The sequence below is a fragment of the Salvelinus namaycush genome, chromosome 1 (genome assembly GCF_016432855.1).
Source record: "Salvelinus namaycush isolate Seneca chromosome 1, SaNama_1.0, whole genome shotgun sequence".
Lineage (NCBI taxonomy): Eukaryota > Metazoa > Chordata > Actinopteri > Salmoniformes > Salmonidae > Salvelinus > Salvelinus namaycush.
The window spans coordinates 65,355,530-65,416,477 of NC_052307.1; the positions used below are offsets into that span (position 1 = coordinate 65,355,530).

At 45.1% G+C, this 60,948-nt stretch overlaps 1 protein-coding gene and 2 pseudogenes across 1 annotated transcript; all 3 read left to right on the plus strand.

The window, feature by feature from the left end:
* Window positions 1-3,245: 3,245 nt before the first annotated feature.
* On the plus strand, window positions 3,246-5,431 carry LOC120052609 (annotated as a pseudogene).
* Window positions 5,432-33,859: 28,428 nt separating this feature from the next.
* Window positions 33,860-41,421, plus strand: LOC120052615 (annotated as a pseudogene).
* A 3,303-nt stretch (window positions 41,422-44,724) lies between these two features.
* LOC120056239 (calretinin-like) lies at window positions 44,725-60,369 on the plus strand. The gene is made up of 11 exons (XM_039004492.1): window positions 44,725-44,818; window positions 49,838-49,922; window positions 50,253-50,319; window positions 53,355-53,435; window positions 54,789-54,845; window positions 55,011-55,088; window positions 55,187-55,242; window positions 55,350-55,389; window positions 56,980-57,033; window positions 59,121-59,192; window positions 60,253-60,369. Exons 1-11 carry the CDS (start codon window positions 44,725-44,727, stop codon window positions 60,367-60,369), a joined length of 801 nt encoding a protein of 266 aa, XP_038860420.1.
* The last annotated feature ends 579 nt before the right edge of the window (window positions 60,370-60,948 follow it).

Consider the following 60,948-nt stretch of genomic DNA (forward strand, 5'->3'; position numbering starts at 1 on the left):
GGAGCATGGTGAAACAGAGGAGTCATTGTCAGTCCTTTTGAGTCAGTCTCTACCAGACAAAGTCATGTTAGGATATATCAGTTATCCTGTTAGAGCTTTTGTGCAGAATCTACTGCGCTATTTCAGGAGCAACGTTTATGGTCATGTTGCCCCAGTGTGTAAGAGGGAGATTCATGTGACAGAGGATTGTGAAGATTTGGTGGATAAAGTTGTTTGTCAATTGTAGGGGTGCTCATGTCGCTGGGGATCGGGCGTCTCCGGTGCTAGAGAGGCAGGTTGAGGTGGCCAGGGTCAGAGTAGTGCAGAGGGTGTCATATGCTGAAGCAATGAAGAAAGTGGAGGAGGATGGGTCAAGGGTGAGGGATCCTGAGAGGATCCCAGTGAGTAGTAGATTTGTGCCAGTACAGAGGGATAGGCCAATCAGTGAGTTATGCTTCAGTAAGGTTAGCTTCTTAGCATTCATAGTAATGGTTATCAACTGTACTGCAGAAATGGGAAGTAAATCACAGAAAATATATGTTGTGGTGGCAACTGCAGAGAAGTATTTGGGTATATGAGATTTAACTTCAGAAGAGTTACAGGGTGTGTTGAGGGGCAATTTCCCATCTTCCCAGGCTGTTGGCCTGAGGTAGGATCAGAGAGGGTTAAAGTAGTGGAATAGGGTGATGGGTTTTAATGAGTATAAAGTTAGTTGATGGGATGGTGCCACAGTGTCTCCTGACCCCTCCTGTCTCAGCCTCCAGTATTTATGCTGCAGTAGTTTGTGTCGGGGGGCTAGGGTCAGTTTGTTATATCTGGAGTACTTCTCCTGTCTTATCCGGTGTCCTGTGTGAATTTAAGTATGCTCTCTCTAATTCTCTCTTTCTTTCTCTCTCTCGGAGGACCTGAGCCCTAGGACGTTGCCTCAGGACTACCTGGCATGATGACTCCTTGCTGTCCCCAGTCCACCTGGCCGTGCTGCTGCTCCAGTTTCAACTGTTCTGCCTGCGGCTATGGAACCCTGACCTGTTCACCGGACGTGCTACCTGTCCCAGACCTGCTGTTTTCAACTCTCTAGAGAGCAGGAGCAGTAGAGATACTCTTAATGATCGGCTATGAAAAGCCAACTGACATTTACTCCTGAGGTGCTGACTTGCTGCACCCTCGACAACTACTGTGATTATTATTATTTGACCATGCTGGTCATTTATGAACATTTGAACATCTTGGCCATGTTCTGTTAATGTCTCCACCCGGCACAGCCAGAAGAGGACTGGCCACCCCTCATAGCCTGGTTCCTCTCTAGGTTTCTTCCTAGGTTTTGGCCTTTCTAGGGAGTTTTTCCTAGCCACCGTGCTTCTACACCTGCATTGCTTGCTGTTTGGGGTTTTAGGCTGGGTTTCTGTACAGCACTTTGAGATATCAGCTGATGTAAGAAGGGCTATATAAATACATTTGATTTGATAGGGTAATAAAAAATAAATGTGTTTTTATTTTTTTCTGATTCCCCTTTCAATCTAGTATCCTAAAGTGTAATGGATCTATAGTTCATTTGGGGGCGGTAATGCAACATATTGGATGCCAACCGCCGTTAAACCTCACCGAAGGAGAATAATAAAAATGTTCTTTCTTCGGGGGGGTACATCTGTCTCACTCTCGGAACAAACCACACACAGCTGCAGTGAAGTGTCTGCTGAGAAGCCAGCTGTGCTGAGCCAAAGAGGATGTTCGCTGATTTATCATTTGCTAGGTAGGAGTCAGAGTTGTGTAGTTTACGACCATGGAACAAAGTTAGTATTATTACCGGCAGTAAACTTTTTAAAGTTACAAACAAAAGATAACGACCGTAAGCGTTGTAATCGTGTGCCTGTTATGGAAGTGTTTGTACAGTAAACAAGCAAGGTATAGTAGCTAGTTAATGTTATTCAGAGATGGAGATGTTCCTTGACGCTAGAGAAACTAGCGTAGCTAGCTAACAAAATTTGTTTAGGCCTAAAAGGCGACCCGTAGTTTCCTGTTTAGCAACCTGGACTATGTCGCTGCATCTGCAAGGAGAGGGACACGTGTGCTGTTAGCAACTCACAGAATCATGTCCCGGCCCGTGTGATGTGTCACCACGAGGGGTGTGTGACCATTTAAACAACTTGCTAAGTTATGTATCCCTTACATAACTTAACAATTTAAATAAATTATTTTGCTTACTTGTTTTGCCTTTAGGCACGTTGTATGAAATGCCTAACGTTTAGCTAGCTTTATTTAGTAGGAGGTTAGCTAGTTAGTCAGGTGTAGCAAGCTGACCTGCCTGCTTGGTGTGGGTGCGTTCGTAAATTTGCTCTGACTATCTACTCCGATTTCAGAGCACTCTCGTCAGAGTATGCAAGAGCTTTATGAAGTTACGAACGCTCAACACCCGTTGAATATGGGCGTCGGCAAAAAAACGTGATTCAATTGTTGCCAGCAGCACAGTTAGTCACCAAAACTCTGAATAATATGAAAACAGCCTATGGCGAGTAAAATGGTCAGAGTGAGGTGTTCTCTCATTTGTGTCTGGAAGTAGCTAGCCAACGTTAGCCAGTTCGCTTGGGTGATTGACTGCGGTTGTGAGGTCAAAACGCTCAGATCAACCCTACTCTTCTTTGGCCGGAACGCTCCAAGAGTGAAACGCTCTGAATTTACAAACGCCCAGAGCGTGCTCTGGCACTCCAGATTGAATTTACAAACACACCCTGTTGCTTCAGATTTTTTAAAACCTTTAACTAGGCAAGGCAGTTAAGAACAAATTCTTATTTACAATTACTGCCTAGGAACAGTGGGATAATTGCCTTATTCAGGGGCAGAACAACAGATTTGTACCTTGTCAGCTCAGGGATTTGATCCACCAACCTTTCTGTTACTGGCCCAATGCCCAATGCTCTAACCACTAGGCTACCTGCAGCCCCAGAAATTGATTAATGTACACTGCCAAATGTCCATTTAACATAAGGCAAGGCCTACTATTCCATCATAGTTAAATCACATTAACAACAATGTAGCTAGACATATGAATCAGTAATCAACCACTGCCCATGCATATATAGAGTGACGGCAGTAGTTACACAGAGCTGGGACCGGGCATTAATGCATATAAACTAAAAAGTCATAAAAAAAAAAAAAACATTTTCCTGATATAATCTACATTATGCAGGGCACGCATGCATGCATTGCATAGTGTTGTGGATGTCATCATGTCACATTGTTTTTTTGCTGCAGGGCGTCCAGTGAAGAGGATGAGTTGGGGCCAGGGAGCGAGGAGGAAAGCTGGCAGCCAGCAGCCCACCGATGTGGAAGCCTTTGACCCGGAAGTGGTTGCGGAGGTCAGAGAACTCTTCAATAAAGTCAGGACATATGTCAAACCGGCCAATGAGGAGTGGTGTATTCCTGACCCCAGTGAAGCACTGAGACACCCGGCCCAGGACTACGTCCTCCTGCAGACCCTGAAGACGTCACTAAATGAGGTGAAGAACCGACTTAGCGATAAGGATCTGTAAGTCTGGCACCAACATACCAATTCCACCAACCATGCCGGGAAGGTCATTGGTACTGTGTGAGCCGCCGCCAATGCCGAGATCTGCACTCAGGCCTGGTGCAAGTTCTATGAGATCCTAGGCACCTTCAACCTTCTGCCAGAGGAGGCGTTGCAGAGCAGGGAGCTGAACACTGTTCACCTGTGTGAGGCTCCAGGGGCTTTCATTGCCGCTCTGAACCACTACCTCAAAACTAGCGAGCACACGCGCTACTGTGACTGGAGTTGGGCAGCCAACACACTCAACCCCTATCACAAGGCCAACGGAGGGGGCACCACCATCACAGACGACCGCCTCATTGCCAACACGCTGCCCTGGTGGTTCTTTGGCTCGGACAACACAGGAGACATCATGAGCCAGAGGCACCTGCTGGATCTGCAGAGCTTTGTGAATAACATGCGCAGTATTGATGTGGTGACGGCGGACGGGAGCTTTGACTGCCAAGGGAACCCTGATGAGCAGGAGGCCCTGGTTGCGTCGTTGCACTACTGCGAGGCTGCGGCCGCACTCTTCCTTCTGGGCCCATGCGGCTCATTTGTACTGAAGATGTTCACTCTGTACGAGCACTCCTCCGTCTGCCTGCTCTACCTGTTAAACTGCTCCTTCCGCTCCGTCAGCGTCATTATAAAGTGCTAGGATAATAATTATCTACAATTTCAGAATAATTTGATGAGTATAATATGAGATATTCAGTGACTGATGGCCACATCCTGGATTTCATTTTGGTGGATCTGTCATTTAGTATCAGTGAATTGTTTAATACAAACTTCTGCATAAAAATTTCAAGCCAGGCTTGAGCTGTTCTTCCTATTCCTGTGTGTAGGTGAGTTCTCTGCCGCGGGCCCGCTGGTTGTCTTGTAACAGTGGCCCCAGCTTGTTGCAGCGTTACGGGTCGGAGGCCCCTGGGCCAGAAGAATCAGATGGGCTCCTTTAACCAGCGGAGGGAGTTGCAGGCCCTGGTCTGGAAGGAGCGTGTTGGGAAGGGCCGCAACGCTGCCTGGGTGGAAGGGCACGGGCACGGGGGCATGCTGTGTGCTGGCAGGGCCGCTGGCAGAATGTCATATGGACACCTGGTTTGTGATAGTGGGGGCGGGCGGCCCTCCCTGTAGTCAGGAATTCACCATTCTGTGATGGGGGTTTATTGAACCACCTCAATTAAGTATTGGAGCAGGCATGCCCTAGGCTCAGGCATGGACAGGTCAGCTGCCTGGACTCTGGTCCCTCCCTGTAGCTCCTGCCCAATGGTTTGTACCACCTCCATCCTCTCTGAGGTGGCAGCCCTATGTGACATCACTCCCTGCAATGGCAAGGGAAACAGAAAGTGCCTAGTCTTTGGCAGAGCATCGTGTTGGGGGGATTTTGAGGAGCAGGCTGGGGGGTTGGCGCTGGAGTTCCGTTCTGAGCCCTCGTTACCACCTACGGCCCGCACCACTCTGCTTGACGGGGAGCCACAATATCAGAGAGACCTGCTGGGCTGCGTCCTGCTCTCCCTGCACCGCATGGTACCCGGCGACGCCCTCCTCCTGCCCCTCCTCTCTGCCTTTACCCGCGTAACCACGGCAACCGTCCTTTGCCTCCACCTGCCCTTCCGCTCCATCACCTTCAGGTGTCCTTCTCCTCCAGGTGCTGCGGGGGCGGTGCTGGTATGTGTAGGGTTCTGTCCAGAGGCTGCCGCTCGACTCCTTCCCCACCTCGGTGACCTGCAGGAGCGTATGGGCTGCCTGGCCAGGGGGGAAGAGGACACTGACAGTCTGCCTTCTGTTGGCCAGAGACAGGTACTGCAGTTTGTTCCCATGGAGGAGCTGCCCAAAGGAAAGCAGACAGTGTTCCTGTGGACCATGAACTCAGCCATCGCCCATCAACGGCTGCACCTGCTCATGCAGGCTTAGCTGGGGTCAACAGAGGGGCTCTGGGTGTCTCGGGTGGATTGTACCATATGTAACCGATGTGAAATGGCTAGCTAGTTAGCGGTGGTGCGCGCTAATAGCGTTTCAATTGGTGACGTCACTTGCTCTGAGACCTTGAAGGAGTTGTTCCCCTTGCTCTGCAAGGGCCGTAGCTTTTGTGGCGCGATGGGTAATGATGCTTCGTGGGTGACTGTTGTCTGTGTGCAGAGGGTCCCTGGTTCGAGCCCAGGTAGGGGCGAGAAGAGGGACAGAAGCAATACATAACCTGGCCTGAAGACAAGCACTGACTAGCTAATTTCTCTAGCCCCTACAGTGTTGACAGATGTGAAGGAAGTGGATAGGTGGAAGCTCCCCCTAAACTTAATCCCATCTGGTCCCTTCAGATCTGTATCACAGAAGTGGGATGGGGTTGTTTTTGGACCTTGCAACTTTCATTATTTAATAAGGGCACATTTGGTCCCTGTTTTGATGAAAATTAGAGGCAAGCAATGCGGTGAAGTACATTTATTTGATATCTTTTGATTGGTGCTGTGATTATTTTTTTTAATGATTGTCAACAGTTAATCTGTTTGAATTAGGACAACATTTGGTCACATTTCCCTGGGTCTCTGATCTAATGTATTTTTAGGACAGCACAATAACTCATGTACTGCTGATTCAAGTTATTTGAAGTAAAAAATACTTTTCATGTTAGTTTCACTATTAAATAAAAACATTATCATGCAGTTTGTTAGGAGTTAAAAAGCCTTTTTTGTGTAATTTTCCTGACACTGTCTAACCAGAAGTGACTAAATACAGTAGATTGTGTGACTGTGTTTTTACCTGGGGACTGCTGTGAAGGCTAGCAGTGCATACGCTGTTTCACTCTGCAGGGGTTTGAAGAAAATGTAGTCTTGCCTCTACGGCATCTATACTTAGACCCCATTTACACCTGATGTTAAACTAAAAATGAATACCTGATTATGTAGGATCTGATAATGTCCACGGCACAGCTGGCCTTGAAATGTCTCATATCAGTCTAACCTGCATTTTTGTGTTTTCTTTGGAATGATGCATCTAGTAGAACAGGTAGCCTGTGGTCAGATACTTTATTGAAGAAAATGGTTGGACCGAAATGTTGTGCTTTGGGTTTTGGGAATGTGCTGTGCAAGCCAATGTGTCCACGAAATGTGTTTTATATATACTTTTGTATTGGTTTTGTACATGTTTTGTTTGCCTTTGAAAAATACTATTTAATTTTTTATATTTATGTTCTGTTGAATATTTCAAGTGATTATATTTTTTTGGTGCAGGTGGTATTCCCTCAAAAAAATATTAACTTCACTGAATTTTTACCTAGTTTTCCCTTACTTTAGTCTTCTTTAGTGAACAGAAACGGAGGAGAGTTCGATTATTTATTTTCAAGATATTCACAACAAAGAGCCTGGAACACAGCCTTTTGTGAATACCAAGAAAAGTCTTCATTAGCAGAAGCTGTCAATCCTGGTGTCTACTTCGGGAAGAGGGTTTTCAAAGGTTTACCAAAGCGAGTGAGAACTCCCAGGGGTGCTCTGTAATGAACACAAGCTGCTGAAATCAGGGTAAAGAAAGATACTGGGAGATGAGTCCTCTTTCTCTTTGTTATGCTCTGAATTAGTTTTTATAAAACCATCCAAAAGCACAATAAAGCAAACTTCTGAGCTACAGCCCCGAGCCTTGTTTATACAGTACCAATGTACTGTCAGTACATGTTATAGGTAGATAATGTTCAACACATTCAGTTTGTCATTTTCACATTCTTCCTCTATCTCTCTCACGCTCTCTCTCTGTTCCCCCTTCTCTTTCTCAGCCCTCCTCCACTACAAACTCATCTCTGTTGTAACGTTGTTCCTCCTCCTCTTCATCCGAAAAGGAGTAGTGATTCGACCAAAATGCAGCGTTGGAATATGACATAATGATTTATTAAACAAGACGAAGACGAAACGAAATACACTTTGATAAACTACAAAACAAATAAACGATGTAGACAGACCTGGACACGAACTTACATATAACGTGAAGAACGCATGAACAGGAAACAGACTACATACAAAACGAACGAACGAACAAACAAAACCGAAACAGTCCCGTGTGGCGTAACATACAGACACTGACACAGGAGACAACCACCCACAAACAAACAATGTGACACCACCTACCTTAATATGATTCTCAATCAGAGGAGATGAAAACCACCTGCCTCTAATTGAGAACCATATCAGGTACCCATTAAACCAACATAGAAACACAAAACATAGACTGCCCACCCAAACTCACGTCCTGACCAACTAACACATACAAAACTAACAGAAAACAGGTCAGGAACGTGACATCTGTTGATTTCCATAGCTGTGGAGTGGAGGGCTTCAGTGAGTGTAGTGCGATCTAATGAATCGTTTTAATGGAACCATTGAATGATTCCGAGTAGAATCCCTGCTTTCGCTATGATTAACCAAATCCACTCACCATCTGTGAGTGAGGGTAGAGATGGGGTTTGGAAAGGGGGGAGAGTAGCCGAGTCGGCAGCTTTATGTAATATTTGAACAACTAGCATCTCCCCTGGCAAAATTCACATGCCAGCGACTACTAATGAAGGACTGAGCAGATGTCTGGATGAACAGAAAAGGAGAGGGAAACAAGCCACCCCTCTGCAGGTTCACTCAGATCAGAATGTGCGTGTGCGTGTGAGAGAGTGTTGAGGCAACAGCAGAACAGAGAATAGTGTTTGTCTTTTTCTATGTCTGGTTTATCAGAATCTTGCTGTGTAGATGAGGCTAAATGGTGAACCATATGATGGATGGCTAATGTTCTACAGGGTCACACACACACATTCTCACACTTTAAGCACTGACCTGGTATAAGGTCATTACCCACACATTGCCTTTGCTGAATAAATCAGTTTGAATCACACAAACGTGTACATGCATGCACACAGACACGCAGACACACTAACAATAGCTTGGAGAGTTTCAAAGGCATCAACTGAACATGGAAAAGCAATGTCCATTTGAATACATTATGTCTGTGTGACAGTGTGAGTTTACTGATTAACTTCTGTCTGTGTAATATACTATAGATTAATTTATGTCACAGAGAGTGAAATAGAGAGTGTGTGTGGGTAAGCGAGATAGATGACAATGAGTTATGATAGGCTTAAATTGGTGATAGAGATTGGTCAGGTGATTGGGCGACATTTACTGTAATTGTAATCCCTTTTCAGTGCTCCCAATTTGTTACTCTGTCACTGCTCTGTTCAATCCCAATCTGTACAAACACACACACACATACACATATGCTCGTTCATGATACACACATATCACAACTGCTGCTACCAGACTCTTAATTACCATTGTTAATAATGCACAATTTAAAAACTTGCCCCCCAATCCCCCCTTCCCTGATACGCACATGTGTACATATTGGACTATAAATTGTGCCTTACTGTATTATACTTATGCTAAAAGGTTTATTCTGTTCTACTGAGCCATTTACTTTATGTTCGTATTCTTCTATTTTATTCTTTCTTATTGTTGTTGCATTGTCAAGAAGGAACCTGCAAGTAAGCATTTTGTTGAACGGTGTATACAATATGTATCCTGTACATACGACTAATAAAACGCTAAACTTGAAACACACACACACACACACACACACTGGATGTTCTCTATGAACCCTGCCTCTTACACACTGAATGGATGAACCCCTTCCCCTGCCCCCTCTTCTGTGGATGGATGGTCTACACTGGTGGCATGATTCCAGCTACATCACAATCTGTGGAAAGCTTCTCCTTCCATATGTCCCTCCATCCATCCAGGAGTGAATCCAAATAGGGATCAGGGATGTAATCACAACACCAGAGAGAAAGGCCAAAGGTGAAGTGAATGGAGTGGAAAGGCCGTCCTCTTATAATAATTATAATTAATAATTATGGGGGGAACGTGTTGCATTGAAGATGTAGGGGCTTGTGTGGGAAATTACACTCTGCAAATCCCACCCTATGCCCCAGTGACGTTGTCCACCATGCCCCACGTCTGCCGCCCAGGCAGACTTGTGTGTCGATGTCAGCCATTGTGTGAAAGGGGGTATTTACTTTCTATGGGATGTCTCCAACCCTGGCTATAATAACAGACTGACATTGACATGTCATAGTGACAGTGTGTCAGACATAAATGGTTTACAGTGTCAGGGTTTTCGAATTATAACAGTATCGGCGTGTTTGGGTTTTTGGAATGATACATGTGTCACAGTGTGTTTCTGTTTGGAAATGATGGATTGGTGAAGTTCTGCATTTTGGGAATGATGGCGTGTGGGGATGACAACTCCATTCTGTGGCTGGTATCCCCTGAGACAAACTATCACACTGAGACACATTGGGATGCAGAGACTTGATATAAACACCAAAGAAAAGCACAGTGAAAAGCTGTTATCTGTTGCAGCAACACAACAACAGGACAGAGAGGCAGTCACCCTCCCTGTTCCTACACTTGCTCAGTTAAGAGAGAGAATAGATTTAAAGGAAGCAGGTAGAAAAAAGAGAGAGAAGAGTGATGAGACATGGGAAGGAAGAGAGGAAAGAGAGAGGGAGTACGGAGACAGGAAAACGAAGGAAGATGAAAGTAGGGGAGATGCAGGAAGAGAGGTAGAGAGAGAGTTTAAAGAAAGGGAGGCGTGTGAAGAGGTTTGAGAGACGCAGTTGTTCTGCTGAGCCCATTCTGTTTTCTCCCCAGATGCTTGCTACAGGCAGAGTGTCACGATCGTCAATGGGAGAGAGAGAGGACCAAGGCGCAGCGTGTGGAAAATACATCTTCTCTTTAATTGGAAGAAGGACAACGAAACAAAACAACAAACAGACGAACGTGAAGCTATCAAAAGACTAAGTGCAAACATGCAACATAGACACAGACAATTACCCACAAAAACCTAGTGCCTATGGCTGCCTTAAATATGGCTCCCAATCAGAGACAATTAATGACATCTGTCTCTGATTGAGAACCATTCAGGCAACCATAGACACAGCTAGACTTCTATACTAAACATAAACCCAACTACTCTAATAAACCCCCTAAACCTTACAACCACCCTAGACACTACAAAAAACACATACATTCCCCATGTCACACCCTGACCTAACTAAAATAATAAAGAAAACAAAGAATACTAAGGCCAGGGTGTGACACAGAGCCTTCTGAAAGAGAACTGTGAGAGGAGCTGGGACACTGTACTGTTCGCTTTACAATAAACATGCACATAGGAATAAATATAAAATAGAATAGAAATCATCAATGGCAAAGACTGGTAATCAAGTCAGGCCACGAACTGCAGTAATTAAAAAGCCGATGCTCAGGGGGGGCTTTAGTCTTTAATGAGGTATCTTCCAGTATGTGATTAACCAAGACGAGCTTGTTGGGTAAATGAGGAGTAGGTGCCCCTGTTATGTCATTGATTAACGAAGGACTTCTGTCCAGCCTCACAAAGTTGCTATGGTAATAAACATAAAGGGGGTGAGTGGGAGAGGGGGGGTCTCCAGCCAAATCAAAGACTGACCAATCAGATGAGAAGGTGAAGGGGTGTGAGGACATGGAGGGGTCACAAATCTCTCTGGATGGCAGGTGTTTTCCATCAATAAACAACAACAACAAATTAACCACTGACGCCTAGTCTGGATTGGAATATCCATCTTTGTCGTTACTTGAAAATATTTAATTCTGCCCCCCAGTTAAACGGCTGGTTTTATGGACTGAGTATGTACATCATGCTAGACTGTCTATGTATTGCTGACTCCAGATGATTTATGCTTTTGTCTCTTTAAAGTGTTCTTCATCAATGCTGTCTTTCTTCATGTATTTACATTCTGTCTTTCATTTGCTGTATGGAACAAATGAGGCCTGTGTGTTTTCATGTTTCCTAAAGATTTGAATTAAGCGTTTACTGATTTAATTAACATTTCTCCCCTAATCTGTGCTGATGTGATGAGTTGTCTGTCTGTGTTTGTGTGTGTGTGTGTATGTGTTTGTGAGAGAGAGAGAAAGAGTGTGTGTGTGTGTGTGCACTTGAAAGTGTGCATGTGCAACTGTGTGTGTATATGTGTGACTGGGTATGTGCATGCGTGCATGGTGGTACACAGAGCAGTCCCATAACACACACAGTGCCTTAGGTGAACTTCTGTACTGGTCGTATTTGGGAACAGAGCCAAAATTTGGGAATTCAATTCAAACACTCTTAACAACCAAGTGGAGCCTGCATAGTTGTAACGGCAGCCTTCCTCCTCTTCACGAGAAGAGAAGGTGTAGCAGGGATCGGACCAAGACGCAGCGTAGTCTCGGACGGCTCTGACGGCTCGGGACAGACGGACGGCTCTGACGGCTCGGGACAGACGGACGGCTCTGACGGCTCGGGACAGACGGACGGCTCTGACGGCTCGGGACAGACGGACGGCTCTGACGGCTCGGGACAGACGGACGGCTCAGATGGCGCTGGGCAGGCAGGCAGCTCAGATGGCGCTGGGCAGGCAGGCAGCTCAGATGGCGCTGGGCAGGCAGGCAGCTCAGACGGCGCTGGGCCGACGGCCGACTCTGACCTGCTGAGGCGCACAGTAGGCCTGGTGCGTGGTGCCGGAACTGGTGGTACCGGTTTGTAGACACGCACCTCAAGGCTAGTGCGGGGAGCAGGAACAGGGCACACTGGACTCTCGAGGCGCACTATAAGCCTGGTGCGTGGTACTGGCACTGGTGGTACCGGGCTGAGGGCACGCACCTCAGGGCGAGTGCGGGGAGAAGGAACAGTGCGTACAGGGCTCTGGAGACGCACAGGAGGCTTGGTGCGTGGTGTAGGCACTGGTGTTACTGGGCTGGGGCGAGGAGGTGGTGCCGGATATACCGGACCGTGAAGGCGTACTGGCTCCCTTGAGCACCGAGCCTGCCCAACCTTACCTGGTTGAATGATCCCCGTAGCCCGACCAGTGCGGGGAGGTGGAATAACCCGCACTGGGCTGTGCAGGCGAACCGGGGACACCATGCGTAAGGCTGGTGCCATGTACACCGGCCCGAGGAGACGCACTGGAGACCAGATGTGTTGAGCCGGCTTCATGACACCTGGCTCAATGCTCAATCTAGCCCGGCCGATACGTGGAGCTGGGATGTACCGCACCGGGCTATGCACACGTACAGGAGACACCGTGCGCTCTTCCGCATAACACGGTGTCTGCCCGTACTCTCACTTTCCACGGTAAGCCCGGGAAGTTGGCGCAGGTCTCCTACCTGACTTCGGCACACTCCCCTTTAGCACCCCCCCCCCCCCCCCCCCCAAGACATTTTTGGGGTTTCTTCTCGGGCTTCCTGGCCAGCCGTGTTCCCTCATAACACCGGTTCCCCTTCGCAGCTGCTTCCGCTCTCCTAGCTGCCTCCACCTGTTCCCATGGAAGGCGATCCTTACCAGCCAGGATCTCCTCCCATGTGTAGCAACCCTTTCCGTCCAACACGTCCTCCCAAGTCCATTCCTCCTGGTACCGCTGCTGCTGCTGCTGCCGCTGCTGCCCGTTACTACGCTGCTTGGTCCGAGTGTGGTGGGTGATTCTGTCCGCGGCAGCCTTCCTCCTCTTCACGAGAAGAGAAGGTGTAGCAGGGATCGGACCAAGACGCAGCGTAGTTTGTGCTCAACATATTTAATAATGACGATAAACGTGAACACTTAACAATTACAAAATAACAAAATGTGGCAAACCGATACAGTCCTAGCTGGTGCAGAGAAAACACAAAGACAGGAAACAACCACCCACAATCCCCAACACAAAACAAGCCACCTAAATATGATTCCCAATCAGAGACAACACAAAACACCTGCCTCTGATTGGGAACCATATTAGGCCAAACATAGAAACAGACAAACTAGACACACAACATAGAATGCCCACCCAGCTCACGTCCTGACCAACACTAAAACAAGCAAAACACACAAGAACTATGGTCAGAACGTGACAATAGTCTGACACTCTAATACTCTACTACTGCAGTCATCCCTCTAATGCTGTCACCCATCAACATAATGGAGATGCTTCAGTGTTTGTGTATATGATTAGATGAGGAATGGTACTGGTGGGACTGGTCTGAGGTCAGTCTTCTGTATTTATGATTTCTGTGCTGTGAGCTGGAGAAACTGACGCAAACACCCCTTTCAGTTTTATTGCAGTCTCGCTCCTCCTTCTTACATGACAATTTACTGTCATAACTCAGTGTCAGTGTGTGATAAATGGATGAATGTGCGATGATGTTTCTGTAAATTCCACATCTTCCTTTCCCCAACCTGTGTTGTGTGTGTTCATTGTGTTGTTATATCGCTGGAATGTGTTTCCATTTATCTTGGTAAGTGGAGGCCTTACGCTCCCCTTGCAGTAAGGGTTGTGATTGTATAGGCCCCAGCCCAGCTCAGAGTGAGGGTGTGTGGGTCGGGCCATCAAGTGGCTTTTCTCTTCCTGTCACTGTAAAGTGTAAACTAATGCCATGAAGCTTCTCTCATGCATTACAGTATGGCCATTAGTGCACTTATTGACCCCATGCGAGGGGTCTTTTATTCATGCTTTTAATCCTTTTAAGAGCTCCAATTGTGCTCCATTAATTGACACTACTTCAGTTTCCATGGAGACACAAGACGTTTTAATTTCCTTGCATTTATACACCCACTCGTTTACTTCTCGCCCTTTTCTATAAGCGCACGTGACAATGAGAAATCGTTACCATTTATGCAGAGGCACCTATTTATAGAGAGGGTATTTTCTGATCCAAAAATGGTTTGGGGTGAGTAATCCCCTTTGATGTGAGGCCTTGCTCACACTGGCTCAGATCAAAGCGCTAAAAAGTCCTATGCGTAAAGTTCCCTATAGCCTATGCTTTATGGCCTACTAAGCAAATCACTTGTCCTAAATTCTTGAATATACACTCTGAAAGGTGGTTGGTTATTTCATGACAGGAATATGACTAATCGAATTGCACAAGCCATATGACTAATAAGTATTCAGACCCCTTGACTTTTTCCACATTTTGTTACGTTACAGCCTAATTCTAAAATTTATTAAATTACACACAATATCCCATAATGACAAAGTGAAAACAGAAATGTTTGCAAATGTATTACAAATAAAAAACAGAAATACCAAATTTACATAAGTATTCAGACCCTTTGCTATGAGACTCGAAATTGAGATCAGGTGCATCCTGTTTCTATTGATCATCCTTGAGATGTTTCTACAACTCGATTGAAGTCCACCTGTGGTAGATTCAATTGATTGGACATGATTTGGAAAGCCCAAAACATTGTCAAAGACTCCAGTCACCCAAGTCATAGGCTGTTCTCTCTGCTACCGCACAGCAAGCGGTACCAGAGCACCAAGTCTAGGACCAAAAGGCTCCTTAACAGCTTCTACCCCCAAGCAATGAGACTGCTGAACAATTAATAAAATGGCCACCCGGACTATTTACATTGACCCCCCCCTCCATGTCTATGCATAGTCACCTCACCCCTGCCTACATGTACAAATTACCTCGACTAACCTGTACTCCCGCACATTGACTCGGTACCGGTACCCCCTGTATATAGCCTCGTTATTGTTATTTTATTGTGTTACTTTTTATAATTTTTTACTTTAGTTTATTTGGTAAATATTTTATTAACTCTTTCTTGAACTGCACTGTTGGCTAAGGGCTTGTAAGCGTTTCACGGTAAGGTCTACTACACCTGTTGTATGTGACAAATAAAGTTTGATTTGATTTGAAACAAGATTCTCTGGTCTGATGAAACCAAGATTGAACTCTTTAGCCTGAAAGCCAAGCGTCATGTCTGGAGGAAACCTGGCACCATCCCTACGGTGAAGCATTGTGGTGGCAGCATCATGCTGTGGGGATGTTTTTCTGCGGCAGGGACTGGGAGACTGGTCAGGATCGAGGGAAACGTGAATGGAGCAAAGTACAGAGAGATCCTTAATGAAAACCTGCTCCAGAGGGCTCAGGAGCTCAGGCTGGGGTGAAGGTTAATCTTCCAACAGGACAATGACCCTAAGCACACAGACAAGACAATGCAGGTGTGGCTTTGGGACAAATCTCTGAAAGTCCTTGAGTGGCCCAGCCAGAGCTCGGATTTGAACCCAATCGAACATTTGTCATATTTCAGTTGTTTATTTTTAATAAATTAGGCAAAATGTCTAAAAAACAGTTTTTGCTTTGTCATTATGGGGTATTGTGTGTAGATTGATGAGGGAAAAAAGTATTTCATTAATTGTAGAATAAGGCTGTGTCGTGTCTTTGGCATCATTAAAACTGAAGACTTATTTATCAGATTCCAAGAACACAGGATGAGATGTTACTATCCTTTGTGCAAGCACTTCCAAGAGTTCATGAACAGTGAGACTGGTGAAATTTGGGGAGCGCATCGTCAGTAGTGTACCTTTGGTTCCTAGGGTGTTTCGGCCTTTCACACTATACACCCTCCCCAAAGGCGGCCAGCGACAGGGTGATCAATCCTACGCTTGCGTCCCATTCCCAATTAGTCATAGGAGTTGCCTTGTTGTTGATAGCCAACATCCCATGGGACTATGCATGGCAGGGGCGTCTTCCTCCCTGAGTCAAGCATTGTTGACCGCATACCTCCTGGCCCTCTCACTTTGGGGCCCAGCTGGGGTCTTTCCTCTTCATCCAGAGCCATTGACTGCTGCCTTCTGCCGCCTCTGATACAGCTTTGATTGCCGAACGCTGGCTCTGGCCCTTAATTCCCAGGTCTCTAAGCAGTCTGGTTGTAGATGTTGCCACAAAACCTCTGCAGCCCACCTCCACTGGTCGGACTTCTGTGTTCCAGCCATGATGCCGTGCTTCGGCAGCTAGATCGGCATAGCGCAGATGTTTTCGCTCATAAGCCTCATCTACTGAGTCCTCCCAGGGTACTGTGAGCTCAATGATGAAGACCTTCTTGCGCGAACGGGACCAGAGCACCATGTCAGGTCTTAGGGTGGTGGTTGCGATCTCCGGAGGAAACACAAGTTGCCGGCCAATGTCAGCTAGCATTTTCCAGTCGCGGGCCAAGCGCAGCTGGTCTCGCTCTAATGGTGTAGAGCCGCTCTTCGGTGGTTTAGCCCCTTCGCGGACAAAGGTCGTCCGTAAGGGGTGTGATGCTGCTGGGGGTGGTAGGGAGTTGGTGGCAGCTCGCTTGTCCTCCAGGGCGGACGCAAGGTTTTTAAGGACTTGGTTGTGACGCCAAGTGTAGCGTCCTTGGGTGAGGCTTGTTTTACACCCTGTGAGAATGTGCCTGAGGTTGGCTGGCATGGAACAGAGGGCACAGTCCGAACCTTCACCATACCATTGGTGAAGATTAACTGGTGTTGGAAGGACGTCATATGTTGCTCTGATGGAAAAGCTCAACCGCCTCGCTTCCATGGCCCACAGATCCTTCCAGCTGATCTTCCTCTTCTCCACACTGTCCCATCGAGTCCACTGTCCCTGTTTGGCAAGAGAGACTGCCTTGGCCCACCTTGCAGCCTCCTCCTGATGGCGTACTTCCTGCACTACCATCTTCCGCCGCTCTGGTGCAGTGGCCTTACTCCAAGCAGCACGGCTAGTTAGCCCAAGGCCTCCTCTCCCTTGCTGAACATGACCCACAATGTCAGCATGTCTGAGGGCTGCTGTTGCCTCCTGGACTGCTTTTCCTGGCCTCCATTTGCGCCCAGTTGCCAAGGTCAGTGCGTTGTTGCTCACCACTGGGTCTCGAGATTCATTCAGTGTCATCTGGAGCCTGGTTTTTGCACACTTGAATTCCTCTGTTAGACTGGTGAGGGGCAGCTTGAGGACACCATCTCCATAGAGGCCTATGGTGGTAAGGCATCGTGGAACTCTGAGCCACTTCTTTAAGTAGCCTGTGACTCCTCTTTCCATCTTCTCCACTGTTGAGATTGGAACCTCATACACTGCTAGGGGCCACAACACCCGGGGTAGGAGACCAAACTGCAGACACCAGGCATTTAACTTTCCAGGTAGCTGGGTGTTGTCGATGGACTGTAGGCTACTACTGATGTCTTTGCGCAGCTGTTGCACCTGGTCTTTGTCCTTCAGGCTTGCATCATACCACCTTCCAAGGCTTTTTACCGGCTGCTCAGACACTGTTGGGATTTGGTCATCTCCGATGAAGAATTTCAGGTCAGAGAGTACTCCCTTCACAATCGAGATGCTGCGTGACTTGTATGGTTTAATCTTTATACGGGCCCAGCTGATGTTCTCCTCGAGTTTTCTGAGCAGTCTCCTGGTGCATGGGACAGTGGTGGTCAATGTTGTAATGTCGTCCATGTAGGCTCTGAGTGGAGGGAGGCGGAAACCAGAGTCGACTCGCTGTCCACCAGCAACCCATTTTGAGGATCTGATGATAACCTCCATTGCCATTATGAATGCCAACGGAGAAATGGTACATCCCGCCATTATACCTACATCCAGGCACTGCCATGAGGTGGTGAACTCTGAGGTGGTGAAGCAGAACTGCAGATCCTGGAAGTACGACTTCACCAGGGTTGTGATGGTGTCCGGTATGTGGAAAAATCTGAAGGCAGACCACAGGAGTTCATGGGGCACAGAGCCAAATGCATTGGCGAGGTCGAGGAAGACTACATGGAGGTCCCTTTTCTCCACCTTGGCCATTTGGATCTGGTGCCAGATCATGCTGGAATGTTCCAAGCAGCCAGAGAACCCTGATATTCCTGCCTTCTGTACAGATGTATCGACGTACGCATTCCTTTGCAGGTACTCGGCCATCCTCTGGGCAATGACCCTAAAGAAGATTTTACCCTCGACATTCAGTAAGGAGATTGGGCGGAATTGGCTGATGTTCACTGCATCCTTCTCCTTAGGGATCAGGACCCCGCCTGCCCTACGCCACACTTTGGGTATTATCTTCTTTTGCCAAGCTGTTCTCATAAGCCTCCAGAGGACCCTCAGGACGTCTGGTGCGTTCTTATACACTTTGTACGGGACTCCATTTGGCCCCGGGGCTGATGCTGTTCTTGCCCATCGAACTGTGTTTTCCACCTCTTTCCATGTCGGAGGGCTGGTCTCAATATGATGTTCCGGGGGTTCAATGGGTGGGATATCTGATGGGATGGCCAGATGTTCATGTCGCTTTGAGTCAAAGTTTGTTGTTATCAGGTGCTCCTCTAGGTCTTTCTTTGTTGTTTTTAGAGCTCCACTTTTTTCCTTCGTGAAGAGACTTTTAAGGAACTTGAAGGGATCTTTATAGAATCGAGTTCTAGTTTGTTCTTTCTTCCTTCTGCGTTTCCGTAGGTTCTCTGCTCTACAGAGGGATGCCAACCGGGTTTTAATGTCAGCCTGAAGTGCCTCTATGCCCTCCTTTTCCACTTCCGAGGCCTTCTTCCACTGTTTCTTAAGCTGTCTCCTTTCTTGAACGAGGCGCTTGATTTCTTGTTGCCTCCTGGAAACTGGTGGGGTTGGAACCTTTCTCCCGCCTTTTGCCTCTTGCACTCCAAAGCTTTCTGCCCCGTACTCATAGATGATGTCCCCCATCCTCTCCAAGTTCTTCTCCACTGTGCCTCGAAGTTTCTCGAGGGTCAAGGTAAGGTCGGTATTCACTGCTTCCCACAACTTCTTGTCACTGGCGCCAGGCCACTTCACATACGGTCTGTGCCCTGGTAGTCTCCTCTCGACTGCAGGTCTGGGAGGCTGGGTGAGTTCCACTCCTGTTGTTGGTTCCACCTCAGTTGTTACTTCGGTGCTTGAGTTTACGTCCTCCATGACAGTGGTACTGATGCACTGCAAACTATGGTTTGCGTCCAGTTGCTGTGCTTCATTCGACTGATTTGATCGCTTTCGCAGAAAGTGATCAATGCGAGGCCTCTGTCTCTCTTTACCCAAACACCCCTTCTACCCCTGGTGGATCCTCAACCCATGGTGTGATGTAACTTTCCTCCAACCACAGACACATACCTGCATCTGTTTGTGGCCCGCTGTTGCAGCGGAACTTGTGACAGTTGCTGTGGTGTTCTCTTGTGCTGTGCTCTCATTACTCGTAGTCGTTTCCGGTCCAGTCGTTACCATGTTGTCAGCCGATGAGTCATCTTCCGCCCCCGCTCTCGCAGACTCTAGGGGTATTCTCGTATGTTGACTTTCTGTAGCTAAAAGCGGGTGTTTCCAACATACTGCGAAGCATGGGAAACTACAGAAATGGGAAGCTACCCCATGACTGTCCCAGTGGGGTCTATTCCCTCCTGTCAGCCGTCTCTCCGTGCCGCCACAAGGACTTTCCCCTGTTATCAAATAACTCTTTAATTATTATTACGCGATTAAACTGTTTAATCATGTAACTCCAATTAACTAGGAAGTCGGGGCACCAAGGAAAATATTCAGATTACGAAGTTATCATTTTCCTAATATAACTTTCAGATATTTTAATATCTGATCAATTAGTCTTCGAATTAATGAATTATTCTTTACCTCACGTTAGTCTCATTCCAAACGTCGTAAATTGTTGGTTATCTGCACGAACCCAGTCTTCACTATGAGTCATCAATACCTCAATTGTCGTAAATCATTTATTTACTAACTAAGTAATTCACAGAACTGCATAACAAAGAGTAGATATGATTACAAGGAAATTATAGGGGAATGTGCCCTAGTGGGCTAAACCGGCATGGCGGCTTGGTGGACAAAAGACTGAGGGGCGCGAAAGATAAAAGACGCTACAAAGTTGATAATTATAACAATTGAAATGCTAATCCTTTGCACATGAACGCTCACTCATTCGGGAATAATTGCAATCAATATATATATTTACACTCAGTTTGTCACATGATCTCTGTTGGAATCGTCCTCTTTCTGTTGGAAGTTCATCCGCCCGTCTTTCGTGGTTATAATGGGTACTTCAGAAATGTTGTATTAGAATAGATGTTTCGGTGGTTGTCGGTCTTCGCGTTCAATGATACCGAATTCCTAGCTGCAGACTAGTAATTAATATCAAAGACTTGTTCTTATTCTGTCAATATCGATAGTCTAAGAGTTTAACCACGTGGGATGGTTAAAAGATTCAGCAATCTACTTAGACCTTATTTCCCTCTGTGATAGAGGTACTGGTCTGGTCTCAAACCTTGGCCCTCTCGTTATCGAGGTAAGCTGGTCTCGTCTCAACCCTTAGCCCTCTCGTAATTGAGGTAAGCTCGGTCTGAAGTGGGACAACCCAGGTGGGGGTTTTATTCGGAACATAGAAAAGGGCTGTCCCATGACGCCAGGTCCTGTCTGTGCCCCTGGGGGCGTGCCAATGACAGAAATACAAGTCTCTCACATTAACATCATGACATAGCATCACAATTTCACAAATAGTTTCATCTTTACTCATTCATTTTATACAACAATTAGATGTAAGCCTCATAACTGAGACTGTTGTATAAACAGGATTATGGTACTGTGGCGGTATTGTCTCTCGTGAGTTTCACAAAATTGTACCAAACGGACCAGTTCGTAGCTTGATTCTTCACCGATCTTTTATACCTTCTCCAGAACAAGAAAATTGTTCGGTTGTCAAGTTCTGTGAGGTGGAAGAAATTCCTTTGTTCTCTCTATGAAACTCACTCTCTCTCTATACTCTGGCCATGAGGAGAGGATCTCTAGGAATTTACGACCTCTAAGAGAGGGGGATTGTGCAGAGGTAGGGGGATGGTGCTCGCTGTGTCCAAAGAGGGCAACGTCATGACAGCTGTAACGTAACAAAATGTGGAAAAAGTCAAGGGGTCTGACTACTTTCCGAATGCACTGTATTATAACTTCTTATGGCTGCAATCCCGGTAACGGGATCGATATGACAAAAACAAAAAACAGTGCAGGGCGCCAAATTCAAAAAACAGAAATCTCATAATTAAAATTCCTCAGACATTCATGTGTCTTATATCATTTTAAATGTAATCTTGTTGTTAATCCCACCAAAGTGTCCGATTTCAAATAGGCTTTTCAGCGAAAGCACTACAAACGATTATGTTAGGTCACCACAAAACCACAATAAGCACAGCCATTTTTTCCAGCGAAAGATAGCTTTCACAAAAACCAGAAATAGAGATAAAATTTATCACTAACCTTTGATTATTTTCATCAGATGACACTTATAGGACTTCATGTTACACAATACATGCATGTTTTGTTTGATTAAGTTCATATTTATATAAAAAATCTGAGTTTACATTGACGCGTTAGATTCACTAGTTGCAAAAACATCAAGTGACTTTGCATAGCCACATCGTTTCAACAGAAATACTCATCATAAATATAGATGATAATTGTAACGGTTTCTCTCCTCCTCTTCGTCTGAAGAGGAGGAGTAGGGATCAGACCAAAATGCAGCGGGTTGTGAATACATAATGAATTTATTTAAAGACGAAGACGAACACGAAAAACACTTGGAAAATTACAAAACAACAAAACGACGTAGACTGACCAAAAGCATGAGAACTTACAAATACACGAAGAACGCACGAACAGGTACAGACTAGAAACCAACGCTACAGTCCCGTGTGGTACGAACATACATACAGACACGGAAGACAATCACCCACAAACAAACAGTGAGAACAGCCTACCTTAATATGGTTCTCAATCAGAGGAAACGTCAAACACCTGCCTCTAATTGAGAACCATATCAGGCAACACATTAAACCCAACATAGAAACACAATACATAGAATGCCCACCCAGCTCACGTCCTGACCAACAAAACAAAGGATTAACACAAAAACTAGGGTCAGAACGTGACAGTACCCCCCCCCCCCCAAGGTGCGGACTGCGACCGCACCACCTAAACCTATAGGGGAGGGTCTGGGTGGGCATCTGTCCGCGGCGGCGGCTCTGGCGCAGGACGTGGACCCCACTTCACCCTTGTCTTTGTCCGCTTCTGTGGCCTCCTCAAGGTGGCGACCCTCGCCACCGACCTTGGACTGGGAACCCTAGACATGGGTCCCGCTGGACTTAGGGGCAGCCCCGGACTGAGGGACCGCTCCGGACTGGCTGGCTCTGGCGGATCCTGGCTGGCTGGCTCTGGCGGATCCTGGCTGGCCGGCTCTGGCGGATCCTGGCTGGCCGGCTCTGGCGGATCCTGACTGGCCGGCTCTGGCGGCTCCTGACTGGCCGTCTCTGGCGGCTCCTGACTGGCCGTCTCTGGCAGCTCCTGGCTGGCCGGCTCTGGCAGCTCCTGGCTGGACGGCTCTGGCAGCTCCTGGCTGGACGGCTCTGGCTGGTCCTGGCTGGACGGCTCTGGCTGGTCCTGGCTGGACGGCTCTGGCTGGTCCTGGCTGGACGGCTCTGGCTGGTCCTGGCTGGCGGACGGCTCTGGCTGATCCTGGCTGGCGGACGGCTCTGGCTGATCCTGGCTGGCGGACGGCTCTGGCTGATCCTGGCTGGCGGACGGCTCTGGCTGATCCTGGCTGACGGACGGCTCTGGCTGATCCTGTCTGGCGGAAGGCTCTGGCTGATCCTGTCTGGCGGAAGGCTCTAGTGGCTCCTGTCTGGCGGACGGCTCTAGCGGCTCCTGTCTGGCGGACGGCTCTGAAGGCTCCTGGCAGACGGGCGGCTTTGCAGGCTCAGTACAGACGGGCGGCTTTGAAGGCTCAGTACAGACGGACAGTTCAGACGGCGTTGGGCAGACGGGCAGTTCAGGCGCCGTTGGGCAGACGGGCAGTTCAGGCGCCGTTGGGCAGATGGGCAGTTCAGGCGCCGTTGGGCAGACGGGCAGTTCAGGCGCCGCTGGGCAGACGGGCAGTTCAGGCGCCGCTGGGCAGACGGCAGACTCTGGCCGGCTGAGACGCACTGTAGGCCTGGTGCGTGGTGCCGGAACTGGAGGTACCGGGCTAAAGACACGCACCTTCAGGCTAGTGCGGGGAACAGCAACAGGGCACACTGGACTCTCAAGGCGTACTATAGGCCTGGTGCATGGTACCGGCACTGGTGGTACCGGGCTGAGGGCACGCACATCAGGGCGAGTACGGGGAGAAGGAACAGTGCGTACAGGGCTCTGGAGACGCACAGGAGGCTTGATGCGTGGTGCTGGAACTGGAGGCACTGGGCTGGAGACACGCACCACAGGGAGAGTGCGTGGAGGAGGAACAGGGCTCTGGAGACGCACTGGAAGCCTGGTGCGTGGTGTAGGCACTGGTGGTACTGGGCTGGAGTGGGGAGGTGGCGCCGGAAATACCGGACCGTGCAGGCGTACTGGCTCCCTTGAGCACTGAGCCTGCCCAACCTTACCTGGTTGTATGCTCCCCGTCGCCCGACCAGTGCGGGGAGGTGGAATAATGTAGGCGAACCGGGGACACCATGCCTAAGGCTGGTGCCATGTAAGCCGGCCCGAGGAGACGCACTGGTGGCCAGATGCGTTGGGCCGGCTTCATGACATCCGGCTCAACGCTCAATCTAGCCCGGCCGATACGTGGAGCTGGAATGTACCGAACCGGGCTATGCACGCGTACAGGAGACACCATGCGCTCTACTGCGTAACACGGTGTCTGCCCGTACTCTCGCTCTCCACGGTAAGTACAGGGAGTATGCGCAGGTCTCCTACCTGACTTCGCCACACTCCCTTTTAGCCCCCCCCCAAGAAATTTTTGGGTTGTACTCGCGGGCTTCCAGCCTTGCTTCCGTGCTGCCTCCTCATATCGCCGCCTCTCTGCTTTCGCTGCCTCCAGCTCAGCTTTGGGGCGGCGATATTCTCCTGGTTGAGCCCAAGGTCCCTTACCATCCAATTCGTCCTCCCATGTCCAGAAATCCTGTGTAGGTGGGTCCTGTTGCTCTTTCACACGCCGCTTGGTCCGATTCTGGTGGGTAATTCTGTCACGGTTTCTCTCCTCCTCTTCGTCTGAAGAGGAGGAGTAGGGATCAGACCAAAATGCAGCGGGTTGTGAATACATAATGAATTTATTTAAAGACGAAGACGAACACGAAAAACACTTGAAAAATTACAAAACAACAAAACGACGTAGACTGACCTAAAGCATGAGAACTTACAAATACACGAAGAACGTACGAACAGGTACAGACTACAAACCAACGCTACAGTCCCGTGTGGTACGAACATACATACAGACACGGAAGACAATCACCCACAAACAAACAGTGAGAACAGCCTACCTTAATATGGTTCTCAATCAGAGGAAACGTCAAACACCTGCCTCTAATTGAGAACCATATCAGGCAACACATTAAACCCAACATAGAAACACAATACATAGAATGCCCACCCAGCTCACGTCCTGACCAACAAAACAAAGGATTAACACAAAAACTAGGGTCAGAACGTGACAATAATACAAGTTATACACATGGGATTATAGATATACCTCTCCTTAATGCAACCGCTGTGTCAGATTTCAATTTTTTTTTACAGAAAAATAAACCATGCAATAATCTGAGACGGAGCTCAGAACAATAGCCAAATTAGCCGCCATGTTGGACTCAACAGAAACCAGAAAATACATGATAAATGTTTCCTTACCTTTGATGAATTCATCAGAATGCAGTCCTAGGAATTCCAGGTCCACAATAAATGCTTGATTTGTTCGTTAATGTCCGTTATTTATGTCAAATTAGCTACTTTGGTTCGCGCCTTCGGTAAACAATTCCAAAGTCAGAAAGCGCCTCCACTATAACGTGACGAAATGTCCAAAAGTTCCGTAATAGTCAGTAGAAACATGTCAAACGATGTACTGAATCAATCTTTAGAATGTTGTTAACATACATCTTGAATAACGTTCCAACTGGAAAATTAAATTGACTTCAGAAGAGCGGTGGAACGGAGGTCCTCCTCATGTGAAGGCGCATGGTGAATGCGTGATCAGCCCGTGGAAGTGATTACTCATTCCTGTCTCCTTCGGCCCCCCTTCACATTAGATTCATCAGACAAAGTTCTATTGACTGTTGACATCTAGTGGAAGCCGTAGGAAGTGAAAACTCATCAATGACTCGCTGTGATTTCAATGAGAGCTTGGTTGAAAATTGGCACCCCCAGAAAAAATACAAACAGGAAGTGGAACTTCTCAGGTTTTTGCCTGCCATGTGAGTTCTGTTATACTCACAGACATAATTCAAACAGTTTTAGAAACTTCAGAGTGTTTTCTATCCAATATGAATAATAATATGCATATATTAGCAACTGGGAATGAGGAGCAGGCCGTTTAATATGGGCACCTCTGTGCACCTTTCATCCAAGCTACTCAATACTGCCCCTTCAGCCATAAGAAGATAAGTATGGAAACCTATACATAATTATTTTCACAATTTTGAGATGAAGAATTTTAACACAGCGAAAATAACTATACAATTAATATCCAAGATGGCCGCCATAATTCAATAAAGCAACTATAGTAGTCAGCCTTGAGAGCAACGTAGGTTATTAAATCATGTAACAACTATAAAAACAGACATTAACACGTGTATTTTTTTTATTCTAATGGACCCAGTTGAAAATTCAAGATGGCATATTTTTCAAGATGGCCGCCATTGAAACTTTAAAAGAGAGTAAAGGAGGCCACCCTTGCAGTGGAGGTTTCAGTGAGGAGGCACGCAAATGGATCCAGTGCAGTGCCCGTGATGAGGGCTTTATACGTGAAATCACAGCATCGAAGACTGTACACTATGTGCGTGTATGTACAACAAAATAACAAACAGGACATAGACTGGACAGGTAACATAAACTGGGGGAAAACTGAAAGTACATTTAAACATAGTAGCTCAAAAATTTGACCAGGCCTCAATCATGCCTGTAGACTGCTAGCATGGCACCGTACCTTTCTCTGGCCTAGACAAAAATTTCAAACATGGCATTCACCTGGACCATACCATTCTTAGCCAATCAGAAATCACTTGTAGAATTAACTTTAAAAAAGGCATGAAATACACAATAAACATATTCCAGCAATAATCAACCATTCCTAAATACATATACACTTCAATCATAGTGTTTCAACAAGCATGAAGCATATATCACTAAATACATGTGCATTTCATTCAGATAGGTCCGGCCGACCATATAAGTAGGTCCGGACAGATAGGCCATGCCAGATAGGTCCTTTTGGATAAGTAAGTCCAGCCAGAAAGGTCCGGTTGGCCGGCCAGCCGGACGGCCAGATAGGTCAGGGCGACCAGATAGGTAGGTCCGGCCAGATAGATCAGACTGGCTAGATAGGTCATTCCGGTCAGATAAGTAGGTTCGGCTGGCCGGCCAGATAGGTAGGCCAAGTTGGCCGGCAGGCCAGATAGGTATGTTCGGCCGACCGGCCAGCCAGATAGATCCGGCTGACCAGATAGGTAGGTTTGTCCGGACGGCTATTTCAGCACCCGTTGCTGACAGGCGTATAAAATCGAGCGCACAGTCATGCAATGTCCATAGACAAACATTGGCAGTAGAAAGACTTTCAACGTGGCACCGTCATAGGAAAGTCAGTTCATAACATGTCTACCCTACTAGAGCTTCCCCAGTCAACTGTAATTGCTGTTATTGTGAAGAGGAGCGACATCAGCTCAGCTGCGAAGTGGTAGGCCACCCAAGCTCACAGAATGGGACCGCCGAGTGCTGAAGCTCGTAGCGAGTAAAAATTGTCTGTCCTCGTTTGCAACACTCACTACCGAGTTCCAAACTGCCTCTGGAAGCAACGTCAACACAAGATCTGTTCGTCAGGAGCTTCATGAAACAGATTTCCATGGCCGAGCAGCCGCACACAAGGCAAAGATCACCATGCGCAATGCCAAGCGTCGGCTGAAGTGGTGTAAAGCTCGTCGCCATTGGACTCTGGAGCAGTGGAAATGTGCTCTCTGGAGTGATGAATCATGCTTCACCATCTGGTAGTCCAACGGACAAATCTTGGTTTGACGGACGCCAATAAAACGCTACCTGCCCCTATGCATAGTGCCAAATGTAAAGTTTTGCGGAGGAGGGATAATGGTCTGGGGCTGTTTGTCATGGTTCGGGATAGGCCCCTTACTTCCAGTGAAGGTCAATCTTAACGCAACAGCATACAATGACATTCTAGACGATTCTGTGCTTCCAACTTTGTGGCAACAGTTTGGGGAAGGCCCTTTCCTGTTTCAGCATGACAATGCCACCAGGCACAAAACGAGGTCCATACAGAAATGGTTTGTCGAGATCGGTGTGAAATAACTTTTTAAAATTGTTTTTATTTAACCTTTATTTAATTAGGCAAGTCAGTTAAGAACAAATTCTTATTTACAATGATGGCCTAAACTTGACTGGACTGCACAGAGCCCTGACCTAAACCCCATCGAACACCTTTGGGATGAATTGGAACGCTGACTGCGAGCTAGGCCTAATTGCCTAACATCAGTGCCTGACCTCACGAGTGCACTTGTGACTGAATGGAAGCAAGTCCCCAAAGCAATGTCCAACATGCATTGAAAAGCCTTCCCAGAAGAGTGGAGGCTGTTATAGCAGCAAAGGGGGGGACAAACTCCATATTACTGCCCATGATTTAGGAATGATATGTTTGATGAGTAGGTGTCCACATACTTTTGGCCACGTAGTGTATGCAGGGACAGCTAGTAGAGCTTAATTGCAAATCACATGTTCATCATCATAAAGGCTGGAGTGAACTGTATGGAACAGTATCAGATGGAAACATAAATAATACAAAAAGACATAATAATTTATGTCCATTAGACATATTAATATGCAAATAGTATTGTCTTAGTGCCTTCAGAAAGTATTCACACCCATTGTCTTTTTCAGATTTTGTTGTGTTACAGCCTGAATTTAAAATGAATTAAATGTTGTGTCACTGGCCTACACACAGTGGCCCATAATGACAAAGTGGATTTTTTTTTAAACGAATTAATAAAAAATGAAAAGCTGAAATGTCTTCAGTCAATAAGTATTCAACCCCTTTGCTATGGCTAGTCTAAATAAGTTCAGGAGTAAAAACAAGCCACATAATAAGTTGCATGGACTCACTCTGTGTGCAATAATATAGTTTAACATGATTTTTGAATGACTACCTCGTCTCTGTAACCCACACACACACAATTATCTGTAAGGTCCCTAGGGTCGAGCAGTGAATTTCAAACACTGATTCAACCACAAAGACCAGGGAGGTTTCCGCCTCGCAAAGAATGGCACCTATTGGTAGATGGGTCAAATAAAAAAGCAGACAATGAATATCCATTTGAGCATGGTGAAGTTATTAATTACACTTTGGATGGTGTATCACTGTCATGCCTTGACCTTAGAGATCCTTTTAATTCTCTATTTGGTTAGGTCAGGGTGTGACTAGGGTGGGCAATCTATGTTTTCTATTTCTTTGTTGGCCTGGTATGGTTCCCAATCAGAGGAAGCTGTCTATCGTCGTCTCTGATTGGGGATCATACTTAGGCAGCCTTTTTTCCACCTGTAGAGTGCGGGATCTTGTTTTTGTACTGTTGCTTTCCAGCCCTACAGAGAACTGAGTGTTTTGTATTTGTTGTTTTTCGGTGTCATCAATAAAAGAAAGATGTACGCCTACCACGCTGTACCTTGGTCTACTCCTTCCATCGACGAGTGTAACAATCACTTTGGATGGTGTATTGGATGGTGACACCTACTCCCGTTGCCTGCTGCACTACTGCACTGCTGCTTGGATTCCAGCTGGCGATCTGTTCACTGTCTGCCCTGGTTGTCTCACCCTATCTGGTACAGGTACTCCCACCACACCCCCTTCCTCTCTCCCGAGCTTTCGCTCATCTCCAGGCACTGTTGGGGTGAGTGACTCTGAACTTACAATGGCTAGCCCCAAGTCGTTAACACTAGAAGCTTATTACCTAAAATGGATCAATTGAAAGTGTGGGTTCACAGCTCCAATCCAGATGTGTTGGTCATTACTGAGACGTGGTTAAGGAAGAGTGTTTTTAATACTGATGTTAACCTTTTTGGTTATAACCTTTCTGGTTATATCCTTTTTCAGCAAGACAGATCTTCCAAAGGTGGGGGTGTGGCAATCTTTACCAAGGATCACCTTCAGTGCTCGGTTGTCTCCACCAAGTCTGTCCCCAAACAATTTGATTTGCTGGTTTTGAGTATTAAACTTTCAAATAGCTCTTTGTTGACTGTTGCTAGGTACTATCGTCCTCCATCAGCACCGGCCTGTACCCTACCTGCCCTAAGCTCTCTCCTGGCCCCTTACACTAAGTCTGAATTTGTCTTGCTAGGTGACCTAAAGTGGGACATGCTTAAACCACCTGACCAAGTCCTAAAGCAATGGGACTCCCTAAATCTTTCTCAGATTATTACCAATCCCACAAGGTATGACTCCAAACACCCAGAAAAGGCTACTCTTCTTGATGTTATCCTCACAAATAAACCTGATAGGTATCAGTCTGGTGTTTTCTGTAATGACCTTAGTGATCACTGTTTTACAGCCTGTGTTCGTAATGGCTGCTCAGTGAAACGACCTGTCTTGATTTGTCATAGACGCTTGCTAAAAAACTTTAATGAGCAAGCCTTCCTTCATGAACTGGCCTCTGTAAAATGGTATAGAATCAGCTTGATCTGTCACGCTGGTATAAAGGATTTGGAGACAGGCGCAGGAATACACAATAGGGTTTTTTAATACACCCAAAACAAACACGTATACAAAAACACTGAGCTGTACCCAAACAAAAGAGCGAGGGTAAACCTCGTTGAACGATACGGGAGGATACCATAATACACAATATATAAAGCACGCAGCATAATAGCTGCATCAACACATAGGTACTCACACGACCAACAAACATGGGAACAATAATCACACAGGACAATGGTGAACAAAGGGCACACTTATACAATTACTAATCAAAGGGAATAGGGACCAGGTGTGCGTAATGACAGTTCCGGAGGGATCCGTGACATGATCCCCTCTGTCGAAGACGCTTGGACCTTCTTTTTCCCCCGATTATTTTCAGTGGTATTGTTAAAACTTCTTGTCAATAAGGGGGCGCTATTTTCACTTTGGAAGAAATCGTGCCCAATTTAAACGGCCTCGTACTCTTTTCTAGATCATACAATATGCATATTATTATTACTATTGGATAGAAAACACTCAAGTTTCTAAAACTGTTTGAATTATATCTGTGAGTGAAACAGAACTCATTTGGCAGCAAACTTCCAGACAGGAAGTGAAAAATCTGAAAACGAGACTCTGTTCCAGGGCCTGCCTATTCAATTGCCTTATATTTATCGATATGCATGCACTGCATACGCCTTCCACTAGATGTCAACAGGCAGTGGAAGGTGGAATGGGGTGTCTAGCTTGATCTGAGGTCGAACAAGAGCTCTTGGAATGACGTGTCCAGAATTTCCTTTGTCTACCAAGGCGCGGGAAGCACCTCCATATTGTCTTATGATAAGCGTTCGGTATACACGGCTAATATCTCCGGCTCTGATTTTATTTGATACATGTGATAATAACATCGTAAAGCAGGTTTTTTCAACCGAGTTCTATCAGTTTATTCAACGTTTATTTGGACTTTTGGGGATTTCCGTTCTTTGCGTCGAGAGAATATGGGAACGTTATCAACCTTGGCTAGCCTTGTGGAGCGAATTCGACAGAAGAAAATGACATTCTAAAACCAAACAACAATTTATTCTGGACCTAGGACTCCTTGTACAAGATTCTGATGGAAGCTCAGCAAAAGTAAGAACAATTTATGATGTTATTTCGTATTTCTGTGGAAAATGTTATTTCTATTCTCTGCCGTTTTGGCGGGCGCTGTCTCGCAATAACGCAAGCTGTTTGTTATGATAAAGTTATTTTTAAAAATCTAACACGGCGGTTGCATTAAGAACCAGTGTATCTTTAATTTGCTGTCCAACATGTATTTTTTAGTAAAGTTTATGATGAGTTCTTTGGTCAGATTAGGTGAGTGTCCAAAATATATCTCCTGACATTCTGGGGAAATGTTGCTACATTTTCACAATGTATAACCACGGTTTGCAGCTCTAAATATGCACATTTTTGAACAAAACATAAGTGTATTGTATAACCTGATGTTATAAGACTGTCATCTGATGAAGTTGTCCAAGGTTAGTGATTAATTTTATATCTTTTGCTGGTTTTTGCGATAGCTACCTTTTGCTGCTAATAAATGCATTTGTGTGTTTGGCTATTGTGGTAAGCTAATATAATGCTATATTGTGTTTTCGCTGTAAAACACTTAAAAAATCGGAAATATTGGCTGGATTCACAAGATGTTTGTCTTTCATTTGCTGTACATCATGTATTTTTCATAAATGTTTCATGATGAGTATTTAGGTATTTCACGTTGCTCTCTGTAATTATTCTGGCTGCTTTGGTGATATTTTTGATGGCAGCTGCAATGTAAAACTATGATTTATACCTCAAATATGCACATTTTCGAACAAAACATAAATTTATTGTATAACATGTTATAAGACTGTCATCTGATGAAGTTGTTTCTTGGTTAGTTACTAATTATATCTATATTTGGTCGGTTTTGTGATAGCTACCTATGCGGTAGAAACATGGTGAAAATATGCGGTTGAGTCTTTGGCTATTGTGGTTAGCTAATAGGAATACATATTGTGTTTTAGCTTTAAAACATTTTAAAAATCGGAAACGATGGCTGGATTCACAAGATGTTTATCTTTCATTTGCTGTATTGGACTTGTGATTTCATGATATTTATATGCTATTATTTACTTGTGGCGCTATGCTAGGCTATGCTAGTCAGCTTTTACTGATGAGGATGCTCCCGGATTCGGGATGGGTGTTAAGTAAAGGTTAACAAACCTGCCTCCAAAGAAAATGAGAATTAAAAACAAGTTCAGCCCCTGGTTTGACCGTGATCTTGCAGAGTTACTCCACCTCAAGAATTGCATTTGGAGAAAGGCTCGGCACACGCATACTCATGCTGACCGGCTCTCGTTCAGGCAAATGAGAAATAAGTGCACTCAGGCGATCCGGAAGGCCAAAGTTAGTTACTTTAAGGAGCAGTTCTCTCCTGGAGAATAAACCCTCCTCCTCACAGCTGCCCATGTCCCTTAAACTTGATGATGTGGTCGTTCCTGACAAGAAGCACATGGCTGAGCTCTTTAATCACCACTTCATTAAGTCAGGATTCCTATTTGACTCAGCCATGCCTCCTTGCCTGTCCAACATTTCCTCATATCCCACCCCTTCTAATGCGACTATTTCCAATGCTTCTCCCTGTTTTTTTCGCCTGGCCCGCAACAACGTTTCTCCCTGCTGGCAGTCACTGAGTCCGAGGTGCTAAAGGAGCTCCTGAAACTTGACCCCAAAGAAACATCTGGGTCAGATGGTTTTGATCCTTTCTTCTTTAAGGTTGCTGCCCCTATCATCGCCAAGGCTATCTCCAACCTTTTTAACCTGTCTCTCCTTTCTTGGGAGGTTCCCATTGCTTGTAAGGCAGCCACATTTCTGCCTTCATTTAAAGAGGGAGATCAAGCTGATCCTAACTGTTATAGGCCTATTTCTATTTGTCCTGTTTATCAAAAGTGTTGGAAAAACTTGTCAATAATCAATTGACTGGCTTTCTCTCAACGAGTGCAGTGTATAAAGTCAGAAAAGCTGCTGTCTCAGCCACTGCCTGTCACCAAGGGAGTACCCCAAGGCTCAATCCTACGCCCCACGCTCTTCTCAATTTCCATCAACAACATAGCTCAGGCAGTAGGAAGCTCTCTCCTCCATTTATATGCAGATGATACAGTCTTATACTCAGCTGGCCCCTCCCCGGATTTTCTATTAAATGTCTTACAACAAAGCTTTCTAAGTGTCCAACAAGCTTTCTCAAAAGATTGGCGAATCGGGGTGATAGGAAGCTGGACTTCCGTAGATTCAAATGACATGTAGATCAAGTTGATGATTTGTCCAAACCGCAGAAACAAAAAACTAGAAACCCATCTCCAAGTTGTAAAATTAGCAGAGAACGACGATGCTGAACGCGGCATGTACTAGCTCAAGTTACAATGAAATAATGAATTTCCAGTAACAGCATGATCAAATACAAGTTAACAAAGGTAATACCAACACAATGATGAACACTGCTGCGTATTGTAATGTCATGATAGTGAGAATTATGTTTTTAACATTGATTAAGTAGTATCCTCTTGAGTGAAGTTGTATTTTCCTGCGTTCTAAGAGCAGTGTATGAACTACATATATATTTATTTTTTGTGGCCTCTTGGGCCCCCCACAGGCCTGGGCTAAGGGGCTTTAGGTAAGCCCTTGCATTAAACCGGCCCTGGCCCTCAAGCCAGTCCGCGTGCTGCACTATTGTCAATCCACCCCGTCACTTCACCCCCATTTTTCAAACCGAAACCTGTATCACTTCGCATCAGGACAGCGAGAGAAATAAATCTAACAATTTCCTCAACCGCCGCCGACATGTCATCCACCAGCGAGAGCAGGTACGATAAATAAACAACTACATGATATTATGCTCGGTCAGAAGGAACAAACCTTCATCTATCACCTCATAAACTTGTTTCGCCTATTCGAATTAACCATTAACTCGGGCATAACCAGATCATTGCCATAGTAACGGCGATCATTCCTGGTAGAGAATTTGAGATTGCAGTGAGAAAGCGCAAGAGTTATGTGGCGGCAGTAGCTCTCGTTTCTGATAACGCCCCCGGTCAAAGTGACAGGTAGATAGCCAAAACGTCCTTCCCATATGATTCAAGGTGGATGGAATGAAATAGACTACAGATAGCCAGTTTGAATTCGATGAGAGCTTGCCTATATTGCACACAATAAAACAACGCTGCAGCCAAAACACTGCAGGCTATGCGGGCACAAGATTAGGCTATACACCTATTCTCTTAGAAAAAGGGTTTCAAATGTGTTCTTCGGGTGACCCAATAGGCAGTGGTGTAAAAATACTTAAATGTACTACTTAAGTTGTTTTTTGTGGTATCTGTACTTTACTATATATTTTTGCCAACTTTTACACCGCTACATTCTTAAAGAAAATAATGTAGGCAACTTTTTACTCCACACATTTCCCTGGCACCCAATGGTACTCAATGCATTTCGAATGCTTAGCAGGACAGGAAAATGGTCCAATTCACACAATTATCAAGAGAACACCCTGATCATCCCTACTGCTTCTGATCTGGCAGACTCACTAAACACAAATGCTTCATGTGTAAATGATATCTGAGTGTTAGTGTGCCCCTGGCTATCCATAAATTAAAATAACAAGAAAATTATGCTGTCTGGTTTGCCTAATATAAGGAATGTGAAATAACTTATACTTTTACTTTTTATACTTACGTATATTTTTGCAATTACATTTACTTTTGATACTTAAGTATATATATTTAAAAAAATACTTGTAGACTTTTACTCAAGTAGTATTTTACTGGGTCATTTTCTATTAAGGTATATTTACTTTTATTCAAGTATGATAATTGGGTACTTTTTCCACCACTGTCCCTTGCTGGTTCCAGGTAAAACCCTTTTGGTTCCAGGTAGAACCATTTTGGGTTCCATGTAGAACCCTCTGTAGAAAGGGTTCTACCTGGAAGCCAAAACGGTTCTACCTGGAACCAACAAGGGTTCTCTTATGGGGACAGCTGAATAACCCTTTTAGGTTCTGGATAGCATGTTTCTTTCTTAGTGTAGGCATGGGTTTCATTTAAGAGCTCTATACACCGAGAGAGAGGAAGATCATTCACTTCTTATGGCTGCAGGGGAAGTATTGAGTAGCTTGGATGAAAGGTGCACAGAGGTGCCCATAGTAAACTGCCTGCTCCTAAGTACCATTTGCTAATATATGCATATTATTATTTGTATTGGATAGAAAACACTCTGAAGTTTCTAAAACTGTTTGAATGATGTCTGTGAGTATAACAGAACTCATATGGCAGGCAAAAACCTGAGAAAAAATCCAAACAGGAAGTGGGAATTCTGAGGTTGGTAGATTTTCAACACAGCCCCTATTGAACAAACAGTGGGATATGGATGAGTTTGCACTTCCTATGGCTTCCACTAGATGTCAACAGTCTGTAGAACCTTGTCTGATGCCTCTACTGTGAAGTGGGGCCGAAGGAGACAGGAAATAGTCAGGTCTACCATGACCTGGCCATGCTCTGACCATGTGCGTTCACATGAGGGAGCTCTGTTCCATCGCATATCTGAAGTCAATGTAATTCTCCGGTTGGAACGTTACTGAAGATTTATGTTTAAAACAATCTAAAGATTGATTCAATACATCGTTTGACATGTTTCTACTGACTGTTACGGAACTTTTTGACATTTCGTCAGCTTTTAGTGAATGCGCTTTCTGACTCTGGATTTGTTTACCAAACACGCTAACAAAAATAGCTATTTGGACATAAATGATGGACATTACCGAACAAAACGAACATTTCTTGTGGGAGTCCTGGGAGTGCATTCCGATGAAGATCAGTAAAGGTAAGTGAAGATTTATAATGCTTTTTATGAGTTTTGTTGCCTGCACAATTTGGCGGGTAACTGTATGGCTTCCTTTTGTGGCTGAATGCTGTTCTCAGATTATTGAATATTGTGCTTTTGCCGTAAAGCTTTTTGAAATCTGACACAGCGGTTGCATTAAGAACAAGTGTATCTTTAATTCTATGTAAAACATGTATCTTTCATCAAAGTTTATGATGAGTATTTATGTTATTTGACGTGGCTCTCTGCAATTTCTCCAGATATTTTGGAGGCATTTTTGAATATGGCGCCAATGTAAACTGAGGTTTTTGGATATAAATATGAGCTTTATCGAACAAAACATATGTATTGTGTAACATGAAGTCCTATGAGTGTCATCTGATGAAGATCATCAAAGGTTAGTGATTTAATTTTATCTCTATTTCTGCTTTTTGTGACTCCTGTCTTTGGCTGGAGAAATTACTGTTTTTCTGTGATTTTTGCGGTGACCTAACATAATCGTTTGTGGTGCTTTCGCTGTAAAGCCTATTTGAAATCGGACACTTTGGTTGGATTAACAACAAGATTACCTTTAAAATGGTATAAGATACATGTATGTTTGAGGAATTTTAATTATGAGATTTCTGTTGTTTGAATTTGGCGCCCTGCACTTTCACTGGCTGTTGTCATATCATCCCGTTGTCGGGATTGCAGCCATAAGAAGTTTTAACCACACTGATTGCTCTCTTCAATGGCTTCTCATGTCAGAGAACTAGTCCACTCCATCCCCACAGACACTCACTCACTCACTCACTCACTCACTCACTCACTCACTCACTCACTCACTCACTCACTCACTCACTCACTCACTCACTCACTCACTCACTCACTCACTCACTCACTCACACACAAGCGCGTTTATCCCTGCTGGCTGACGAGGCCAGAGGGATGGGGGTTTACTTATGCATCCTAACCCTCCAATCAGGCTTCAGGGGCCACTTGTTGGAAGTGCATATGTGTGCATGCACACATTCACACATCACCACCCCTGCGTGTGTGTGTTGAGTATCGCATTTTGATGTGTGTGTAAGGGACTGCTTGCTTGCTGTGCTCCAGTGGATTTGCTTATGGAGGCTTCTCAGCCTGTGATTCATCACCATCCTGCCAAGTTACCCTGCCCAGGGCCTGAGCTAAACGCTCCACTGCAGAAGTGTGACACAACTGCATTTACACACCCCAAATCCTTCCCTTTGCCCCTAACCCTTCACTGTTGTCTCTGTCTTTCTTTCTTCTCCCTCTCTCTCTGTCTCTCTATCTCTCTCCATCTCGCAGATACACCTATGAGCAGTACAAGGAGACAGCTGATTGGCTGCTGGAGCGTACGCAGCACATGCCCAAGGTGACCATCTGTGGTTCTGGACTGGGAGGGCTGGCAGACTTACTGGAGAATAGTGTAGCCTTCCCTTATAAAGACATCCCTCACTTCCCTCAGAGCACAGGTACAGTATACACACACAAACTTGAAGACTTATCTCTGACACTGTGTTGTGAGTCTGTAGCTTAACATCTTCACCTCAAAGCACATGACTACATTGCATAATAAAGTTCTAAAGCCATGTCATCAATATTGGTCCCAGGTGACATCATTAATGAGGGATCATGGTGGGTAGATGGGGGGGTAGCTGGGTTGTTTTCCTACTCAGACCTAAGCTCTGGGGGACAGAGCTTAATCACCCCTCAGGGGGTAGGGGAACTGGCCCTGCCACTGAGACACACAGGGAGAGGCCCACCTACTAAACACACACACCAAACTCCACCATACTGCACACCAGGTAGACTGGTCTGTTAGTGCTTTGACCTGCAACTTGACCCCCTTTCCTCATCTGTCTCCCTTAATCCCATCCCATGCAGGGTAACATACGTGTGTGTGTTTGTGTGTGCGTGTTTGTGTGCAACACCTCGCCGGACCCAAATCTGGCAGGGAAGTTGGTGCATTTCAGTGTGAATGTGCCTGTGTACCACAAGCAGCCGGTGGCACCTTTAATTGTGGAGGACAGACTCATAGTAATGGCTGGAACGGAATGATGGAATGGTATCAAACACATCAAACACATGGTTTCCATGTTGTTGATACCATTCCATTCACTCCATTCCAGCCATTATTGTGAGCTTTCTTCCCCCCAGCAGCCTCCTGTGCTGTGCACGTGTCTCTCTGTCTCTCTGTCTCTCTGTTTGGGGAGCTGCAAGGGAAGGCCTGTGTTTGTATGCAGGGCAGGTTCCATTACTATGAGGGCTACAGCATTGCCATGGTTAGAATGCCTCTTCCGCTCTGAAACATAATGCAACGCACATACCATGCTGTGTATGCTATGCTTTCCATAAAAAGTATTTTGAAGACAAATTGCTGTAAAATAAAGACGTGCAATAAACATATGCAACTGATACTGTCTAAGCAGGACCTAAGCTTGTTACATAGTACTGTATTTGATTCTGCTGTGTCACTGTCCAACATGAAGCTCCTAGTGTCACGACTTCCGCTGTCACGACTTCCGCCGAAGTCGGCTCCTCTCCTTGTTTGGGCGGCGTTCGGCGGTTGACGTCACCGGCTTTCTAGCCATCGCCGCTCCATTTTTCACGTATCCATTTTTTTGTCTTGTTCCCTGCACACCTGGTTTTCATTCCATTTCATATGTATTTATTCCTCTGTTCCCCATCATATCTTTGTGTAAGATTGTTTGTGTTACGTGTATTTGATATTGTGGATATTGTTACGTGCATTACTTTTTGTCTGTGTTTTGGGCACATTATATGTTATTTTGTGCTGTCATTTTGACCGGAATAAAAAGTGTGCTTGTTCACTACACTCTGCTCTGCTGCACCTGACTTCGCCTCCGATACACACTCCTAACATCCGCCGAAGTTGGTCCCTCTCCTTGTTCGGGCGGCGTTCGGCGGTCGAAGTCACCGACCTTCTAGCCATCGCTGATCCACTTTTCATTTTCCGTTGGTTTTGTCTTGTCTTCCATCACACCTGGTTCCAATTCCATAAATTACATGTTGTGTATTTAATCCTCTGTTCCCCCTCATGTCCTTGTCGGTAATTGTTTCTTGTAGTGCTTATGCACGGTATGCTGGTATTTACCGGGTTTTGTTTGACTCATTGTGTTGTTCTGTTGATGGTGGTTTATGGATATTAAACAACACTGTTGTAAATCAGTTTTCGCTCTCCTGCACCTGACTTCTCTGCCTTCAGTATGCACCTCACTACACCTAGACTTCTCTGCCTTCAGTATGCACCTCACTACACCTAGACTACTCTGACCACAGGGCTGGCAGATGACATTATAGTTGGGACAGCAGTGAGCTGCTGAGTCCTAAGTAAAGACAGCTGATTAATGTGATGATGCTCTCTGTCACTCTAAGACACTGTAATGATTTAGGCCACTCTGACTGCTGAAGTCATGTGTGTTTATATATACTGTATATTCTGTGTGTTGTGCAGGTGACATACCCGGTGCGTGTGTTTACTCTGCTTGGGGTGGAGGCATTGTTAGTGACCAACACTGCAGGAGGACTGAGCCCTAAGTTCAATGTTAGTGACATCATGTTGATCGGAGACCACATCAATATGCCAGGCCTGGCCGGGTACAACCCTCTGAGGGGACACAACGATGACAGGTGAGACACCTAAACTTTGAGACAGTCAAACAGATGCCTTTGATCTTCAGTGAGCCACCCAAACACTGAGGCAAAATGACCATAAATGACACCATATTCTATGGGGTTCTATCCTATGCACTTTCTACTGTATTGGGAATAGAGTGTCATTTGAGATTTGTCATGTTTGAGTCGGAACTAGCAATTCAAGTGCCTCTAAGCAGTCATCGCTAAGCCACTGATAATGAGATGTCGATAACCTAAGTGGAGTTATTACGATAATGAGTCATTTAGCTGTGATGAGCTCTTTTACCATCATTAGGTGCTTTGATTGTTGAAGGGATGTGTGGACTTTAAAAAAGTACACTTTGGCATGTGAGGTTTTGGGGTGTATGTTTGAGAGGGTTCATTCAGTGTGTGTGTGTTAACTCTAATGTTCTGTGTGTGTGTGTGGCAGAGAGCAAGATTCTGCTAAGCCTGGGGGCAGATGCTGTGGGTGATTACAAGACACTGATTTATGGTCAGCTTTCAGATCTGTGCCAAAGGGCATCTTGTACCTTCAGGGAGCACATCGGGCCTCTGATGTGTATACTGTCTTCTGACTGAGAAAATGGAGAAGGCTCTCCCCAAGAGCACTCTTATCTGAAAGAGAGCAACGCGGCTCTAAATATTTTACTAGTTTGTGACTCACTGACGCCGGCCCTCGGTTAGAGGGGAATAAAGCAGCCCAAGAATGAACACACAGGAACTTTATTTAAACACACTGAGGAAGATGAATATGGGGATGCATATGGTAATGTACATGGGGATGAAAAGTTGGAGAGGTAGTGGATTTTGGACACGCACACCATCCCACAAGTCCAGAGATATTATTGAGTCCAGTTGTTGATGGGCAGAGACAGAGATGTCTGTCACTGCTTGAGGGATACTACAAGTTTTGTGCGACCTGTATAGTCAAGAGGATGGGCAAATGTCCGGCCCCCTACTTACCTCCCTAGCAACCAACCAAGGCACATCTCACACAGGTCAGGGAGAGTTTGAGAGGCAGGTTTATGGTGCCCCCTAGACTCTCAGGCTCCAGTTGTGGGTGATGGGGAGTGGAGTGTGAAGCTCAGGGTTGTGAGGTGCTAATACCAGTCACTGGAATTTGTAATACTATCTAACCAATGACACAATCAATAAAACACAGACGCACACATACACACACACACAGAGGTGCATGCAGCTAGAAACAAACTAACAGATGTTAATAACAGAAAACGTCAGGTGCTCCTCTCTCTCAAACACACAACATCAGGTGACATCCCACTGGGCACATACTGGCTGAATCAACAGTGTTTCCATGTAATTTTAATGTAACCAACATGGAATAGATGTTGAATTGACTTCTAGGCCCAGTGGGATATCTATGCTAATGTGGTCAGCTTCAGGGGTCACAGTTCAATTGATCTGAACTCTGAGTGTTGTCAGTTAGAGGGTAACAGGTTGACAGGGAGGAAGCTGTACATGTTATCCTTTGACATTACTCATTTTCTAGGTCTCCCCTTCCCCCGATCTTTCCCTTCCCCTCTTTATCCCCTGTCTTCACACACCCACGCCCTCCTATATCACTTTCTCTCTCTCCCTCTGTCTCCCTCTGACCTCTCCCTTTTATCTCTGTCTTGCTCCCTGTCTCTCGCTCCCTCTCACTCAGGTATGAGTACAGTGCCAGAAGTGATAGTGGCTCGTCACAGTGGTCTGCGTGTGTTTGGCCTGTCTCTCATCACCAACCACGTGATGTCAGAGTATGGCAGCCAGGACCGCGTCAACCATGAGGAGGTGCTGGAAATCACCCAGCGACGCAAAAACAGGACCTGCAGAAACTCATCATCAACCGCCTGGCCCGAATATAGATACACACACTATCTGGTAGTTTTTATTGAACATCACTAAGGGCAGCTTGAATCCGAGAGGAACGAGTGTATCTGATTCCACACACTGTATCCAAATCAGTATTTGTGAGTTTAGATGTTTACAGCGCTACTTTACACACACCACTCTGTGAGAAACTGAGTTTACTTCTCCAGAGAGCCATGTTGATATGTGCAGATGTGTGTGACTGAGTTATTAATATGTGCCTGAGAGAGAGAGGACTTGGAATACAGTGTACTCAACTCCACCTTATTATTGTCCACAACTGATTATTCTTTCTTAAGTAATATCTTATTTTCTTGAAAAAGCTGACACTGATATTCCATTCAGTCCAAAGTCATTTTTGTAACTATCTTTGTAAAAATAAATGATTATATTATAGCACTGTTATCAGTTATAGTACTGACAGTATGGACAGTTTTAATTTATTAATATAAAAGTTTATTATTCTACAAACATAATGTATCTTTCTGCTTACTTGCTGTTCTTGCCTTGCTTATAACCCTGCATCTCTTCTGAAAACTCTTGTGAAATTAAAGGCACCGTTCCGATCATGTGTCTACCTCTATGTTCAACTGCCTTTATATTCATCAATCTATTAATCAAATGGTCTGGGAAGTTAAACCAATATTGCTTCTCTGATCATGCTACATCGAAAGAGAGGGAATGGAGGAAGAGTGGGAATGGAGAGATGCTAGAATAAGTCTCATTAATCCAACCAGGTGTTGAATGTTGTGGTGAAACTACAGAAGACAAGAAAGGTATCATCATCAATAACATGGATCAATAACCAAATGGAGAGAGGGATGGAGTTGGAAGGATAGTGAGGGACTAGAGAGAAATGATGAAGGGAGAAAAGGAGATTTTTTCAGCTGCATAGAGGGGATGACTGGGGCAGGATCTACAGTAAGCAAAATGAACCTCTTGGTTTAGAATGAACACCCTGAACACCCATCCTAAACACACACATGCCTAATGGACACACACACGTCATGCATACTCTCATCCCATATAGCTCTACCTCAACTATGGTGTTTTTTTTTTGTTTATCCATTTCAGAAATGAAATTAAAATGGTCTGAAAAGCCTCTTAAACACCTGCCAACATCTTTATGCCCCCTCCCTCCACCATGTCCCCTATTGTGTTAAAATGTGCACATGATCTTTTATTAATATCTGTCACATTCTAGCCATTTCATCCTCACTCTAATTTGCATTTAAATGCTAAATATACAGATTTTTTTTTTTTTATGACATTACCCAGATTGAAAAATGACTTTCAAATGATCCATGGGGGGTGCAGTGAGAGTGGCATGCTAAAATAATACCCTCACATTCTTATCAGCAGATGTCCTCTTTTAAATGTAATGGCCTTTCTGAAGACCGGATGGTTAAATAAAGGGAGTAGGTCTGAGGGTCACTGTACAGTATGTGTGTTTGAGTCACTGTGTGTGTGGGTGCGTGCATACATGTGTGTGGGGACATTTTTGTGTTCAGGTGTATATTCACGTGAGAGCTGATCAGTGGTCCATCTACTCTAATTACTACACCCTACTCTCTCTTCTAATCTCTCTATCGCTCCCTCTCCCCCTCTCTCTCTCCTCTCCCCTATCTCCCCCCCTCTCTCCTCTCCCCCTCTCTCTCCTCTCCCCCTCTCTCTCTCCTCCCCCCTCTCTCTCCTCTCCCCTATCCCCCCCCCTCTCTCTCCTCTCCCCCTCTCTCTCCTCTCCCCAGAGAGATCAGAGCAGAGGGAAACACTCCTATATACACTGTCTGTAATTATTATTCATACAGTATAGATTTCACAACAGGGGTACACACACACACACACACACACACACACACACACACACACACACACACACACACACACACACACACACACACACACACACACACACACACACACACACACACACACACACACACTCATTCCCCACTCCCATTGCTTACTTAATTTCTATCTAAACAACACACATCACTGCTACGTGGAGATAAAATGCTTTTCTCTCTCCCTTTCCCCCTTCAAATTTCTCTCTCTCTCTCTTTCTCTCTCTCTCTCTCTCTCTCTCTCTCTCTCTCTCTCTCTCTCTCTCTCTCTCTCTCTCTCTCTCTCTCTCTCTCTCTCTCTCTCACACACACACACACACACACCCCTTCAAGCTTTATCAAAGCTGCTGGAGCCCCAAATAGAAAGAATGGGAGAAAAGTGAGAAGAAAATAGATAAAGGAGGAGTGGGGATATCCCCCATACCAGAGCCTAAAGAGGCTTTATCATATGGCAGTACAATATAGTTGTCCTACTGGGTGATATGATTTATGCCAGCTATGGGGTTGATTGGCCAAGGAGTCTAAGGAGAAACTTAAATCTAAACAGACCCTATAGAAGAGCTGGGCTTACTGCGAGGGAGATGAGGCAGTGAGAGAGGGATGCATGGATGGATGGGGGGAGAAAATAGGAGTAAATTAAGAATGGTGAGAGGGGGGATAGTACAGTCTTTTTTCAAAGTGATACTTGATACCTACAGTAAGATAAATAGTGAGGCATTTGGTAGAGCAGAGAGATAGATGCTGGAGTGACTCTGATACCCAAAATACTCCTTACTGGAGCATGTGCACACACACACACACACACACACACACACACACACACACACACACACACACACACACACACACACACACACACACACACACACACACACACACACACACACGCACGCACACACACACACACACACACACACACACACACACACACACACACACACACACACACACACACACACACACACACACACACACACACACACACACACACACACACACACACACACACTTAGTTGGATTACTCCTGTCTTCCTGAGGTGTTGGCCTGTTTGATGGAACAGACTATGTGATGGAATGCTTTGATGTAATTTTCGGCTCATGAGTGCAAGTATATGGGGTCTTTCTCTATATGATTCTATTTCCATAATTCCAATCAACACAGAGAACTGCCTCCAGAGCGAGGAGCCTGCATGGACAGTGCCATTGAGCATCCCTCATCCCTCTGAGAGGAGTGACTGAGAACCGATCAGCCTGTCACACTCCATGCAGGCTCAGAGCCGCTGCGCCCCCGTTCTGTCAGCCGGAGAAGTGCATGCACCGCGGGTGGGTTTAAAAGCCCCGGCTGAGCGCGAGCTGCTGACAGTTTAGAGAGGCTTTAGATCCGACTGGGACAAAGTTAACTCGGGATTTCCACGTGCTCCAGGAAGAAGGAAAATAAGCAGTAGCGACTGAACGATGGCGACTCAAGCACAGCAGCCACCTCATCTCCACCTGGCAGAGCTGACCGCAACGCAGTTTCTTGACATCTGGAAACATTTCGATGCAGACGGTCAGTACTGCGGCCAGGGGGTTAAACTTGGGCAGGACTGTACTATGGGCATATCATAGGAGTAGGCTGGTTGTAAATTCAGAATGGTTGGATAGTTGTTAAATTGATAGACTAGTGCTTGGTGGAACAGAGGAAGTGAGCAGATGTGATAGATGAGGGTAGAGAGTCATGTGTGCTGTACTGCGGGACAGAGGAAGTGAGAAGATGTGATAGATGAGGGTAGAGAGTCATGTGTGTTGTACTGCGGGACAGAGGAAGTGAGAAGATGTGATAGACGAGGGCAGGAAGTCCTGTGTGTTGTGCTGCGGGACAGGAGCATATGGGTTGTTATTTGGACAGAGTCTTGGGACTCTTGGCAGTGATTGTCAGTCAGAGTGTGTCCTGTGCATTGTTCCGTGATCATGCACTTCTGGAAAGATTTGTAACTTTACACTTGTTTATTAACTTTAATTACCAAATTAGCATATTGAAGTTGTATAAAGGGGCATTTGTGGGGTTTGTAGATATGTGTTGCAGAACTGTGGGATAAGGAAACATTTTAAAGTAGAAAAGTAGAAAAGCATTTTCAAATAGTTCAGTTTGTGCATTTTTCCCACACGAGCATTATATGAGATTTCAGTCGACACGTAGGCTACATATAATCCCCAATAACCATGTTTGTTAATCATCATTTTCTTTTAGTTCCTCAATTACGCCTCAGTAAGAACCGCGCAAAGCTATGGAACAGAAGAGCGCTGCTTTGGACCACATTTGTGTCACTATTTTCTGTGCGTAAAACACGACAGTCTAATACAGCATTACATTCTTTGAGATTGAACATGCGTTCTTGCGTGATCATTTATTATATTATGTGGTGACGTGTGTGTATTACGGAGTGGCTGTTTTTAACGCTGTTTGTTCGCTGTGAATTATATATGTTTCTGGCTTGTAGCGACCCCCACGAGGCAACCGGATCCGCGCGTCTCCTATGAATGAATTTACAGTAGCCTATGTCATCACCGGGGCTTCTGCCAGGCGCGCGTGTATTGAGTGGAGATGGAGAGAGAGTAGAGGGAAAGGGGGATAGGAGAAGGGGGAGCAGTGTGTGAAGAAGATGGGGAGAGAGGACAGAGAGGAGGGAAACGTGGAAGTGGGGAAAAGGAGAGCGATGGAATGAATATAGGGAATAGCCATTTAGCCTTTACAGTCATTGGGGGAAGGATGGGGGGGGGGGGGGGGGGGGGGTAGTGCAGCTCGAAGGCCCAGTCGCGGGTATGGTGTGCGTCACTGTGCGCTAGAGCTGGTCTCCGCTACACAGCACTCAAAGGTGATCATGAAAGGTTATAAACAGTGATTATAACAGCTATACGAATTGCTAAATCCCATGACCCCCAGTATCTCTCATTTACGTCTTTGGATTTAAATATATTGCATTGTATAGCACTGAGTTCTCTTTTTTTAATCCATCCAGGCATTAATTTCTCCACTGCGCAAAGCATGTTGAATCCTTCTCCCCTATCCCATGGTGGTCCCTTAGGGCCGTTGGAGACGTTCTGCTTACTGAGGGCTCTACTAAACACGCCCTGTTGAAGTGTGTAAAGATGTGTCAAAAAGTCTGTGACATTGTGCAGGCTTGACATGTTAATGCCCCATAGCGCTCACTCTGAGCTCTGCAGCCTCTCACCTAGAGCGTGTAAACAGTCACACCTGAGCAAGCGCAGGGATTCTCCTAGCCGCTCAAGCACTCCACTGCCCCAGCCGAGGGTTAAATCCGCCCACCGGGTCAACTAAGCCATACCCATCCCTGGCGTGCACTGGGCTGGAATGGACCTGGAAGTAGTAGAGCCAGGGATGAGGAATGAGTGCAATTACACACACACACACACACACACACACACACACACACACACACACACACACACACACACACACACACACACACACACACACACACACACACACACACACACACACACACACACACACACAACACACACACTCTCATTCCACAAATTATAGTTGTGGAATATAAAAATAGGTCTCACTGTTCGCTGTAAATACATTAATGCATTTAAGGTTTTTCAGAGATGTCGTGCCAGTGATCCATCTGTGAGAGGCAGAGGTGGTTAACAGAAACATATTGGGCGCCAAGCGGGTTTGTGTCGGTCTGTCAAGTCGAATCCGTGTGCCAATCTGTGTCCATAGTCTCATACATGATAAAGCGAGACTAGAGCTGGGGTAGTGGAGCATGCTTTTCAAGAATCATAGATTTGATTTTTGGGTCAATGTCAACGATGCGTTTCAGACTTAAAACCTTAGATGTTTGACTCTTAGAACAGGACTTGTATGGTGTGTGTGTGTTATGGTTTGTGCAGAATGTGTCTGTGTGTGGACTGGAGAATAGGCCTATGATATTTGGGAAGCGCATGCATTATTCCACTCATCACACCAAATATTATTCCATGCAAGGAAACAAGATCTATGTCTAACATAACTGGAAAATGTATGAACAGGGTCAAGCCTTTTGGGGCCCTATACGAGATTTGGTTGGGGGGCCTGCCACCTATCTAACAACATATTTGAGTGGCTCCCCACTTGACCATGGAGATATTTATTTATTTTTTAAAGTTAATTTCCTGTAATTCTACACATTTTGCCTTGGGGCATAGAGAAAATGTTGCAGTTTTAAAGCAAGTTTTCTGCAATTCTGCACATTTTTCCTTGGGGCATAGAGAAAATGTTGCAGTTTTAAAGCAAGTTTTCTGCAATTCTGCACATTTTTCCTTGGGGCATAGAGAAAATGTTGCAGTTTTAAAGCAAGTTTTCTGCAATTCTACACATTTTTCCATAGGGCGTAAAAAACCTATCGCAAATGTCTAACTAATTTCATGCAATGCTATTCGTAAGTGAGAGTGGCAAACAAAATTAATGGGGGCCCCCTAGAGGACAGGGCCACTGCGCACGTGCCCTTCGTTCCCGTTCGGTAATTTGGTCATTATTACTACACATTTATATAGCAGAGTAGACCAATTTACCAATCTAAAAATGCGTAGCTTCGTGGGCTAATTGAGTGCTGTCAGTGACTGACATAACAAGAGGAAAACTGCTGATGCACAACCACATTTCGAAATTGCGCTTTGTGTATTCTACTGTTCTAACTCTCAACTGAGTGACTCTCTCTACTATAGTCCCATTGATGTAGATCGGGGCATGTTCCCTCCTCTGCTTCCTGAAATCAACAGTCAACTCATTTGTTTTGCTGACAATGAGGGAGAGGTTGTTGTCATGATGTCACCACAATGCCAGTTCACTCACTGCCTCCCTATAAGTGAACTGGTCGTTGTTGGTTATCAGGCCTACAACCGTGGTGTCATCAGCAAACTTGCTGTACACCATGCGTAGTCAGTCACATGCCTGTCATGTTTGTGAATGTCGCTACAGAAGATCTAGTGCCCCAATAAACATCTACCTGACCCCCCACTGTCAATCCCCCAGGCACAAAGCCATTCCACTGTGAATATGTTGCTGATGCTCTCTGAGCTGCAGGCAATTCCTGTTTTTAAATACCGTTCTGCAGCAGCATTACCAGAGAATTTCCACACTTCCCATTCGTAAATGCCATCCTGATCCGCCTAAAGGCTCCAGATGCGGGCAGTGCTTTGGTCATGTGACTAATGCAGAACCCCCACCTTCTCCCAACACTGAGCTAAACTACAATGATGTTAGAGATGGTCCTTTCTTCTACATCTCTCTCTCTCTCTCTCTCTCTCTCTCTCTCTCTCTCTCTCTCTCTCTCTCTCTCTCTCTCTCTCTCTCTCTCTCTCTCTATCTCTATCTCTGTTTCTCCTTCTCTATCTGCCTGTAGGGTGTGTGATGTGTGTGTGTGATGTGTGTTTCTCCCGTGTGTGTTTGATGGCCTCTGAGTGTTTCTCTCATTTCCCCAATGGGGGAACGCAGAGAGCACAGACCTGGGGGAACTCACACAGCACAGACCTGGGGGAACTCACACAGCACAGACCTGGGGGAACTCACACAGCACAGACCTGGGGGAACTCACACAGCATAGACTGTTAGAGATCTGATCAGCCAAGACAATTAGGAACTTGTTATATTCTCAATCAGCCTTAAATATCTACAGCATGTGGATTGCCCCTACAGTGTGCGCACGCGCACACACACACACACGCACACACAGACACACACTTATCAAGTTCTCCCTTTCCCCTTTCAATGATTTTCTTCCCCGTGTGGGTCAGCTATCATTTTATTCCTATGGTGCTATGACACAATAAGTCACATTAAGCCCCTGCCCTTTCAAATCCCTCCCTCCGACCTAGCCTCCCTTTCTCTCCTCCTCCCTTTCTCTCCTCCTCCCTCTATCTCATCCCCATCAGATACTGGGCCTGATGGTTTTGCTGGGATATCAGACTAATCCTAGTAAAGGCCAGGGAGCTCAGCAGTGTGTGTGCGTGTGTGTTGGATATACTGTATATATGTGACTCAATGTTATGTTACTGTACTCCTGTGGGAGTCGTGTTGGCCAGATGGGCAATATCGTGTGACTGTAGCATTAGGCTAGATAATGAGAGTGTTTTTGTCAGCAGGTTTCCATATCGTTTAGAGTATGCAAACAGTCACACTCTCTGGACTCCTTGTGGACTCGTTGTTCTGGACTTTCATTGAGGTACTTGTTGAGCAAAGGGCTTAAAAAATGCCTATATTGAACCCTGTTTTTTTTACAGTAATGGAACACACACTACATACCAGGGTTCTATTTCAATTCACATTTGGTGATATACCGAGCATCTTATCCCCTCACCTCCTTCTCAACTGTATTGGAGAAGAAGGTCCAAGGTCCCTCCCCTGACTTTTTTCTCCAATGGGATTTGCGAAGGAGGTGAGGAGAGAGGATGCGAGGAATCAAGGAAAGATTAATTAAGACATAATTAACTATTATGTTTTCCACAGGTTCAAAGGTCAATGTAATCTCAATCTCACTGATCCCAGGAATGACCTTTAACCCTTGGGTATGTTCTACAGGAAATGGCTACATCGAGGGAAAGGAGCTGGAGAACTTCTTCCGGCAGCTAGAGACTGCGCGGAGAGGAACAGGCGTGGTGAGTGGGTTTGAATACTTTGAAAATGCACCCTTCTTTCCTTCCTGCCTTAAAGTGAGTGACTGACTCCATCCTAGTCGAGGCAACCTTAAACATTGTATTTAAATGATAAAATTGTCCACTTTACTTGACTGTCATCATCCACAGTGTATTCAGACTTCTAGATAGGCTGATAGACTGGATAATGACAATTTGATATAATATGTTGTAACAACTCATCATCACAGAGAGTCGTTAGGTAGGAAGTCTCTGTTTTATCTGTTTTTGATTTATTCTGTGTGTGTTTGTGTGTGTGTGTGTGTTTGTCTATTCAAGGATCCCACACATGCTGCGTTTAGAGAGAAAATGAAGGAGTTCATGATGAAATTTGACAAGAATGCAGAAGGAAGAATCGAGATGTCAGAAGTAAGACTCATACTGTACACAAGCACATTCAAACTCCTCTGTTGAAATGTCTACTTACTTTTTATGTTTTCCTCTGATGCTACAGTTGAAGTCGGAAGTTTACATACACCTTAGCCAAATACATTTAAACTCAGTTTTTCACAATTCCGGACATTTAATCAGAGTAAAAATTCCCTGTCTTAGGTCAGTTATTATCACCACTTTATTTTAAGAATGTGAAATGTCAAAATAATAGTAGAGAGAATGATTTATTTGTCACGCCCTGACCATAGAGAGACTTTTTTATTCTCTATTTTGGTTAGGTCGGGGTGTGACTAGGGGGGGTGTTCCTGTCTAGGTGTTTTTTTTCTATGTTGGCCTGTTATGGTTCCCAATCAGAGGCAGCTGTTTATCATTGTCTCTGATTGGGGATCATATTTAGGCAGCCATTTCCCGACTGTGTTTTGTGGGATCTTGTTTTTGTGTTGTTGCCTGTGTAACAGTATAACTTTAGTCCGTCCCCTCGCCCCGACCCGGGCGCGAACCAGGGACCCTCTGCACACATCAACAACAGTCACCCACGAAGCATCGTTACCCATCGCTCCACAAAAGCCGCGGCTCTTGCAGAGCAAGGGGAACCACTACTTCAAGGTCTCAGAGCAAGTGACGTCACCGATTGAAAGGCTATTAGCGCGCACCACCGCTAACTAGCTAGCCATTTCACATCCGTTACACTCACCCTCCTTTCGACCTCCTCCTTTTCCGCAGCAACCAGTGATCCGGGTCAACAGCATCAATGTAACAGTATAACTTTAGTCCGTCCCCTCGCCCGGGGCGCGAACCAGGGACCCTCTGCACACATCAACAACAGTCACTCACGAAGCGTTGTTACCCATCGCTCCACAAAAGCCACGGCTCTTGCAGAGCAAGGGAACCACTACTTCAAGGTCTCAGAGCAAGTGACGTAACCGATTGAAAGGCTATTAGCGCACACCACCGCTAACTAGCTAGCCATTTCACATCCGTTACACTCACCCTCCTTTCGACCTCCTCCTTTTCCGCAGCAACCAGTGATCCGGGTCAACAGCATCAATGTAACAGTATAACTTTAGTCCGTCCCCTCGCGAACCAGGGACCCTCTGCACCCATCAACAACAGTCACTCACGAAGCGTTGTTACCCATCGCTCCACAAAAGCCACGGCTCTTGCAGAGCAAAGGGAACCACTACTTCAAGGTCTCAGAGCAAGTGACGTCACCGATTGAAAGGCTATTAGCGCGCACCACCACTAATTAGCTAGTCATTTCACATCCGTTACACCTGTGTGCACTACAGAACGTCACGTTTCGTGTATTCTTTATTGTTTTTTTGTGCGGTTCACTTAAATAAAAAGATGTCAAACCGATTTCACGCTGCACTTTGGTCTGAGTATGCTTACAATGACGATTGTGACATTATTTCAGCTTTTATTTCTTTCATCACATTCCCAGTGGGTCAGAAGTTTACATACACTCAAATAGTATTTGGTAGCATTGCCTTTAAATTGTTTAACTTGGGTCTAATGTTTCTGGTAGCCTTCCATAAGCTTCCCACAATAAGTTGGGTGAATTTTGGCCCATTCCTCCTGACAGAGCTGGTGTAACTGAGTCAGGTTTGTAGCCCTCCTTGCTCGCACATGCTTTTTCAGTTCTGCCCACAAATGTTCGATGGGATTGAGGTCAGGGCTTTGTGATGGCCTCTCCAATACCTTGACTTTGTTGTCCTTAAGCCATTTTGCCACAACTTTGGAAGTATGCTTGGGGTCATTGTCCATTTGGAAGACCCATTTGCGACCAAGCTTTAACTTCCTGACTGATGTCTTGAGATGTTGCTTCAATATATCCACATAATTTTCCTGCCTCATCATGCCATCTATTTTGTGAAGTGCACCAGTCCCTCCTGCAGGAAAGCACCCCCACAACATGATGCTGCCACCCCCGTGCTTCACGGTTGAGATGGTGTTCTTTGGCTTGCAAACCTCCCCCTTTTTCCTCCAAACATAACGATGGTCATTATGGCCAAACAGTTCTATTTTTGTTTCATCAGACCATAGGACATTTCTCCAAAAAGTACGATCTTTGTCCCCATGTGCAGTTGCAAACCGTAGTCTGGCTTTTTTATGTCGGTTTTGGAGCAGTGGCTTCTTCCTTGCTGAGCGGCCTTTCAGGTTATGTCGATATAGGGCTAATTTTACTGTGGATATAGATACTTTTGAACCCGTTTCCTCCAGCATCTTCACAAGGTAATTTGCTGTTGTTCTGGGATTGATTTGCGCTTTTTGCACCAAAGTACATTCATCTCTAGGACACAGAACCTATCTCCTTCCTGAGCGGTATGATGGCTGCGTGGTCCCATGGTGTTTATACTTGCGTACTATTGTTTGTACAGATGAACGTGGTACCTTCAGGCGTTTGGAAATTGCTCCCAAGGATGAACCAGACTTGTGGAGGTCGACAATTATTTTTCTGAGGTCTTGGCTGATTTCTTTTGATTTTCCCATGATGTCAAGCAAAGAGGCACTGAGTTTGAAGGTAGGCCTTGAAATACATCCACAGGTACACCTCAAATTGGCTCAAATTATGTCAATTAGCCTATCAGAAGCTTCTAAAGCCATGCCATAATTTTCTAGAATTTTCCAAGCTGTTTAAAGGCACAGTTAACTTAGTGTATGTAATCTTCTGACCCACTGGAATTGTGATACGGTGAATTATAAGTGAAATAATCTGTCTGTAAACAATTGTTGGAAAAATTACTTGTGTCATGCACAAAGCAGATGTCCTAACCAACTTGCCAATACTATAGTTTGTTAACAAGACATTTGTGGAGTGGTTGAAAAACAAATTTTAATGACTCCATCCTAAGTGTATGTAAACTTCCGACTTCAACTGTATATCTGCATATATGTTCTTTGTTTTGTCCACAGTGTTGTTGTTGAAATCCGCTTTAATATTGAGTTAGTAGCCAAGTGTACTAATCCTCTCTCTATATATTTTCTCTCTCTCCCCTTTCTCTCTCCAGTTAGCTCAGATTCTGCCCACAGAGGAGAATTTCCTGCTTTGTTTCAGAACATTTGTGGGATCCAGTGCAGAATTCATGGCGGTAAGTTGTGTCTGTGTCTGTGTGTGTGTCTGTCTGTCTGTGTCTTTGTGTGTGTGTGTGTGTGTGTGTGTGTGTGTGTGTGTGTGTGTGTGTGTGTGTGTGTGTGTGTGTGTGTGTGTGTGTGTGTGTGTGTGTGTGTGTGTGTGTGTGTGTGTGTGTGTGTGTGTGTGTAAGCCCACTGCACTGTACAGTATTTCAATCACTAAAGATGGCTCCTGCTATCATTGCTCTCTGATACAGATAACTTTTTGGTGTTTTGCTAAGTCTGATCACTTCGTCCCATACACAAAAACCAACACAAAAACACATCCATCCACATACTGTCACGTTCCTGACCTATTGTTCCTTTTCCTTTTATTTATTTAGTTGGTCAGGGCGTGAGTTGGGGTGGGTTGTCTTTGTGTGTTTTGTCTAGTCTAGGGGTGTTGTATGTGTATGGGGTAGAGAAGAGTGAGGTTGTCTAGTTATGTCTATGGCTGCCTGGATTGGGTCTCAATCAGAGACAGCTGTCATTCATTGTCTCTGATTGGGAGCCATATTTAAGGCAGCCATAGGCAGTAGGCTTTTGTGGGTAGTTGTCTATGTTGAACGTTTGTTGCTTGTCTGTGCACTTACGTTATTTAGCTTCACGGTCGTTTGTTGTTTTGTTAGTTTGTGTATAGTGTTTGTTTTCGTGTTTTTCTCTCTTCCACAATAAAGAGATGTATTTTGCACACGCTGCGCCTTGGTCCAATCTCTCACAAGAAGACGATCGTGACACATACACAGAATCAATCCCAAGAGAGCTTAGAAATATCAGGGAAACAGGCATCTCCTTGTGTAAAGCATTTTATATCTAGAAATAACTAGAGAGAGAAAGAGAGATGGGGGGGGGGTTCCTTTTAACTGTTCTCTACTGGTGGAGACACGCAAAATAAGGAGAAGGGAGGATAGACAGAAGGAAGGAGTTTTGCAGTGGTCCAGTGTGCTGGCTACCCCGTGTTAAAAGTGGAGGGGTGGGGGGAGGGGAACACAGGAGCTATTCTCAGACTGCCATACATTATGGATGGGTTGCAGGCTTACTGCAGGAGAGTGGGGGGAGGGGTGATGTGGTTTGGGCATACATCTTTGATAAGGTTCCGCTCTAGACATAGGACAGCTGGTAGATTAAAACACAAATTATATACTTTTCTGTCTCACTATCATCCTCTTCTATCTCCGTCTGGCTACATTCTCTCTACCGATTATAGCATTATGACTCTTCCACTTGTTGTTAAAGTAAAGAGGGTTTTAAGGCTTTAGAGTTCTTAATCTCTGTGTTTAAATGCATGTGTACTGTGTTGTAATGAAATGTTAAAAATGCTCTGTCTACAGGCATGGCGAAGGTATGACACTGATCGCAGTGGATACATCGAAGCCAATGAACTGAAGGTAAACAAATGTGTCAAGCTTTTAAACATTCATAACCTTCATTAGTCAATTTCCAAGGACTTGTGCTTGTTGTCAGAGGAGGACCCCTGAGCACTCATCTTTAAACTTACATTTTGGGTCATTGAGCCAGTTACCAGTGGGGTAACGAGGATCTGTCTTCCTCAGGGTTTCCTGTCAGATCTTCTGAAGAAGGCCAACAGACACTACGATGACAAGAAACTCAACGAATACACACAGACAATCGTGAGTGTGACACACATACTGTACATGCGTACACAAACACACAGGTTTAACACCGTGTAGTAATGTTACGCCACTCACTGTTGTATTTCACTCTCCAGCTGAGGATGTTTGATCTGAACGGTGATGGGAAACTGGGCCTGTCTGAAATGGCCAGGTGAGTGTATGTGTGTCTTGTTCACTGAGAGACTCTCTGTGTTATACTTGAATCCATTTTGAAGTAAAGAATCTGAATGTGAACGATTTTCTTTTATCTCATTTAAGGCTGCTGCCAGTTCAGGAAAATTTCTTGCTCAAGTTCGAGGTGAGACCTGACCCACACACCCCACCCCCACACCCCACCCCACACACACAATCCTTTAGGAAGTGGGGCAACGTATTCATTTGTGAAAGAGTCGGTCACTATGTGAATTAAAGCAGTCTTAACAATAACCCTAAGGTAAAGGTCGTATGTCGGCAGATCTATGGTACAATTCAGCTTTATTGCATTCACTTTAAGAGGATTAAACTGTTTATCACAGGAGACATTTACTGAGTCTGCACCTGGCTAGACTATCACATCGACACCCTTAAAAGTCCTTGCAACACTCTTTCACACGCACTCAAGCACGCATGTTCACACACACACACACACACAGACACACAGACACACACACACACACACACGCACACACATTTGTCTGTCAGTCCTGCAGGCTCGTTAATGAAACCAGTTAGACTCCAGTTTGTGAGGAACAGATGCAGGCATTCCCATGGTGCTGCAAGTCAAAATTGGGAGGTGTTCCTAATGTTTGGTATACTCAGTGTATACAGTTGAAGTCAGAAGTTTACATACATCTTAGCCAAATACATTTAAACTCAGTTTTTCACAATTCCTGACATTTAATCCGAGTCAAAATTCCCTGTCTTAGGTCAGTTAGGATCACCACTTTATTTTAAGAATGTGAAATGTCAGGATAATAGTAGAGAGAATGATTAATTTCAGCTTTTATTTATTTCATCACATTCCCAGTGGGTCAGAAGTTTACATACACTCAATAAGTATTTGGTAGCATTGCCTTTAAATTGTTTAACTTGGGTCAAACGTTTCGGGTAGCCTTCCACAAGCTTCCTACAATAAGTTGGGTGAATGTTGGCCCATTCCTCCTGACAGAGCTGGTGTAACTGAGTCAGGTTTGTAGGCCTCCTTGCTCGCACACGCTTTTTCAGTTCTGCCCACGAATGTTCTATGGGATTGAGGTCAGGGCTTTGTGATGACCACTCCAATACCTTGACTTTGTTGTCCTTAAGCCATTTTGCCACAACTTTGGAAGTATGCTTGGGGTCATTGTCCATTTGGAAGACCCATTTGCAACCAAGCTTTAACTTCCTGACTGATGTCTTGAGATGTGGCTTCAAAATATCCACATCATTTTCCTGCCTCATGATGTCATCTGTTTTGTGAAGTGCACCAGTCTCTCCTGCAGCAAAGCACCCCACAACATGATGCTGCCACCCCCGTACTTCACGGTTGGGATGGTGTTCTTCGGCTTGCAAGCCTCCCCCTTTTTCCTCCAAACATAACGATGGTCATTATGGCCAAACAGTTCTTCTTTTGTTTCATCAGACCAGAGGACATTTCTCCAAAAAGTACCATCTTTGTCTCCATGCGCAGTTGCAAACCGTAATCTGGCATTTTTATGGTGGTTTTGGAGCAGTGGCTTCTTCCTTGCTGAGCGGCCTTTCAGGTTATGTTGATATAGGACTCGTTTTACTGTGGATATAGATACTTTTGTACCCGTTTCCTCCAGCATCTTCCCAAGGTCCTTTGCTGTTGTTCTGTACAATATACAATATACAATATACTGTATATGATATTTTTCCTTTCCCTTCCCTGTCTTTTCCGTCTCTCCAGGGATGCAAGCTTTCAGCAGAGCAGTTCAATGTAATCTTCACCTTCTATGACAAGGTAAATGAGCACAATAGACATATTTGCAGGGAGGGTGTGTAGTTGGGAGAGTGTGTGAGAGAGATTGCTTGTATCCCTGTCACTCAAGCTACTATCTCCATGCAAATGGTCTCTTGCACAGGTAAATACTCCAGAGACACACCTGCGTCTGTATCACTTATTTTGTTAGTGTTACCATGGTAACCTTCCCAGTAGCGGTGCGTGGGTAAAATCAGGGGGGAAGCCAATCCAGAAAAAAAGCCATATTACAACCTATGTTTTGTGATATCTGCAGTTTGCTCTATAACCTGTTAGTTCATATGCCTTGACACAGTGATATATAGGCCTAATGCCGAGACAATAAGAAGACACAGTGGCAGAATAAATTCAAACACACCTTTGTTTCATTACAAAACCGGAGAGCAACATCTGTCCAGTGAAGTCCACAGAACATATTGCATGTAACAGTTACATGACCTACAGCATGGTCAACAAGGTAATGTTTCTGACATTTTCGGACTACTAAACAACTATTAATTTAGAACACAGAGAGTTACTGTAAGTTACAAAGAAAATAGGAGCTGCCTCCACTATTCCGGCACAATTTCAACTTATACGTTATCTAATAACCTATTCTTAGTCTAATACAGTGACAACTAAAAGATACCAAAAACGATTTAGTCCAATCAACGTAAGCTAAATATGATGTGGCTACTGATTTATGTTACTGATTTATGTGTACGCGTGTGTGTGTCTGTGTGTGTGTGTGTGTGTTTGTGTGCGTGTAAGTAGAAAAAACATGTTGACTCAACCTACTTGTAGAGAAACGCCAATGCCATCCTCCTCTTTCATGTTGCCTAAACGGTCTATGACTCTGTCATACAGTACACACTTTTATTTTTTGTTGTCCTAGGCTATCTTGCTAAAATACTTGCTCGCTAGCTTCCTTTCATACGCAACGATACACCAGGCCAGCTAGTTAACATCAGCATACTACACTCTTTGAAAAAAGGTGCTATCTAGAACCTAAAAGGGTTCTTCGGCTATCCCCATAAGAGAACCCTTTGAAGAACCATTTTTGGTTCCAGGTAGAACCTATTTGGTTCCTGGTAGAACCCTTTTGGGTTTCATGTAGAACCCTTTCCACAGAGGGTTCTACATAGAACCCAAAAGGGTTCTACCTGGAACCAAAAAGGGTTCTCCTGTGGGGACAGCCGAAGAACCCTTCTGGAACCCTTTTTTCTAAGAGCGTACATCTAGCTACGTGTTGAAATTCCATCCTATCAGGCCAGGGGCACAATGTATGAATTTATGGTTGGATCAGAATCGCTGTTATAGTCATTGGCCAGTGCAGAGAATTAAGTAAAACCACGAGTCCAAATCCCTAATTTATGAAAAAGTCGAACACAACGAGATGCAACAATTCAAGTTTCTTTCTGTCAATAATGACATTTGCCTTGTGATGTGATTGGTATGAAGCAAATTCAAACTGGCTTCCATTGACACTTTTAATTTTGGTGCGCCAGGACCATTCACTGCTGAGCTCACTCAGTTTAGCTCAAAGCTGATTGAGTTTTATTTAATTTATTTTTTATTAAGGGAGGCCAAATGCTCGCTGGCTTCCCTTGAATTCAATGCTATGGGCGGCAATAATAATAATGTCATACTCTTTCTGACCAGAGAGCATCAGATAGATACGCTACACATATTGAGACAGAGGGGAGCTGTTTGGTTTGGTCAGATGCTTTCTTCGTTGAGATACATTCTTTTCAGCCTCTTGCGAATTGAAGGAAATTTATGAAACACAGAGCGACAAAATATATAATTTTTTTGGGGAAGCCTGGCTTCCCTCGGCATCCATGAATACACGCCACTGAACCTTCCACAAAGAAAACAGTACAGTAGGAAAGACAGGTGTACAGTACAGGAGTCTCATACTAATGCCTTTGTAATGACTGAATTGGCAGTTGGTCTGTGAATGATTGATCTTGCCTGTGTATACTCTGAGTGGGAGGATATCTGAGTGTTTGATTGTTCTTTTACTGAGAATATGATATGAGATGCCCGGACCCTTTCTGCTGTTTCACTGTTTTTCACTGATTCACAAGGATGGGAACGGTTACATCGATGAGCAGGAGCTGGACGCACTGCTGAAGGACCTCCATGACAAGAACAAAATGGTAAGGAACAAGAGACTTCACTTATTTACTGACTCATCTTTTGATTAGTTGATTGGTTTATTATGTCATACTGCACCTGGAGTGTTTACAAGATCAGAATGATTGGCAGAACATTGTGGTCTTGTACAGGTTATGGTCTTTTGAGTTTTTGTTGGATCAGGATGTGGTGTTGCATTGACTGTTAGGGCCATACCCAGCAAACAGGGGACGTCCTGAGGATATTTGGCGACTTTCCCATTAGGTCCCTTAAAGGTTTCTGCGTGACGTTATCCCACTGACGTTCTGAGAATGTTCTAGTTTCCTGAACGTCACTGAGGACCATGTCAGGACCTTTTTAGTACATTCTCAGGACTTTCATTTTACTAGTCCTCAGGACGTCGAATGATGTTCCCAAGGGAACATTCTCTGGTGGACCTTTTTATAGTTCCCGGCTTGACCTGGGGATGTTTTTAGGATGTTCTTGGCACGTTGTGTCATGGTCCCCTGAAGGTCACCTGAACATTCTTGGGACGTTGTGTCATGGTCCCCTGGAAGTTTTGTCTAGTCCCAGGTTTGTCCTGGGGATGTCCACAAGGAGTTTTTTAACATGTTCTTGGGACGTTGTGTCATGAAATAAGTAAATCCCTGGCATTGCCAAAATACAAACAGCTGTGCCTGGATCAGTGGTTCACCAATCAGGGCCTTGATAGTCTTGGCAACAGTAACAAGAGGTGATATGTAGTGAAACTAGGGTGCGTGTGCCCAAGGTAGAGTTTTTTGGGGGGGAAGAAATGTTTCTTTGCGACTGGGAACTAGGCAAAATCCTTCATGGGACCATGACCCAACATCCCAAGAAAGTCCTAAAAGAAAGTCCTTCGGACGTCCCCGAGGCCAACTGGGAACTAGACAAAACCTCCAGGGGACCATGACACAAAGTCCTGACGACTTCAGGCGACCATTTCGTGAAGTCCTGGGGACGTTCTAATGACTCATGATTGTTTACAGGGTATACACCATAGTTAATGACATCATTGGTTGAGGCACTAGCACTCACGTCTGTTTCGCCCCCTGTTTGCTGTAGGAGTTGGACTCGACGGGTCTGGTGGGCTATAAGAAGAGCATCATGGCTCTGTCCGACGCTGGGAAGCTCTACCGCACCGAGCTGGAGATCGTCCTCTGCCGCGACTCCACACTGTGATCTTTCACCTATGACCCCTGACAACCCCCCACTGTCCCCCTCCTGGCATAACCAGGTGCATGTATGACCCCCTCCTCCACTCCAATATCTGTAGAGTGGAAGTGAATGTCCACTTGAAGGCATAAGCAAGACCCTCAGCCCAACTGCCCAACTCTGTTTAACTACCTGTCCCTTACTATGCCCCACCTCACCTCCCCCCTTATCGCAGCGTGGCGCGACCTGATGATGTCATCAGCGTCTGCAGCTTTTTTGTTATTTTTTTTACATGCAATTCTATAGTGAGTTAACCAATACATATGGAAATAATAGAAGGAATATATGATATGACTATTTATTTGAATGCATATACATTTTGCCTGAATGTCCTTTATACTGTACTCCCTTAGCCTACTCTTTGTTTTTTTTACAGTTTGCCTGTAAATCTCTCTCTTTCTATTTACCTCCAATCTCAATGCTCCCTCCCTCACTATTCGTTTCAGTCTGTTGCCTTGTTTTTGAATTGGGTTTAGGCTCGTACTGTTTTAGTGGAGAAATTATTGAGAGCATCAATAAATATAGTTGATGATCACTTATGTCTTA

Coding starts and splice junctions, on each gene's coding strand:
- LOC120056239 (XM_039004492.1), top strand. CDS start 44,725: ATGGCGACTCAAGCACAGCAGCCACCTCATCTCCACCTGGCAGAGCTG. Junction 53,436..54,788: donor CCAGTGCAGAATTCATGGCG/GTAAGTTGTGTC, acceptor CTCTGTCTACAG/GCATGGCGAAGGTATGACAC. Junction 59,193..60,252: donor TCCATGACAAGAACAAAATG/GTAAGGAACAAG, acceptor TGTTTGCTGTAG/GAGTTGGACTCGACGGGTCT.